This window comes from Maylandia zebra, linkage group LG23 (genome assembly GCF_041146795.1).
Source record: "Maylandia zebra isolate NMK-2024a linkage group LG23, Mzebra_GT3a, whole genome shotgun sequence".
In the NCBI taxonomy this organism is placed as follows: domain Eukaryota; kingdom Metazoa; phylum Chordata; class Actinopteri; order Cichliformes; family Cichlidae; genus Maylandia; species Maylandia zebra.
Window position 1 is genome coordinate 36,720,031 of NC_135188.1, and position 72,089 is coordinate 36,792,119.

Here is a 72,089-nt window from a genome sequence, read left to right on the forward strand (position 1 = left end):
GAAAAGTGATTCGCAGAGTGAAATACGGTCACTCAGAAAGCAAGTGAAAGCACTAGAAAATAAAATGAGTGTGATGGCGGTGAAGTCTACAAGTGACCCCCCACAAGAACACTCAACTCAGTCTCGCAGACACAAAGCAGCTTCTTGCCCCAAGCCTGCTTCTTTTAAAGCATCATCTGCTAGAGAGAGTGATGAATATTTCTGCTATAAGTGTGGAGAAAATGGTCACATAGCTACAAGGTGCACTGCACCTGAGAACCCGCAGAAAGTCATAAGAAAACTCATACGATTAGTACGAGGAGTATCTGGTCCTAACAAGGAGGACCCAAATCCTACAGGAGAAGAGCAATGCGTTGCTCGGACCAACAAGGTTGAAGTCCCAGAAACTGACACAGGCCTGCCTGAGGGTCTTGTAGGCCCGTCATTTATTCACACAGTCAAAGTCAATGATGTGGCCTGTGATGCTCTTATTGATAGTGGGTCTAACGTGACTATTATCTTTGAAAGCTGGTATAACCAACACTTGGAAGATGTCCCTATAAAACCTCTCTCTCGCTTGGGACTCTGGGGACTTGCTGACACAGAGTATCCCTACAAAGGCTATGTTGTTGTAGAGATGGAGTTTACCAAGGAGATCACTGATGTCTCCGGGCGAGTAGAAGTGCTCGCATTGATTTGTCCTGACCCGAAAAACCAGCAACAAACCCCCGTGTTGGTGGGCACCAATACGTCTCTGTTCCGCCGCCTATGGGACTTGGTGCAAATGAAAGGTGACCAGAACACAGCTCATTCCATGAGAATTCAGTCTGTGTATGCCCCCATTAGGGCACAGGAGCAACTGCCAAAAAATGATGTGCTGGGACAGATAAAATGGAAAGGGCCCTGCCCTCTTTCTATCGCCCCAGGAGCAAATTGCTATGCCACCTGCAAAGTAGACAGGCACAGTGCCCCCTCCAAAGACCTTATCTTGATTGATGCACCCTCTACCCAGTTACTCCCTGCCGGCGTGCTGGTACAGCCAGGTGTGCTCTCAGATGCTGGTATAGACAGCAATAGCTTGAATGTACTCCTCCAAAATGAGTCCACCAAGACAGTCTCCATACCAGTGGGATCTGTCATTGCTGAAATGTTTGCCGTGGATACAGTCACCCCAGTCCAACCCTCTGACCTTGCCACTGAGAAAATAGATCCAAACCTCTTCGATTTTGGGGACTCCCCTATCTCTGAGGAGTGGAAAAGTAGACTTCAGCAGAAGTTAGCTGAGAGGAGAAATGTCTTCTCAGTACATGAGTGGGACGTTGGCTTGGCTAAAGGGGTTGAACACCACATTCGTCTACATGACCCTAGACCTTTCAGGGAGAGATCAAGGAGACTAGCCCCAGCCGACATTGATGATGTGAGGCGACATATACAGCAGCTGTTGGCTGCTGGCATTATAACGGAGTCCCGTAGCCCATATGCCTCCCCAATTGTTGTTGTGCGGAAAAAGAATGGGGCTATAAGAATCTGTATTGATTACAGAACACTGAACAACCGCACTACACCTGATCAGTATACAATGCCACGCATTGATGATGCCTTGGACTCCTTGTCAGGCAGCCGATGGTTCTCAGTCCTAGATCTGCGTAGTGGCTACTATCAGATAGAAATGGCTGAGGAGGACAAGGAAAAGACGGCATTTATTTGCCCCCTGGGCTTCTATCAATTTGAGCGCATGCCACAAGGGATCACTGGAGCTCCTGCAACGTTCCAACGCTTAATGGAAAAGGCTGTTGGGGACATGCATCTTCTGGAAGCCCTTGTGTACTTGGACGACATCATTGTCTTTGGCAGAACGCTTGAAGAGCATGAGCAATGCCTCTTCAAGATGTTGGACAGACTAGAGGAGATTGGTTTGAAAGTCTCCATTGACAAATGCCAATTCTGTCGTCCTCAAGTTAAGTATGTGGGTCACATTGTATCCACCAATGGAATAGCCACTGATCCAGAGAAGGTTGAGGTGGTGAAACACTGGAAAGTGCCCACTCACTTGAAACCTCTCAAGTCTTTCCTCGGATTTTGTAGTTACTATCGGAGGTTCATAGCTAACTACTCCGCCATTGTCCGTCCTTTGTCAGAACTCACCAAGGGTTATGCACCCACTTGGAAAGACCCCAAAGCCAAGAAGAGTGTAGACCCAAACCACACCTATTTTAAAGCATCCGAGCCGTTTGGGGAACGATGGACTCCAGCCTGCCAGGCTGCTTTTGAACAGATCCGTGAATGTCTGATCAATGCTCCAGTATTGGCATTCGCTGACCCCACCAAGACATACATCTTGCATGTGGACGCCAGCATGAATGGTTTAGGTGCTGTCTTGAACCAAGAACACCCTGAGGGCCTAAGGCCGGTAGCTTTCGCAAGCCGAAAGCTCAAAGACTCAGAACGTAACTATCCAGTTCATCAACTGGAATTCTTGGCATTAAAGTGGGCCGTTGTGGATAAATTTCACGACTACCTGTATGGTGCCAAATTCATTGTCAGGACTGACAATAACCCCTTAACGTATGTATTAACCTCGGCTAAGCTCAGTGCTGTAGGGCATCGCTGGCTCGCTGCCCTCGCCACGTATGATTTCACCATACAGTACCGCCCTGGGCGCCACAACATTGATGCTGACTTGCTGTCCCGACAGTATGCCCAAGAGGAAGTTGGAGAATGGACTTCCATCCCGCCTGCTGGCATTAAAGCTCTCTGTAAACGAGCCTGCATCAGGGAAGGAGCAGTTGTACCTGACAGATTGGTGGATCAACTTGGTGCTCCTGCCTCTGCAGTACCAGAAGCCTATGCATTTCCTGTGAATCTCAGCGTAAACATCCTCGATCAGCTGAGTCCAAAAGACATTCAAACATCACAAGATATGGACCCTACCATTGGGCCATTGAAGAAAGCCATCAAGAGCAATAAAGAGTTTGCTCGCTCTAAAACTGACTCGCCAGAGACTGTGATGCTCCTCCGTGAAAGTCGCAAATTGGAGTTGAGTGATGGATTACTCTACAGAGTAAAAGAAAAAATGGGTGGAAAACAAAGCCGGCAGCTTGTCTTGCCAGCAAGATACAGGTCTATGGTGTTAAGGTCTCTGCATGATGAGTGTGGGCACATGGGAGCAGAGCGAACAACAGAACTGATTAAAGAGAGGTTTTACTGGCCTCGTATGGCAGCTGAGATTGAGCAGTATATTCGCACTTGTGGAAGGTGCATCTCCAGGAAGACGCTCCCTCAGCGTGCCTCGCCCTTGAATCAGATAACAAGCAATGGCCCTCTAGACTTGGTCTGCATTGATTTCTTACAGATAGAGCCTGATTCTAAAGGTGTTGCAAATGTGTTAGTTGTGACAGATCACTATACACGTTATGCACAGGCGTTTCCTACCAAAGATCAAAGAGCCATTACCGTTGCAAAAGTCTTGTGGGAGAAGTACTTCGTACACTACGGTCTACCTGCACGAATACACTCTGATCAGGGCAGAGACTTTGAGAGTCGACTGATCAAGGAGCTGTTGTCCATGTTGGGGATTCGGAAGTCACGAACGTCTCCCTACCACCCGCAAGGTGATGCGCAACCGGAAAGATTCAACAGAACCCTTCTAGCAATGCTCGGTACCATGGACACTGCAAAGAAACAGTGTTGGAGCCAGCATATCACCCACCTGGTACACGCATACAATTGTACAAGGAGTGATGCGACGGGGTACTCACCTTATTATCTCATGTTGGGGAGAGAAGCTAGACTGCCCGTCGATGTCTGCTTTGGAATCTCGCCAAATGGTGAAAGTGAGTCCTCCTATCAACAGTATGTTTCACGGATGAGAAAAGAGTTGCAGGACGCATACAAACTCGCATCAGATGCAGCTACAAAAAATCATCTGAAGAACAAAGCACACTATGACCAACGCGTGAGAGATCTGCCTTTGGAGAAGGGAGACAGGGTTCTCATTCAGAATGTTGGAATAAAAGGCAAGCATAAACTGCAGGATCGTTGGAAATCTACACCATATGTTGTAGTGGAGAAGTTGCCTAACCTGCCTGTTTATAAGGTAAAACCAGAACATGGACCAGGTGTACTCAAAACTCTCCATCGAGACCACCTGTTGCCCATTGGTTATATGGTCAGGATGCCTAATCCATCGGATGACACAAGACACATTAGGAGACCCGTAACCAGAGCACATCGTTCCCAGAAAAGTCAAGCAGTTAAACCGCCTGATCCATTTGAAGAAAGTGACACAGCATCATCAGATGAAATGTTTGAAGCTGTCCATAATCCTCGAAGTTTTGATGTGCAAGAGGTCAGGAGACAACTGGAAACGCCACATCAGACTTCGGAAGAGGATGACACTTCCGAGGAGGAACATTTTGAAGCAGCAGAAGGTCAACCAGTACGAGAAAGTGAAAACTCATCTGGAGATGATACACCTACTATGCTGGAATATGATGCTCAAGAGACAAATGAGTCTATGGGAGAGCAAGAGGAGGAACGAGAAACAAGTTCACCCTTTTCAAAGAGAACCCGAAGTGACAGTTCTCATAGAAGTACAAGAAATGAGAGTGAACAGTTCTCCACATCCCGAAAATCCCTGAGGAAACCAAAACCACCCTTGAGATTGACCTATGAAAAGCCAGGTCACCCATCTTGTGAGCCTGTTACCATCATGCACCATGGTATGGTCATTCAACTAAAATTAAACCCTCCAGACATCAGTGAACCAAAGGGACGTTCTAAGACATCAAAGAAGTTCTTAGAACGTGAAGAAGACCATCACCCTGTAAAGCTAAAGAGAAGTCAGAGGTGTGATGAGGACATCTACACGGTTAGAAGGGGGAGGATGTAGCCCTGTCTGCAATTATTCGGGCTTGCAGTATAAAGAAAAAGTCTACTGTTATAAGAAATGGTTAAAATTTAAATAGTTGATAAAAGGTTTAAAAATCATATGCTTGGGTACAAATGTATTTCATTTACAGTTAAGAGTCCAATAAATATAAGGGTTTCATGATTTAGAGTTCATTTTCTGTGCACAATAAATATGTTGGGGTGTAACCTAAGTTTATTTACCCATCTAATGTCAGTTATCTCAATATTGTATTGTCATTGGTTGTTGTGCTGACGAGCCAGTCAATGTCACTCTTCTCTGCTATGGGGGCGGGACGAGTGGTAATGTTTGTGTGAATCTGTGGGAGCGGACACAGAAGCTAAGTCCGAAGAGAGAGATGTCGTAAGGCAAACGTGGTGTGGATTTTGCATCTAAGTGTATCGTTGAGGTCGACTACCCGTGGTCCTGATATTACTTATTTGTGATCTGCAAGAGAAGCCGATGGACGCTCTGAAAGGAGAGGGAGAGAGAGGTTTCTGCCCGGATGGACCCTGCTGTTTTCTCACCCCTGGCTGTTTCCTCGCCCCTGACTGTTTTCTTACCCCTGACTGTCTTCACTACTGGTGAACTAACTGCCCGTTTCTGATTGCCCCACTAACAAACTCATTGGACTCGTGAGTACTAACTGGAACTAAAGTGCACGTATTTTGTTTATGGCTCAGTTTGAGTGAAGCGGCCATCAGTTTTAGGCCTCACCGCACCCGAACTTCGAATCAGGCCTGCAACAAGCACCGTGCTACAGGTGTAGTGTGGACAGGTTAAAGTGTGTGTGTGTGTGTGTGTGTGTGTGGGCCCACTGTTACAAATTTGGTTTAATTTGAGTAAGTGTGTAGTTTTAATCAAAGTTATTATCAAAGGTTGAAATTCATCCATTTTAAAGGTGTGAGCTGTTGTAACTGAAATAACAGTTGGCACCTAAGAAAGAGGTATTTTGTGTGGATAATCTTTATTTATAATCCATGTAGTCACATTTACAGTATTTTTTGTTTGTTTATTTTAATTCAATTCATTTTATAAAAGTAACTGTTTATATTAATTTCTTTGCTGTCTAAATAAATACCCGGTGAGGGATAGATTTGTGTAAAATACAGTTGTGGTGGTCCTTATTAGTTAAATTAGAGGGTATCAGTTATCATTATTAGTAGCACTACGAACCCAGGCCCAGTCTCATTGTACTATATACTCTAGCTTTACCATAGCTACGTGGGACCTGGGTTACATAAACCTGATAACAATTGCTAAATAACACAGAAGAAAAATAATAACGTCTCATAAAATAAAACTGTTTCATTCAGGAAAAGCAGAGCACGTCTTGCGTAGTTGGAACCTCTCAGCAGGCTGTATTATGTTAGCTAATTCCCCTCCATTAGCTCAGTGATCTGTATTTGTGAAGCCTTGTTACCTACAGCATTATGCATTGCCATATCTGACTAACAAATCAGGCCCATTTATATAGTTTGTTTACTTTTCATTTAGTTGATGAGTTAGGAAACTTGCAGCTTTGCCCTGTGATTTGGATTCTTTTTACAAAAAAAAAAAAAATAAGTGAAAAAAAAATCCAAGTGAACTTCAAGTGAACCAAAATGGGTCACTACAAACCATTTAACAGCGTTACTACAAACCACGTAATTTGTACAAACCACGTGGTTTGTAGTGACGCTGTTACTTTTGTTGATGGGAGCAACAAAAGTAAACATAGGAAGAAAGTCTGGACTATTGGAGAACTCATTTACATTCATTTTGCAGCTAGTTGCTAACAACAGACATTTGCACATCTATAGTAGATTGCCACATCCCAAAATGCAAAGCATACATTGTTACGGGAAATTGCTTAGCTCAAAATTGCAATGTACACCAAGTAGTTGGTTCGGATCAAAGTCAGATCATGTTCACACCATAAATGAACTGTGCCAAAGGGGAAATGAACCATAGCTCTATTTAAATACCACAGATGTAAAAATATGTTTAGTCAAAAGAGAAACACCCATAATATTAGCTGTAAACAAAGAGATATATATTTTTTAAAAAGGCATGTAATGCAGTTTTTATGACGAGAGAAATTATCCACTGAGTACCAAACTTGTTTTTGCACCTGGCTGTAAACATGCTTTGCATTGCTGTAAAACTGGGCATTTTTAACACGGGATTCTGTGGGGAATCACTCGCTTTTTAAGCCAGCCTTAAATGCCCACTCCAGGAGCTGCGGTTTTTGGCCAGGCTTGTCACAGGTTGTCTCTTGGATACATCCTTAAAATGTAAACATCCACTTTTATGAGCAGTGATGTTTTTTTTGTTGTTGTTGTTTTCTTTTTCTGACATACCCAAAAAAAGGACACAGTGGTGATTGACACTTCCCCTTAAGCAACTATGTAAATTCTTTTGATTTTGCCAGACTTGAAGCATTTGATTTCACACGTTTTTCTGCCTCCACTCACAGGTTTGCATCATGAGTCAGAGAAGCTGTCCCTGCTTGCCAATCAAAGCTGAATATTATGGCTCTCCAGTATGTTTTCGTGTCAAGTTCATTTTGGATAAAATGACCGTTAACATATTCCACATTTGGCATTCTGTTTGTTTTACTTTTTAAATCTCTTTCATTTGAAGAATTTATCTAGTTTCAGCATGAAAGAAAATATTGTGAAAATTCACATGAAATAGCCAACATAAACCATTTATCCTTTTAATATAGGCACAGGAATGGATTGAATCTGTTAAAAAATGAGCTTGTACCTGTAGCTCTTATCAAATGTTATCCTAGTCTCCCTTTTGTATCTCCTTTTTATCTTTACTGTAAAACATACACTACCAGATAAAGAACCTACGCAAATATCAGATAGTCAGCATGTTGTTTGGTTCTCGCCCTCTTCAAATGGCTCAGTTTGGACCACAGTAAACACATGAATCTACCAGAATCCTGCAGAATATTGTAATCCCCTCTGTTTGCTCCCACACCAGTAGCTGTCTCATCAGATTTGATAATCAGAAAATGACAGGAGCCCTCACACTCCTATCTTCTTGGCAAATATGTTTCTCGGAGGCCATGTGGAGATTGTGATTGTGGAAAAGCTCAAAAAATCTGCTTGGGGTTTTGGGGGCTATGACAAAAGAATTTGTGGGTGTTTATCAAGCTGTCCAAAAGCCTCAGTGTGGACTGAAAGCCAGAGCATGTGCTTATATTTGGCTTAAGTGGGTCCAACATGGCAGCTGTTTGGCCACAGGGATTTTCATTATGATCTGGCAGTGAGGTAATATATTGAAAGGGAAAAGCCAGCAGAAAAAAAGCAAACAAGCTACTGTATTTTTACCCAATGATTCTGCTGGCTGTTTGTGAGAGTATTTTTATGGCAGATTTCTTTTTTTTATATGTAACAGCTTCCTATCACTTCATAACCTGGGTATTTAAGAAGGGACTCTTCAAATTTGCTTTCTGAACATACACAGCAACTTTATTCATATGAGCCACTGTGACTGGATTGCTAATAAATGTTAATAGATTATTTTCATTTTATTTTTAAGCCCTAGTCCCACAGGGCTAGAAACTAGCCAATGACCCTGCTGGCAACCATTGGTTAATGGGGAATATACAGTGGGGCAAAAAAGTATTTAGTCAGCCACCGATTGTGCAAGAACCCCCACCTAAAATGATGACAGAGGTCAGTAATTTGCACCAGAGGTACACTTCAACTGTGAGAGACAGAATGTGAAAAAAAAATCCATGAATTCACATGGTAGGATTTGTAAAGAATTTATTCGTAAATTAAGGTGGAAAATAAGTATTTGGTCACCTCAAACAAGGAAAATCTCTGGCTCTCACAGACCTGTAACGTCTTCTGTAAGAAGCTTTTCTGTCCCCCACTCGTTACCTGTATGAATGGCACCTGTTTGAACACATCATCTGTATCAAAGACACCTGTCCACAGCCTCAAACAGTCAGACTCCAAACTCCGCCATGGCCAAGACCAAAGAGCTTTCGAAGGACACCAGGAAAAGTATTGTAGACCTGCACCAGACTGGGAAGAGTGAATCTACAATAGGCAAGCAGCTTGGTGTGAAAAAATCAACTGTGGGAGCAATCAGCAGAAAATGGAAGACATACAAGACCACTGATAATCTCCCTAGATCTGGGGCTCCACGCAAGATTTCATCCCGTGGGGTCAAAATGATCATGAGAACGGTGAGTAAAGATCCCAGAACCACACGGGGGGACCTGGTGAATGACCTGCAGAGAGCTGGGACCAAAGTAACAAAGGTCACCATCAGTAACACACTACAACGGCAGGGAATCAAATTCCGCAGTGCCAGACGTGTTCCGCTGCTGAAGCCAGTGCATGTCCAGGCCCGTCTGAAGTTTGCCAGAGAGCACATGGATGATACAGCAGAGGATTGGGAGAATGTCATGTGGTCAGATGAAACCAAAGTAGAACTTTTTGGTATAAACTCAACTCGTCGTGTTTGGAGGAAGAAGAATACTGAGTTGCATCCCAAGAACACCATACCTACTGTGAAGCATGGGGGTGGAAACATCATGCTATGGGGCTGTTTTTCTACCAAGGGGACAGGACGACTGATCCGTGTTAAGGACAGAATGAATGGGGCCATGTATCGTGAGATTTTGAGCCAAAACCTCCTTCCATCAGTGAGAACTTTGAAGATGAAACGAGGCTGGGTCTTCCAACATGACAATGATCCAAAACACACCGCCAACAAAGGAGTGGCTCCGTAAGAAGCATTTGAAAGTCCTGGAGTGGCCTAGCCAGTCTCCAGACCTCAACCCCATAGAAAATCTGTGGCGGGAGTTGAAAGTCCGTGTTGCTCGGCGACAGCCCCAAAACATCACTGCTCTCGAGAAGATCTGCATGGAGGAATGGGCCAAAATACCAGCTACTGTGTGTGCAAACCTGGTAAAGACCTATAGTAAACCTTTGACCTCTGTTATTGCCAACAAAGGTTATGTTACAAAGTATTGAGTTGTATTTTTGTTATTGACCAAATACTTATTTTCCACCCTGATTTACAAATAAATTCTTTACAAATCCTACCATGTGGATTCATGGATTTTTTTTCACATTCTGTCTCTCACAGTTGAAGTGTACCTCAACTGGTGCAAATTACTGACCTCTGTCATCATTTTAGGTGGGGGAACTTGCACAATCGGTGGCTGACTAAATACTTTTTTGCCCCACTGTATATATATTCAAGAGTTAGTGGGCAAACATGATTTAAGAAATAATTATTTAATTTCTCACTAGCATCTGCCACAACCAGTTATGGCTGCTTCTTCGTGACCCTGGGTCTGCCAGAGACTTCTTCCTGTTAAATGGGAATTTTTCCTTACTCCTAGGGGGTCGTCGCAGGCCATTAACAAAAAACCCCCAAATTTCCATAATGCCCACCCAATCTTAAATCGTCACTCAAGAGTGAACCTTCTCTATCAAAATACAGAAGAAGGTGATGTATTTCCTTGAAATTGCATTTTTTTTTTCAAGTAAAACGGGCTGTAAGCCATAACTTGGTACTGGTACTTAGTCACATGCAAACTGTTAAGGCCAACTTCAGGTCCAGTAAATTTAGGTCACACAAACCACTTCCTACTACCAGCCTGAAATCATGTTTTATATAAATAAATACATTTATATCAATATGTAACTGTACATGCATGTGAGTAAATTCAAACTGAATTTCCATTATTACTGCAGCCCTCCTGCAGTACCATCATAGCCCATCAGAAGGCCCACACTTTTGGAATCAGTGCTTGACGGTCTTTATCACATACTAAAAGGTGCCTTGAAGCAATTGTTGTTGGGATTAGGCACTATATAAATAAAATTGAAATGAACTGAAAATTTACCGGATTACAATATGCCTGTTTAGAATTACCTGCAATCACCTGCCAACTAATCTCCCAGCACTACTTAACCATGATAAGTTATATCAGAAACCAGAAATAAAAAACGTTTTCCTTCAAAGTAAATGTGGCAAGGGTGTGGTTTCTGGGTCTGCTGCAGTTGAGGGGTGGTGCCAGGGAGGCTGATAGGGCAGGTGAAGGTGATTGTGCTGATGAGGTCTCCTTCCTTTTTAGTGACGCTGGGGACCGGAGATGGGAGAGATAAGTGTGGAGTGGGGAAGCAGCTGAAAAGCTGAATGACCCGACAAGACATTGGTGCTGAACCACGAAAGAATTAGACAAATAAAAACCCTAAAAAGCTGTCACCTGAACGTTGTGTGGGGTCCGGGACACCAAAGTCTTTGGGTTCTGAGGAGAGTACAGTTGCAAAGCTGAAACTTAAAGGAATTGAAGGAAGGAGACTTCATCAGCACAATCAACTTCACCTGCCCCTTGATCCCACTGCACCACCCCTCCACTGCAGCAGAGCCAGAGACCACACCCCTGCCACACTAAAATTTGCACCTTTTGAAACACGCTGACCAAGTTGGGCTGGGACACAACTTTTAGTTTAAGAGCAATCAGTTGCAGAGTGTGTCCAGACCGGTTGGCATCTTCCATGCAAACTATGGTCGATGCCAGCAGGTAGCCAGCAATCACTCACTAACCAGTCAGGCAATACATATTTTTCTCTCAAAGCCAGCTGCATCACATTCAATATGATAGATGTGATGCTCTTGATCAATGTGTGCATGATGTCAGGCAAGAAACCCTACACAAGTTCTTAAACTTTCTCAAGCAGTAATGATCATCCTTTATGCTGTTCGCAGCAACTATTCATCAGACAAATAAATGTGGTTAAACTAGTGACATCACCACAAAGCTTGGCATTTTCAGTATTTGTTTATATCACATCGCGTGGCTGTTTGTATCACTCATTTGTTTTCGGTTTCAAAAACGCTACACTCCTATCCACCAATGTGAATCTAATTCAACCAAACATTTCTTTTTTATGTTGTTGACTGAAACATTTTAGAATATGTCTGTGAAGGTTCTCAGTCATCCAGGTCATCATATTCTAAGGAGCTTGGAAAGAAAAGCGTCTGCACTTCTATAATATAGAATATAATTTAGAATATATCAGTATCACACTCAGTAAAAGATTCAAAACTAAGATATTTGAGTACCCTCAAATAACTGACAAAAATATATGTGTACCTGCCCTTTATAACAACACATTTTTAAGATGTTCTTAAAAAGGTTACCAAGGTGTTAGAAAGCAGTCTCCCTTGTAAAATTTTGTTGACCCATTCACCCACCACCACTACCTCCTCCCTTATCGTTTTATATTACCTTCACCTGACTTCCCTCCTGTGCCTGTGTTATAATTACTATGTTATAATCATCTACTATTTAGATGACTTGAAATGTAAACATACAGTGTTGGGGGGCACTTGCTGAAATGACTGATGATGTTCTTCTTGGGACGAAAGTACAGAGCTCGGCAGATCAAGTAGATATTTTCAAAAGTCATAATGAATCACTTCTTTGCTGAACTGTGGTGGACTCAACATAGAAAATCCAAAGTTGGTATAACTAGTAAATGTAGAAGTAAGCTTTATTCCACACTGCAGTTACATTATCTATAAAAATACAGTATGGGAATGGTTGGAATCACAGATTTAACTCCAAACTTTAAAATTGTATTCTAATACAATTGGCTCTTTGTCCAAGACCAACCCTTTCAATTCTACAACTAAACAATTTAATTTTCTTAAAGTTTGAAAAGAAAATTTCTTTTTTTCCCCAATTTATGCATGCTGTTTTAGAAGTGGCATTTGCATTGCATTTAAATTGCAATTAAATGCAAAGAAGCAACACAGAAAAGAAAAAAAGCAACTCATTAGGTTTGGCCTGTGGCCACACTTAGATGGAGATTTGTCATCCAGGTCCAGAAGGCTGAAAAAATATAATTCTAAATAGCTTTGAAGCAGTTAGAAATACAGTTTAACTCATTGTATTGTAGTGTTCAGGTGGCCCCACTTTTCTTGTGCAGATTGTGTCTGCTCTGCTGAGCTGCTTGTTGTTGCTATCATTTGTTGGCAACGTTATCTCGTTCCAGCCTTATCTGCTGGTTGTTTCTGTATTTCTGTTGCCCCTTTGTCATGTCTGTTTGCGTCTCTATGTTAATCCCCAAGTGCTTTCCATCACTGTGTTTGTTCACGCTGTTACTCAATGGTTTGGCCCACCAATATACAATGTGTAGAATTCAAGTCTTTTAAGGAAAACAATACATATCTCTGATGCAAACACATCCGTATGTATCTTTTCTAGTACATTGTGGGTAAATGAGATTTACCTTTTGAGAATATAAAAATAGCTCATAAAATCATTGTTTCATCTCTCACATCACTGTTGGGGAACTTTGGCCCGCTCTTCTTTGCAACCTTGTTCAGCTCAAATCAAATCAAATCAAATCACTTTTATTGTCACATCACATGTGCAGGCACACTGGCACAGCACATGCGAGTGAAATTCTTGTGTGCGAGCCCCACAAGCAACAGAGATGTGCAAACACAACAACACAAACGAGCAAAATACAAGAATGGCCAACCTGAAACTAATAAATATATGTACAATATATAATAGTGTATGCAATTCTGGATGTGTATACTAAATATTTTCCTACGTGTGTGTGTGTGTGTGTGTGTGTGTGTGTGTGTGTGTGTATACACATTTTTACAAATTAAATAGTAAAAAAAAAAAAAATAAATAAATAAATAAAATAAAATATATAAAATATACAGAGTTGAATATGTGCAAAACAAGTGGCATTTATATACAGTGTGGAGTGCATAATGTTGAAGTTCCAGTAGTGAAGCTGAGGTGTCTATGACGTGTTCAGCAGTCTGATGGCCTGATGGAAAAAGCTGTCTCTCAGTCTGCTGGTACGGGACCGGATGCTGCAGAACCTCCTTCCTGATGGAAGCAGTCTGAACAGTTTATGGCTGGGGTGACTGGAGTCCTTGATGATCCTCCCCGCTTTCCTCAGGCAGCGCTTCCTGTAGATGTCTTGGAGGGAGGGAAGCTCACCTCCAATTATCCGTTCAGAGCACCGCACTACTCGCTGGAGAGCTTTGCAGTTGTAGGCGGTGCTGTTGCCATACCAGGTGGTGATGCATCCAGTGAGGATGCTCTCAATGGCACAGTGATAGAAGGTCCTGAGGATGCGGGGGCTCATGCCGAATCTTTTCAGTCTCCTGAGAAAGAAGAGGCGCTGCTGCGCCTTCTTCACTGTTTTGTTTGTGTGTACTGACCAAGTAAGATCCTCAGCCAGATGTACTCCAAGGAACCGGAAGCTGCTCACTCTCTCCACAGCAGTGCCGTTGAAGGTTGATGGGGGTGTGTACTTCTCTGCACCTCCGGAAGTCCACTATCAACTCCTTTGTCTTTGCGACGTTGAGGGTGAGATGGTTGTCTTGACACCAGTGGGTCAGGGCGCTGACTTCCTCCCTGTATGCCGTCTCATCTCCGTTGGTGATAAGACCCACCACTGTAGTGTCGTCTGCAAACCTCACAATGATGTTGGAGCTGTTAGTGGCTGTGCAGTCATAGGTGTAGAGTGAGTACAGGAGAGGGCTCAGTACACACCCCTGTGGAGCACCGGTGTTCAGTGTGATGGGGGATGAGGTGATGCTGCCCAGTCTGACCACCTGGCGTCTGTCAGACAGGAAGCTAAGGATCCAGCTGCAGAGGGAGCTGCTCAGTCCTAGATCCTGCAGTTTCCTGTCCAGCTTCGAGGGAACGATGGTATTGAATGCTGAGCTGTAATCTACAAACAGCATTCTCACATACGTGTCTCTCTTCTCCAGGTGTGACAGGGCAGTGTGTAGTGTCAGGGCTATGGCATCATCAGTGGACCTGTTGTGGCGGTATGCAAACTGTAGAGGGTCCAGTGAGTCGGGTAGTGCAGAGCAGATGAAGTCCCTGACCAGCTTCTCGAAGCATTTGCTTACGATGGGGGTCAGGGCTACAGGTCGCCAGTCGTTCAATGAGGAGATGGTGGAGGATTTGGGTACAGGGACGATGGTGGCCATTTTGAAGCAGGCTGGGACTACAGACAGAGAGAGGGAAAGGTTGAAGATGTGCGTGAACACTCCAGCCAGCTGAGCCGCGCATGACCTGAGGACGCGGCCGGGAATCCCGTCTGGACCAGTAGCTTTGCGTGCGTTCACCTTCCTGAAGCACTTCCGCACATCCTCCTCAGACACAGTGTGCGCACTGACGTCATCCGCGGTGCGCACACTGTCCGGTCTCATGGTGTTCGCTGTGTCGAATCTAGCGTAGAATACGTTTAGATCCTCACACAGAGACGCCGTGGTCTGCGGTGTGCTGGTTTTCCCTCTAAAGTCTGTGATCGTGTTTAGTCCCTGCCACATACTCCGAGGGTTGTCAAACTGTTGCTCCACCCTGTCCCTGTACTCACGTTTGGCTGCTTTGATCGTCTTCCGGAGTTGGTAATGTGCGTGTTTGTAGTCCGATGTGTTCGCGGAGGCAAAGGCGGTGCTCCGTGCCGCCAGTGCCGCGCGAACATCTCCGTTAATCCAGGGTTTTTGATTTGGGAAGGATTTGACTGTTCTGGATTGGACGACATCTTCCACGCATTTCCTGATAAATCCACAGACTGAGTCTGTGTATTCATCAATGTCTCTGGCGGCCACGTGAAACATTTCCCAGTCCGCGTGATCAAAACAGTCCCGCAGCGCAGACTCCGATTGGTCCGTCCAACAGTGCACCGCCCTCCGGGTTGGAGCTTCCTGTTTCAGCTTCTGCCTGTAGGCGGGCAGGAGCAGGATGGAGCAGTGATCTGATTGGCCGAATGGGGCGCGGGGGAGGGCTTTGTACGCATCCCGGAAAGAGGTGTAACAGTGGTCGAGTAGCCGGTTTCCACGTGTGTTGAAAAGGATGTGTTGATGGAGTTTTGGTGAGACTTTCTTCAGGTTTCCCTTATTAAAGTCTCCGGCTGTGATAAACGCTGCCTCTGGGTGTGCGGTTTCCTCGCTGCTGATCGCGCTGTACAGTTCCCTGAGTGCACGGTCAGTGTCGGCTTGTGGGGGTATGTAAACAGCCGTAATGATCACTGCTGTAAATTCCCTCGGTAGCCAGAATGGCCGGCACTTAATCATCAGGTACTCCAGGTCCGGTGAGCAGAAGGATTTGACCGGGTGCACGTTCGCATAATCACACCAGCTGTTGTTGATCATGAAACACACACCACCGTCTCTGCTTTTCCCAGTAAGATCCTGTGACCTGTCCGCGCGGTGCACAGAGAACCCCGGCAGTTGTATTGCGGAGTCCGGTACTTTGTCCGATAGCCAGGTTTCTGTGAGGCAGATCACGCAGCAGTCCCGCATCTCTCGCTGGAATGAGATCCGTGCCCGAAGCTCGCACAGCTTGTTCTCCAGAGACTGCATATTAGCCAGTAATAAACTGGGTAACGGTGGTCTGTTAGTGCGCCGTCTCAGTCGAACCAGAACGCCAGATCTTCTCCCTCTGCGTCGGCGTTTGCGGCCTCCAGGGCCAGAGAACAAAGGCGTCTCAGGTGAGATGAATGGGGGGTCTGCAAACGGAGCGTCCGTGTTGCAAAACTTGAACTCCGGAAAGTTATAAGAAAGACCGTCTTTTATGTCCAGTAAGGTTTGTCGGTCGTACACAAGGAGACAAGTGCTGCTCGTGAAAAAATAAAGGAAAAGTAAAATTAAACACAGAAGAAAGCCGTTGCTTGGGGGAGCTCGCGACGAGGCTGCCATACTCGGCGCCATCTTGAAGCACAGTCATTGAGATTTGCATTTCTTGCCATGACATCTCAATCAAGTTGAGGTCTGGACATTCACTGGGCCATTGGGACACTTTGATTCTTTTCTTTCACTATCATTCTGTTGTAAATTTGCTGCTGTGCTTGGGATCAGTGTTCTGTTTCGTGACTCAGTTTCGGCCAACCTTTAGCTGTCACACTGAGGACCTCATACTTAACTATGAACTTCTCTATGAATAAAGTCAATGACTGTAAGGTGACCAGGTGTTGTGGTTGAAAGAAAAACCCAAATCAACGTGCCTCCACCACCATGCTTGACAGTTGGTATGAGGTGCTCATATGGTGTGTTTGGTTTTCACCAAATATGGCACTATGCATTATAGCCAGACATCTCCACTTTGCTTAAATCTGGCCAAAGAATATTGTTCCAAAAGAAAGTTTGTTAAAATGCAGCTTCACAAACCTAAGCTTTGTTGCCATGTTCTTTTTAGAGAGAAGAGGCGCGTCTCCTGCAAAACCATCAAAATAACCATACTAGTTCAGTCTTTTTCTATTTGTACTGGTATGGACCTAAACATCTACCTTGCTAACCTCTTGGGAAGATTGTGTTAACACACACATTAATGCTCCAGATTAGCAAGCTGCCAAAATTAATGTGCTCACAGCCCTGTAGTCATTCATTTGCAGTGTTTTGTTTGAAATCTTTCCACTTGTGTGTGTATGTGTTTGAGTTTGCAGTACAGTACAATAGGATCTGTCAGACAACATAGTGATGGACCACCCACACTCTATTCTGTTTACCATCAACATCATATTCACCCCTCCTCACTCCATCTACCCCTTTAGAGCAACTCTAAAAAAGAAAAAAGAGAAAATAATAATTACCAACACTGCATTAATTAGTGTCAGAGTTGTATATATTCATCCGTTTTAAAGAGAATGTAAGTTTTTTTGGTGACAACACCGGAACACACACGTACGCTGCCTGGGTCTAGACATGGACTAAATGCTTGTCTCATCTTAGTGTTGTTGCTGTTGAGACATCCATTAAGGTTTCACTGTGCGGAATGATAATGTCTTCCACTCTCACTCACTCACTTTCACACGTGCACGCAGTCTTGCTCCTGTGCTGCCACTTACACGATGGCGAAGCTACGTGAGAGTGTTAACTAAGGAGCTTGGCTGAGATAGGTGGTCACGTAATTGATCAAGGTTGGCAAACCAAGTTGTGGAGTTAATGAATCAAGACAATGGGCAACGGGTTTAATTATGGCTGCGAGGAGGGAATCATTAGAAGAGTTCATCTGAGGCAGGTGAACTCTCTCTCCACAGTTCCCAGCCAGGTCATATGATAAGGACCTCTATTGCGAAGGTCTAATCGCACACCATTACTTATGAGCTGGAGCTCTAGGGTTAGCCCTCCCTGTGTGGCCTGAACTCTCTCGTAGGTTAGCCAATATCAGGCAGATTATCACTCTAGCAGCTTGTCTTATTTGACTGATGAAATAAGCACCAAAGCAAGTCTTTACACATCAACAGGGGAACTCTCATGGGAGAGCCCTCTTTGAAGCACCACAACTCCAAAATTCCCTCCTGCTATTAGTTTTATCATCATCCTGTTAGGTCGAAATGCTAGAAGATTAGTTTGAGTTTGCAAGCTAATCATCCAGCAATTGATGTCAACTTGAATTGCCACAGTGAGGCTGGTTACATCATGGTTGATTTATTATATCCATTCTAACATCATTAACCAAGAGGTAAGACTCAGTGTGAGTTCAATTTTAAGTAACTCTGTTTTTGTTTGTGCTTCGAGTCTTAAACAGGTGGGGAATACTTTACTTTGATAATACTGAGAAATAGATTCTATTTTTCAATAACCCATCAGACACTCTCCTACAGTACATTTGGTTAACTTACCAAGGCCACAGAGTAGCAACTTTTGCAGTTTTTCCAGTTCAATTTTAAGCACATTTTAATTGGAAAAAAAAGTTTCAGGCCTCCCTTCTATTGCAGAAAGCAGTGTTTTTCTCTCTCAATGACCCAAGTTTCCAAGGACCCAGAAACTATCAAGAAAACAAGTCTGCAGTACTGCTTGTCCCTGACTTGACTGCAGTTTGTGCAAAGCATTCACAAAGATTGCAGATTGCAGAGTTACTGGCTGATCAATTTTAAGACCAGGAGAAAAAACAAATACTATAATAAGATGACTTCCTAACATTGTTCATTATGAATTTACTGATATGACAATCCCAAGATTGGTTCCTAAGTTACATTCAGGAAAAGTTGGTAGCAACCAGGTTATTAGCAACTCTTAATAATTAACAGAAAATTGAATGGCATTATTTAGTGAATTAAGTCATAATTAAATGTTTTATGTGTTAATGAGTGGTGTCTCAAAAGTTTGGATTGTTATTTTAAAATTTTGGACAAGGATAAAATTATGTGAATGCTAAATGAATAATATGATGCTCATCTGTAAGCATCAGTCTGATGGGTTGAAACTAAAAGGTGAACCTTTTGTTCATAATACTGGTTTTAACCAGCATATATGTGGTGCGGTGGTGTAGCAGCGGTGTTAATAAAGCAACTGTGAACTAAATACTGCAGTTCCTATCCTGTTTCACTCACTGTTCAGTTTTGGTTTCACACATTTTTTTTACTTTCGCTGTTCACTCACTGCAAGCACCAGGATTACTTGGTTAGGCTTAAGACGCACTCATGTTTAGGCTAAAATACTCCCATTCATTCCTTAATGATAAGATTATACCTTAAAAAGTGACTCAAGGTTTGTCTGAGGGATTGAGTTTGAGACTGATCTCACTATTACTCACACAAGTGTGTTACAGCACCAAGGCCAGAAAAATATCTCAGGCAAAATATTTGATAATATTTGACACCCTGCAAATGAGTATGGCCTCCATGATGCAACCTTTATTACAGTACCACCACAATGTTTGGTAATCTTGAAAGAAAGTAATACTTAAGTGGTAAATGAAGCTCTTTTCTACATTGACTGAGCACTGAACTCACAATTATTTATTGTCTCTTATCAGATGCGATACAAATGATCATATTAAATTATTTTTTACAGCACAAAATAAAAAAAAAGACATAAATATCACAAATTATTCTTAAACATTTTATTGTTTTGTTTAAAAGTTACCAGAATAATAACTATTTACTAAAGCATAATTATCTATTTAGAATTTTTAATGGTGGTTATTATATTAAAAAAAAAGCATGAGAAGCCTCCTCGTAACAAGTAGCAAAGAGTTCTGTGAATTTTTGTGCTGATATTCACAAAGGACAAGTGACAACATTGCCTCTACTTCCTACAAAGAACACAAATGGTAAAAAAAGCACACCAGGTGTGAATGCACATGTAGTTTTACTGCTGGTGCTTTTGAGGGCATCCTTCTAAATCCCTTATTCCACATTATGTTTTACCTTTTCAGTCTGACCTGTAGCAGCCAGCCCTGTATAATTTCAACACATCATCATCATCACCTCAAATCAGGATGCTTTTTTTTTTTTTGTCTTTTTTTGTCTTTTTTTGCTTCCACATAACTCAAAAAGTAATTTTAGTCATAGACTGAGGTTATTATTTACAAGAGCATGCTGTAAGTAGGCATAGTTAGAAGTAGCATGGATCAAAGTGCAGGATTGGTTAAATTTCAAACACATGTAGGATGGCAAAAACAAAGACCAGGAGCTGGAGCATCTGCTTTAACGCTGTAGATGCTGGTTCACAGGCTGTTGTTATAACCTTGGATGTGTGCATTTCATGGTGAATTGTTAAATTAAAGTCAGCTTATCAGCTTGAAGGTGACTGCTGTTTCTGAGCCCACATGTCTTCTCTTTTTGAGTCCTCTGTACGTGTTCCTATGCTGCCTGCCCCTGGGGGCAGACATATGAAATGCATCTCTGCATAAAAAGCTCTCTTCCATGACTTTCAAAGCAAACTGCAGACAGGGAGAAAAGCATCAAATGTGTGATTTGGTGCTATGGAATTATGAGTTTTTACCCATTAAAGATTAATGTACAAATGAGTGTTTCAGTAATTTAAGCAGATGATTATGCACAGTATTGCCTCAACTGTATGCAGCAATAAGAAACAAACTGATTATGTGGGTTCATGCTGTTAGCTGCCATTGTAAAGTAATAATGCAATGTCATAAAGGTCATTTTGCTACATTTGTGGACCGGGATAATCTAATGAGACTCTTGCTTGTATCGCTTCCCTGGGTTTGACCTTTTCTTCTGTGAAAGAAGATACAAATAATCATGCTTTAGTAGCATCTGAAACGTAACAGATTTTTTTAAGGCAGCACTTCTATTTGGTGAAAATTTCACCATTATAGGGAGGCCTCTAAAAGACCAGTTTGTTTTGGCTCTATGATGGGGCTCAATGATGCAAAGTTATGGTCCATAATAAATGTATTTATACTTTACGCAATTCATTCTAAATAATTATTTCATGAGGCCAAGTGTGGTCTCATCGGATTTTCCATAACACTGAAAATGTCTTGTGGTCATGGAAGAGGGATATTGCAGACAGATCAATGTCTGAGCCACCCCAAAGTGTAGGATTGCCTCATTTAGCTTACTTGGCCTAGATGTATTGGACAGGTGCGGAGGCCAGATGCAATTTGCAATTTGCAGCAATGTCCAGTTTTCAAATATAATTGGCAGAATCGACTGAACTCACACCATCAACTCCAAGAGCCTCAGGAATGGATTAATTTGTTTTTGTTAGCCACAAAGGCTTCTATTCAGTCAATATGCTTTTAAAAACAGTAGCAGGTAATATCATTTAGTCTTTCTTAAAAACAAAACAAAACACAGGAAAAAAATAGAAGAGCCTTACATTTTCTTTCCACATAATTGATTGAAACAAACCAACAAGCATGGGGGTAACTGTGTCACACTAAGTGTTAGTTGTTGGTCCAACATGATAAGTGGTAGTCAAGTGTGTTACGGCCCCGGCTTTTCCCCTATCATTCTGTGTGACTAACCCTTTTGAGTACTTTTATCTCCAAATAAGTACATGCACGCTCCTATATGGAATTGTTGCTTGCACTCCGTCTAAAAAGAGCCCTTCTGCAGGATGGAAGCAACAAATAAATGTACTCACAGTACACTACTGTGGAAGGCAGTTATATAATTGTATTATCAGTTATTTGCACAGGCAGCTAAGTCTTTGTCTACAGAGAATGGATTTACTGTTGAATTGGACATACAGACCCCGAATGTAATGTGATTTTGCATAAGAATGTACACAAACATAGCCAAAAACACTAGTGTTTCAAAAGTAAGGGGTGAAAAATATAACATATATGTAGATATGTCATATTTTTTTTATCTATTACTCTTTGAAAACTGTAACAGGCCAATGTTTAATATGAAAGACCTACTTTTTACTTTATCTGATTAACATTTTACATAATTAAATTATTACTCATTAAAATTCCAGCACTTGAGTACGATTTTCCAGTACGCTTTTGATCCCTGCCTTTCCACCGCTTCTTCCTCATTACTTTCTGTCTGCCTGTGTGATTGATTGGACCATCTCCAATCCATGCAGCAGCAGCAATTTCAAGACCCACTTTACACAGTGCAGCTATCCTCGCAGGGTGGCAGCGTCCCACTTGTGTTGTTTTTGTACCCACTTATTATGGGGCAGGGATAGCTCAGTAGGTAGAGTGGTGGCCCCATGATCGGAAGGTCGAGGTTTGGAATCCACTGAACGGCTACCCTGAGGTACCCCTGAGCAAGGTACTGTCCCTACACACCGCTCCCCGGGCGCCCAATGGCTGCCCACTGCTTCACTGAGAGAATGGGTTAAATGCAGAGAGGAATTTCCCCATGGGGATCAATAAAGTATACATTATTATTAGCAGTAGTAGTAGTAGTACTTGCTAGTGGTTAATTTCAAATCAAATCAAATCACTTTTATTGTCACATCACATGTGCAGGTACATTGGTACAGCACATGTGAGTGAAATTCTTGTGTGCGAGCTTCACAAGCAACAGAGTTGTGCAAAATACAATAATGGCTACATCTGAAACTAATAAATATATGTACAATATATAATAGTATATGCATTTCTGGATGTGTGTGTGTGTACACATATTTTACAAATTAAATAGAGTAAACAATAAATAAAATATATAAAAATATACAAAGTTGAGACATGTGCAAAACAGTGGCATTACTGTACAGTATGGAGTGCATAATGTTAAAGTTCCAGTAGTGAAGCTGAGGTGTCTATGACGTGTTCAGCAGTCTGATGGCCTGGTGGAAGAAGCTGTCTCTCAGTCTGCTGGTACGGGACCGGATGCTGCAGAACCTCCTTCCTGATGGAAGTAGTCTGAACAGTTTATGGCTGGGGTGACTGGAGTCCTTGATGATCCTCCCCGCTTTCCTCATTCCTGTAGATGTCTTGGAGGGAGGGAAGCTCACCTCCAATTATCCGTTCAGAGCACCGCACTACTCGCTGGAGAGCTTTGCAGTTGTAGGCGGTGCTGTTGCCATACCAGGTGGTGATGCATCCAGTGAGGATGCTCTCAATGGCACAGTGATAGAAGGTCCTGAGGATGCGGGGGCTCATGCCGAATCTTTTCAGTCTCCTGAGAAAGAAGAGGCGATGCTGCGCCTTCTTCACTGTTTTGTTTGTGTGTACTGACCACGTAAGATCCTCAGCCAGATGTACACCAAGGAACCGGAAGCTGCTCACTCTCTCCACAGCAGCGCCGCTGATGGTGATGGGGGTGTGTACTTCTCTGCACCTCCGGAAGTCCACTATCAACTCCTTTGTCTTTGCGACGTTGAGGGTGAGATGGTTGTCTTGACACCAGTGGGTCAGGGTGCTGACCTCCTCCCTGTAAGCCGTCTCATCACCATTGGTGATAAGACCCACCACTGTAGTGTCGTCCGCAAACTTCACAATGATGTTGGAGTTGTTAGTGGCTGTGCAGTCGTAGGTGTAGAGTGAGTACAGGAGAGGGCTCAGTACACACCCCTGTGGAGCACCAGTGTTCAGTGTGATGGGGGATGAGGTGATGCTGCCCAGTCTGACCACTTGGCGTCTGTCAGACAGGAAGCTGAGGATCCAGCTGCAGAGGGAGCTGCTCAGTCCTAGATCCTGCAGTTTCCTGTCCAGCTTCGAGGGAACGATGGTATTGAATGCTGAGCTGTAATCTACAAACAGCATTCTCACATACGTGTCTCTCTTCTCCAGGTGTGACAGGGCAGTATGTAGTGTCAGGGCTATGGCATCATCAGTGGACCTGTTGTGGCGGTATGCGAACTGTAGAGGGTCCAGTGAGTCGGGTAGTGCAGAGCAGGGTTTTAATTTGTCAGGGTTCCTGTGCAGTTTTGAAAATCAAATGATCAGCGGAAAAAAAAATCAATGACTGTTAACTCAGACTATTCTGTAGTGTGGTAATCCCAGCAGCATAGTATTTTATGGTTTCCTTTGCCACACATGACAGCTGAACAGTTTGTATTTCAAACCATTGGTGAGATTCAACAAATACTTGCAGGAAACTAGTTTTATCTTCAGTGGTCCCACTAGGCAAGGGCATGGCACCATGTTTTGCATCCATCCATCCACGTTTAATATTCTTTTGGTCTCTAACATCTATACATCCATACTTTTCCAGTGGAGTCATACAGCCTTGTATGATGCACAGCCAGGACCTGCTGGCTGTGCATCATACAAGCCAGGGAACTAAACCAGACAGAGCTTTTGCCTGCAGACTCTGCTCCACTGAACTTGAAAACAACTAAAAACTCTTCTTTTTAAACTTGAATTTGATTAGCTTTTGTTTTTATGATCAAACATATTGTTGTGGAGCACTTTGTGATATTTATCTTGACAGGTATGAATATAATTTTACTTTTTTTGCTTATTCTTTCAGTCACTAATGGCCCTAGGTTAAGGGAGGAATCTAGATTGCTCAGTAAATCAACTTTGTTTTTATACTTTGCTCCCTCTTCACCACAATATGCTGGTGCAGTGTCCTCGTCGCTGCTGATGCTGCACCAATACATCTGTCAATCTCACACTCTACTTTCCCCTCACTTGCAAACAGAACCCCAAGATATTTAAATGCCTCAACTCGGATGGCAACTGTAACCTAATCCAGAGTAGCCACATCAACCTTTTCTGGCAACAACATGATTTTCTTGGCACAGCGAAATATTGCATAAATTGCAGATGTTGCAGACCACACTGATGTGTTTTGCAAGAACATATCAGTTTTGTAATGGTGATTCCTTTGTGAAATTCTGTATTTACGCTGTATAATATGTATTTAGCCTTAGCATAAAAACACCCCAAAACAAAATGATTCTACCTCCCTGCTTGACAGTAGGGCTCCTGTTCTTTAGCTCATGCTTAGCACTTCTCTTCACATCAAGTTGATGCCATAGAGCCTGATTGTGGTTTCGTCTGACCACAGCATTTTCTCTGAACCCTTCTTTGAATTGGTTAGTTTTTCAATGGCAAACAGTCTGTACATGTGCCTGTTTAAGGGTTCTGCAGTTTCAGTTCATTACAGCGTAATGTATTACCAGTGGTATTTTTGGTCACTATGATTCCAACTGCCTTCATATAATTAATAAGTGTCGTTTCTTTTTTTCATTTTCCTCACTCCACGAGGTAAAATGGAGCTCCACACGGATGATGATTGATTGTCATTTTGTACTTCTTCCGGTGTTGTATTTTTCCTGTCTTACACTGGATACATCAGGAAGGGTAGTTTTAACTGAATTAATGAACTATTTTTAAGCTTTTTAACCTTTAATGATTATTAATAAAAAGAACAACATGGTTCAGATGGTGCTGCTTAATTGCAATGCTTATCTATGGCTTTAGTACCATCAAAACTAGACACTGTCACTTGGCCCCTGAGAAGTTTGTTTCTGCCTCTTCCTAGCCCAGCTGTCTCTGTTTAGACAGTTGAGGTGGGAATGGATGAGACTTGAGGTGAGTGTCACTCACAGTGACAACATGTCTCTCACACACAAACACACAGTGAAGACAAATTCCAGGTGAAAGGGAGGAGGTCACAGGAGTCACACAGTCTTTGGACTTTGCTGAAGTGAAAGGTGTTGCATCTGTGAATTCACACAGTGTGAGACAAGAAGGAAAAGGAATGGCATGTATGATTGGTGTGACTTTTACTGCCATATTCTATGTTCCATGTGTTCTTCATGGCATAGACTGAAGAAGGTGCTGGAACCATTAAACTACCCTGGTCTATCTTGATATTGGATAGCATCACACATTTGCTGCATATTTGATGATATTGTATATTGATCTTCTGTTCCAAGATGTTCAAAATTGCCTCACTTGGACTGAGATCTAGTCCATTCATGTACCGTAACCTCACTGTCATCTTCAAGAAACAAGTTTGAGATGATCTAAGGCAGGGGTGTCCAAATCCAGACCTCAAGGGCCGGTGTCCTGCAGGTTTTAGATATCGCCCTGGGTCAACACACCTGAATCAAATAATTAGTTCAAGCTTTGTAACATGGTGTGTTATCCTGCTACCATCCAAATGTCCCAGTAGAAACTCAGATATCAGATGAGACAATGTCTTCTCAGTCTTCGTAGCTGGCACTCGGTGTGGCTTTCTGTTCCTGTAGCACATCCACTTCAAGATTTAATATGTTGTGCGTTCAGAGATGCTTGAAGATCATCTTGAACCAGACTGACTATTGTCCTCTTGCAGGACATTTCCGCCCCAAAAGAACTGCTGAGCATTTTCCATAAATCTTTGAGATGACTGTGCAGGTTGTGTTGACCATGTCTAAATGTATTGACATGGTCAACACAACCTGGTCAATACATGGTCAATACATTTCAACATATTGAAATGTATTGACACTGCTACTAACTGCTCAGTTACAAGCAGTTAGTTTTAAGTTTGATTAGCTAACTATAACAGCCTTGTCTTGTGAACTCTCTGAGTTTGCACATTGACAAAGTTTGATATTAGCAGAGCAGAAGCAAGACCAGCCGGAGTCAGAGCAGGTACTGAAGATTAGCTGAAGTTGGTGCTCCAACTGAGTTTGACTTGAGACATGCCTGCCTAACACTATGCTTGGTTTTATTCCACAGTACTATGATCAGGAAGAAAATCTTGTTTACACTGATAAGTCTGGTATGTGTTCATACTAAAGTAAAATTTGTGGTCTACACGGCTTAAAATTTTCCTCAACATCATCAAATTGACTGTAATGTTTGGGCTTTTTCCTTTGATAGAGCATTACAGTTGGATGCAGAGTTCAGATTTAGAATTAGATTATATTTACCCACCAGTAAATCCTGTCCTTGGAGAGTCTATTTGTGCTTCCCAGAATTAATGCAGGATTTAGAAAATACAGGACTTAAGCTGTTTACACAGATGCTCTAAGGGCCACAGAAGGTTTGAAAAAAGTATCACAGAGTGGGCTGGAATACAACTATGCAGTTATGATGTTATTTGGTACAATTAAAGACTCTCAAACTGGTTGAGCCAGATTACTTCTCACAGGTTGACTCAAATTTCAACAGTCCAATCAGCAGGCCTTGTCCATATCTAGTGTATACTACTTTAGCTCACCAGAACTGATTTTATTAGAAATTAACTTGTCAATCTAATATTTTAAATCACAACAGGAAAAAAAAACATTTAAATTTTAAAATGGTAACAAATTATACATCATATAAAGTGATGACTTGATCATTACGGAGCGTAAGTTGGATAACATGACAGTATGTTTGCACTAAGCACCGCAGTAATTTCCTAATGTTGTAAACCTGCTCAACATTTGGCAATAAAACCCCTTTCTGATTCTGATTCTGATTCTGATAACATCATGGAGAAGCTCATGGCTCTCCAACGGGAGATTGAAAGACCAGTGTCGGACTGTTAGAACAGCTTTGAAATTCATATGAGTTGTTCGAACTAAAGTAAAAACCACCATCACTTCATGCGGCTACCACTTCGGCGCCAGCTGTGATCTCAAGACTGGAGCTGAACAAAAACACCCTGATAACAGACTGTGCTTAGACTGTTCCTCCCCTATGCAAGGCCACATGGGTTAGCTGGAAGACTGTTTACCTAGCCTGGCAGGGCGAAGGACACTGTCTCAGCTGAACTCTGGACACACACACACATACGCATACACTGATACACACTCATCCCCCCTCCCTTTCCAAACGCCTTCAATGCTTGTCCCCTCCCGGGGAAGATGGCGGTCGACTGGACCAGCGCAGACATGCTGCAGGACTGGATACGCTGTCTACACCGGCTCTCTATTACTCTTTACCCGCCCCTGTTGCTTGTCTTGTGTTTCTATGGTGTATTGATAGTCATGTGCTTTTTGTATGTGCTGAGGTGTTTTGTTTTGATTTTTCTGTTCTCAAACTGATCTCCCTGTTGGAGCTCAGTCTGGGGGGAGTTCTTTTTTCTCCTCGTCTTTCCTCATGTTGTGTATTTTCCATTGTTATACCTCTATGACCTGTCTTCCCCATGTGATGTTTGTGTAATGTATGTATGGTCGGAAGGGTAACATGGCGCTGGCACGGCTGGCAGCCTTAACCCAATTTCCCCCGGGATGAATAAAGTATGATCAATCAATCAATCAATCAATCATTAAAAATGCACAAATTACATTGAATAATGAAAAGAATTTATTGCATACTGCAATTGCCTTCCTTATGTTGTTGTCCAAAACAAATGGACAGTCAGTATTTTTATTGGTATTGTAACTCACACACTTGAAACCATTCCACTTCTGCCACTTTTTCACCCACTAAAGGATGTTCAGTGAATGAATTTTTGGAAAACACTTTTATAGGCATCTGTTTGACTAATGATGTGATGAAATGCACTGAAGGCCAGTTGCCTGAGCAACAGGGAGAGGGAGACTTCAAGAACCAGACAGAGGGCATTGGGGATCCTAGACTATAGAGCCATATGCCCATTGTCCAGTCCCCAATCACCATTTAGTCTAGTGAATCAAAAATGTCACCCAAAGCTAGGGATGGGAATCAAAAACCAGTTTTTTGTAGAAAACCAGTTCCCAGGAGTTCAGTTCCTTGGAATTGTTAGTCAGCCTGCCTATTGATCCCGCTTATCGGTTCTTGCCCTCATGCTACAATCAGCTGATTTCAGTTTGCGTGCCAGAGATGGAAAACGGTGATGCAGTCAAGCGTATGGATATGGACATTACAATTTCTCTCATCCTTTTGTGCAAGTGGAAAACTGCATCCAGGACAGAAACAACTGCATTATGCTGCTCACACAACTTCGGTTCATTGTAAGCATCTGCCAAGAAAACATGCTATTGAACCCAGAATGAAAGCTGAGTGAATGCCAACCCCAGTAGCCACACCCTTAACTTTAACAGGTAACAAGCAGATGAGATCAGGCTGCAGCTTCCCTTTCTACCTGTTCACCTTTCTAAAGCAGATAAGTGAATTCGAATCCCTAAATGTTTATCGATTCCCATCCTACCTAAAGCTAACATAAGAAGCCAGGAAGTGAATCCTAAACAGTAATTAACAACATAACTAAACAGGGAGTGCAAACAAAGAAAGTGGAAAAACCAAAGCTCACAATGGGACAAAGTGGCATACTGTGGTGCTCAGGTTGAAAGTCTACTAAGTTACCATCACTCCTCTTACTGAGGACTATGTTATCTAATACTGGGATCCAATGTTTGGGGCAACTGTGATTTAGTAGATAGACTGAAGGAGTCAGGGATCAGACCACCAACCTCCAGATTAGTAGACAACCCGCACTTTCTGTAAAGTATCTTTGAGCAAGAATTTAAAATTGAAACCCAGCAGTGGTCCTGATACATGCATTGGACATTGGTAAATGGACAGATATTGTGCTTTTTTACTTAGGTTTTATACTCATCTTCAAATAGCTCGACTATCCAGCCACACCGTAAGTGTATTTTCACTTTGCCAATTCCCTACCAGTATAGTCTACTTCACACGCCCCTATAGCAAATATTAAGTTTTACCTGAGAATTTTAGATTTTTGCTTAAAAAGAGAAATATGTAGATAAAGAATAAGCATCTAATTAAACTAAAAGAAGATGCTGAAGTTTAGAAGCAAACAGCTGCAAACCTGACCCTGACTGTGAGCCATGTAGTTAGGTGAGCCGAATGATCGAATGTGTTAAAGGCAGCTTAGAGGTTTAACAGAATTATAATTGCATAATTACCAGAGTCTAAGGACACCAATAAATCATTTGCCACCTCGAGGACAGATGACTCAGTGCTGTAGTGAATCTTGAAACCTGATTGCAATGTGTTCAGAATGTTGTTGAAACTGTGAAAATAAAGCTCTTTTCCACCTCCAGAGTCTTACATAAAAACAACAACTTTGACCAGGGATTACTGAGTCCAGTCAAGTAAAGTTGAGGGTTTTACCCAAATATGCATCAGTTCACATGAGCTTGGAGAGTGCTGCAGTATCGCCCAACCCTTATAGTTGTGTCTTCTGAAGTGCACAATTCTTTTTGAATACAGTTCAATCTTTAAATGTACCAAGGTCAATTTTGCTTTCTGCTCCACTGCACAACTATTTAAATAAATATCTATAACATTTTAATAGTCTTAGAAACAAACAAAAAAGAAATTGCTTGGTTAATTAAAACAAATGAAACAAAATAACACACCAGACCCTAACATTTTGTTATCAGAATATGTGAGTTTAGGCTTTCAAGTCTTGGCAATTACAGGCCACAGACATTTTAACTGACAATCATCAAAGCTCAATCAACCAAAATGTCCTTTTATTGTTCTCAAAAACACAGTGTCGGTTATGACTTGAGACTTCACGGGGTTAATATGCTGTGATTAAATATAGAAACTTTACTTTACTTTGCTGAATGCTCTTTGGTGTCAGGGAGCAGAGCTCTGCAAACATAGGGTTCATACGTGAACTCATGTCAGACCGGGAGGAGAGCGACAATAGATATTATTAAGTGCAGCACATAATGTTAACTCTAGGGAAATGGTGGGTTGTGCAGTGTGACAATAGATCTTATACTGTCGGTCGTGAGTGGGAAAAAAAAGTCTTTTTCACTTTCAGGAGCTGCCGTAGGGCTGGCAGTTACCCTAGGGTGCAGTGCAGTATTCACTATACTGATTAAAACTTTGGGTTAATAGGAGTTTCTGCAAGACAAAGAAAGTTAACAAATTCTCAGAAGATATGGACACATCCTCTTTTTATTCACAGGATTAGATAGGTTCACAGGATGGGGGTAAAACTAAGTGTGCCAAATGATTGCTCCCAAGATCCTGTGGATATGTCAAATGAGAACAAAACTAAAGTAAAGGTGGAATTAATTTTGAGTTTAAGAGCTGCTTTTTGATTAAAAGTCATTTCTGATATTGACTTTTTCAAGTTCATCTTCATCGTCTGTTATGTTTGATGTCATTTTGTGAGAGTATGAAGAGATTTTTGAGGAGTTGAGGGAGAACCTGTGGTTGAACTCGGTCCTATTGTCAGATTGTTTTTCTGGTGATAGATGGCAGCTGGCATAGCTTGAAACTGACATTCCTAGTCCGATACAGTCCATAGAGAGATGGCTGTCCCACTGGGACATAAATCAAAACTGTTGCCGAGTCTCCCAGCTAAGGCCCTTTAGAGGGCCATTTCAGAAGCAAGCAAGCATGCATGCGTGCGTGCTAGGCAGGAGAGAGGGAGAGGTGTGGACTGACAGTTTGCACAAATTAAATTGTGCACGGACAATAGCAAAAGGTCTCCTGAGCTGTTCGACATGCCTAACAAACTTCCATTTACCATTCAGAACCACAGTGAAAGAAAGCATACCATTATTATGATTTGGCTTATGGGGCAAGTGATATTATCCTTGGAATATGAGCAACACAAGAATCAGAGACTGTCAACCTTAGGGCTTTGTTACAGCCCAAGCTATTAGAATATGAGGCAGTTAAAGTGTGAGTACAAGTGCAAAACCAAATGTTGCTTCAGGAAATTTATCCAAGGAAACCACACGTGGCATTGAGACAGAAAAGGACAGCTAAAATATCAAAATCATTGGAATTAAGGAATATATAACATATGCACAACCTATAAAAGGATATAAAAGGTACATATTAAAGCCAAAAAGCTCTGGCAAAATTATGTTTATAATTATGATTTATTTATTTTAATCAGCAACTAGTTTATCTTGCTTTCTTTGACACACAATTGATTAATTGTGAACTTCCATTTACAATTCAGACCCATAGAGAAAGTAATAGTATACAATAATAGTGGTATTTTGTAGCGTTTTACTGTTTCCCTGGTGAACCAGCTTAGAGGGATCTGGTTTTAGCTTGTGCCTATATCTTACTCTTGCTGATATCTTAAGTATTGCACAGACACAAATATATTAAAACCTTAACTCACTGCCTTTTCGTTCTCTGGTATTCCTAATGATGCTGCTCGCTTGCTTTACTGTGATGCCAAAGAGCTTGAGATTTTCTGCATTAATGTTTGGTCACACATCATTCCTCATCCTCTTGCTGCCAACTTCTTTCAGATCATGGCCGGACTGAGTGTGGCCTCTGTGATGCTGTCTGATGTCCTCGATGATGGAAAGAGGTTCACTTGATAATCTTAGGTGTCACTACAGCTTCTTGACTATGCCAGCAGTTTCAGCAAGTCTCTTCTCCAATGCTTTCAGAGTTCAAGATATTCTCCAGGAACAGGGAGGAATAAAAAGTGTTTCTGTTCGATTGCGTCAGAAAGGTTTGAATGGACTGCTAAGGAAAATGTAACCTGGCTGGATCTGGAAGTCTATGTACAAGTGGCTCAGCTTAGCATTCTGACAAACTAACTGTAAATACAGTACATTTTGATCTCTTTACAGGCTCTTTTACACTGAACTGGGCTCTGTATACTGCATAAGCATAGGAAATAACAACTACCTGGACCTTTATATGACTTATATCATAATATACTATAACAATTTTCTATAAAAATACAGGAAATTACTATGATTGCTGAGGCCTCTAGGGCTTCAGCAGTAACAGTGACAGCATCAACATCAAAATGCTTCAAAATGCTGTTTGATGCCTCAGCATCAAAAGATATTCACAGCAAGCTACTCTACACTTTCATGTTATAAAACCATTTTTTTTTCTTTTTTGGTTAAGTCAGACTTGAGTGTCACTCTGATGCCTGAGTACGACCATAATCCGTGGGTCCCAGCATGTCAGTAAGAATACAAAAGTCAAATTGTAAGTCTAAAATATTTTATTAAACCAAAAAAGCAGTTGGTTGAATTATGTATAGTTCTGCACCTGTAATCTCAACATTTCAAGGCAATGCACGTGTTTGGGTTTAAATCAGTAATTCAGTAGTGTTTGATAGTTGTTTAAATTGTTACAAATGTTGTATTTACATTTTGCTGCCTCAACCTAAACCTGTGCCCAGTCTCATAAACAATGAACACCACATCACAAATCCTTAACAATCAACAGGCCATCATAAACGATTCTCAAAAATGGTATTAATATTTCTAGCTAACATTCATCTTAAAGGTGGTTATGAAATACTTAGCACAGCAGTTCTCACCAAGGCAGTTTTGCTGTTTGAATACGACTTCAGATGTAGCCTAAAATGTGCCTCATATATCCATATAAGTCCAATATCATAATTTTCAGAATATGGTATTTAGTACAACTTAAAACTAGACATCTAGCAGAAGAATATTTACACAGGCCACAGATTAAAGGTCTTGTGGTCTGTTTCTGCATCAATTTCAACATAGCCAAACTTGAACACTTTTACATTTGCTCCAGTTTCTGACTCTGAACCCTATATGTGTCTTTTTTACATAGTGCATAAAAGTAGGTAGAAAAGCCGATATTATTACTTAAGAAAGATAACAAATAAGTTTAAGGTATATAGAAAATGAGATGCAGCATGAGACTCTATTTACTATTAGGAATTATGTTCATGTAAAAAGTACTGCTACAATATTTTGATACATTTTACAGTAATGAAGTGTAAACTGTATGAAATGAACAGTATGGTGCAAGTAAACATTAACAGTATGCAGCACAATGCTGTTTGTTTTCTTTTTGTTTTCTTTTTGTTTTCTTTTTTTCACTAGTATTTAGTAGATTACAGTAGGCATGCTGTAAAATAACAGTAATGTGCTGGCAAATCTATCATCCAGTACTATACATTTCACCTGACAGGACCATATGTAAAATGATTTAAAGCGATGACAAAAAAAAAGGTTCATGCTGATTTTTCAGGCAGTTTCTGGTGGAAACCTCAGAAAAGGAATTGAATTTTAAAAAAGCCATAATACAGACGCAGCACCTAGTATAACACACAGCTTAAAACGGCAAATAAATGGTGTGTGGTAGTCCAGGTCAAATACAAGTTCAAAGTAAGAGGAAAATCCATTATTGGTCAAGAGAACTATGTCCATGCACTTGTAAGGTCTCAATGCACTCTGCAGCAGTTACCATGGCCAGTGACTTGAAACCCCCGGTGGTGCACAATGGGATATTATCAGAGGGTGAGAGGTCATTATTTGCCAGTGAGAGTTCATTGAGAGCTGCCAAGCTGCAATGTGGGAGCTGGGTCCCTGCAGAATATTTTGCACTCTGATTTGAGTCAACTCTGTTGTGCTGAACTCTTTTCCTTTTTCTCCCCTCCATCCAATATGACACACTTTCCCCATCACAAAATGTCAGCAGTGTCTCAGGAGGAGGAAAAAAGGAAGGAGGCGTTCGTTTCTCCGCTCCTTCTAAAGATTAGTTTGGTTAAGTTCGGTCTGTCTCAAAGGCTGCCTCCTCAGACTCAGGGGATCTACAGGGACTAAGAAAGACAGAAAGCAAAAGGAAAGAGGGCGGCTGTGGGCGAAACGCAGGACGGGCAAACAGCCCAAGCAAAGCTGGTCTGGGGAGCACAGTATGTGCTTAAGAGGTTTGCTAATAGGTCATTGTTCTTTATTGCTAAGATGAAAGAAGCTTGAGCAAGCAGAGAATGCCAAGCCTATTTGTTCATTTGCATAGCTGACTATGTATCGTCTTTCTGTGTGTTTGAGAAAGAATTAAGATATTAAAACCTCATACACACTCATGGAGCTGCCCGCATACCTCTATAGCTCAATAAAGACATCAAACACATAAATTCATGTTCATTCAGATACTTGCTGAATACCCCACACGATATATAAACACAGTCGTGATTTTAGACACACACACGCACAGACATTTATGGTGCTAATGTAAGTCTGAGTGTTCTCTCAGCTTAAATGGTGTCAGCAATGGCTCCCACCGTGAGACACAAATCTGGTGGTGCTCATCATCTGGTGCTCCCATCTGTCAGTTCGAGTGTGCCCGTGTTAAACAACGTAGTGGGTGTGTATGCATGCGCACCAAGTTTATACGTAAGACAATATAGCATACATATGTGTGGCGAATATGTGTGGAACTGATGCCAAGCATGGGAGAGTCTGTGTGAACGCGCAGACATCCTGGGGAGATAATGAGAGCCTGTAGAGTTGTGTGTATGTGAGCGGGCAGGCGAGTGTGTTTGTGTCTCCGTTTCGCCACTCTCCCTTTGGCCCGACCGACACACAGGCAGATCTGATATATAATTCAGCACTTTACATAATGCAGCCTGCCCCAGTTTAGAGAAAAAAAGACTGATAACCCTTTAATTCTTTAACACGCAGACATGCATGCGCACTCATTCCCATGCACACAGATACACAGTGGCCCATAAAAGCACATGAAACTCTCCCACAGTGTAGCAGGTGGGCAAAATCATGCCGGCTGACTTCAACTAGTCTTGGCAGGAAGGAAAGAGTCACAGCCAATGTCAAGTGTACCTCTGTAAAATCTAATCCACACTGTCTGTGCAGTTAAAAGATTGGAGGTGTGGAATTTTCCCATCACAAACTGTGATTTTAGACATTATGTAATTGTACAAATTATAAAAATGATCCCGTTGCCAGAAGATTGGCGAATGTGCCATGGCAAATAGATTTACCAGGAAATCTGAAGAGTTCAATTGCATAAAATATAAAAAGCTACAAATGTCAGGAATTTAGGGCAAATTATTGCTACATTTTAGTACTAGGGGTAGAGCATCCAAATTTCTGGGCTAATTGATTAACCCTGATTCTTTAAATCAATCTATCTATCCTTAAGTCAATAAATAATGACTTAAAAAAATTACAAAATACAAATTTACTCTTCATCCTTTTCGTATCACTTCTTATGATTGGATCATGAGAAGAAAACCTTGAGAAACTTTTATGCATTTTCAGTTCACTCTCTAAATATTACAACCTTCACCAGCCTGCTAATGCTGAAATATTAACAGCTGCTTTAGCAGGGCATTAGCAGCTGCATTTGTCCATTGTGGTATGGAAATAAATGGAAATGGCAGAGATTCATATTGCAATATGTTCAAATTGCCCTTGTCCATATTTTGACATGGAAAACGTTTAGAATTTTTTTATTTTTTTTTTGCTACCTATGACAAACCCACAATTGGCCCAAACTGTCATTAACTAATGTAATTATAATTATTCTGACAATGAAAATAATTGCCATCACCTGCTTTCTAAGCAATTATACAATGAACTTTTCAAGCATCTGCTGCACTAGGTAAGGCTCTTGTCTGCAGTGCTATGACTACAATACGTGTCTGAATAGGCACGAAGTCCAAAGAACTACTCAGTTGTCAAGTTGTCAGCTTTGATCATTGTAGCTTTGTAGATTAAAACCTCAACAAAGTATGCTGCACTACAGCATATGGTTTCGTGATTTACCAGACAATGAATATGTTAATATGTTTAAAAGAAAACAAATAGAAAAACACATTTGGCAACATGTCAGTTACTAACCTATTGTTTTCCTATTGTTTTTTTTTACAAGTTCATCTTAGAACTTCTCTGGACTGAATTTTTTTCCCATCTTCAAGTGTCTTGTTCCAGTCATGTGATGCCATTTTTCTTCGCTATTACGGAATAGTAGCCTACTGCTAGCATTGTAGGTCTCACTTTGTGAGTGCTAATCAGCCAGCCACGACTAACATTAGCAATCATCATAAAGTTAGCTGTACTATGCTTCAGCCTTCTTTAACACGCAGCCTTCATTCACAGTTGAGTGTCAAGGTGGATAAAACTGACATTTAAAAGAAAAGGTCTTGAGAAACTGAAAAACACCCAGCACACAGATCTGGATTTGGTCTCCTCGATGTTGAATCCGTAGCTGGCCTTGGTGGGAAGCATTCGATTATATATTAAGGTTGTGACACAAATGTCGTAGTTTTTAAGATGTTTTCTTTTTTTTCTTTTTTTTCCATTAGCAGACAGAAATGCTGGAACAATACTCTAAAAGCTTCCAAGAACCAGTTAAACATGACCTTGAGATCACTGGGTGCGGGCATGCAGTGGCACACGAAGCAGTTCCGATCTCCTTTAATAACGTGAATGCAGCAATATGACCCTAGCAAATTACAGATAATTATACGTCAAAGGCCATTATCTCAATAATAGTTGTGTTTAATGATAGTGTGTTGTCTCAAGATATTAGTTTGACAATGATGATGATTATTATAAAATTATTTCCTAAAGAGAAATAAATTCTCAGTTGTTGTACATGGTTTTCAAATGTGATGCAGTGATATATTTGCCTCTTAAGAATAGACCTAAATCAACACATATTTGGAAGAGAATCAATTATTATTTCATCTAGGCCTCATCTCACAATAAAAGGACCGTTACATTATTTCATATTGTAAGAAAAGAGTGGAACCTTGTTTGATTGCTTATAATAGCTTAATCACTCAGTAAATGTATGCAGGCTAGATTAATTAAACTAAACTTGGGGGTGTAACATTCTGATTGACATTTCTTTTGAAGCTTAGAAACTGCACTCTGGGGTTGTTTCCAAGGTAACCCATTCACCATTTTTCTGGTACCTCCTCTTTATCATAAAATAGCGTACATAAAAGTAGAAGGAAAAGAAAACCCTGCTGAATATCACAGTATCACAGTACATTACACACTGCATTACTACAACACTGCAGTTATGCTTCTCCACTTAAAGTACCAACTTTTAGACTGAATCGTTCACGCAGGTGCACTTAGGCCATTGTTACATTGTTGACTGAAGCTTTGAAGATGCTACTGTAACTCACTTCTCTCAACCTTTAAGTGGCCACAGCAGACAGCTGGTTCTGCCAAAGGTCTCTTCCTGTTAAAGGAGCATTCTTGCTCCTCAGTATCACCAAACTGATTCATCATGGAGGATGGTCTAATCATTGGGGTTCTGTCTCCAATATGGTAGATATAAGCAAACAATATAATGCAAGTTACTTGTGCTTGACCACAAGGATGAGGAGACAAAGAGCCTTTTATTTTAATTCTTGTTAGAAACTAAATCAGACAGAACCTCTCCAGAACACTCAGGCTGGAGACTAAGCAAGTGACGTAAAATTGCTTCAGTTGGACTGTTCAGACTAAATCCCAAGGTCTGAATCAGTCAGACCTGCTCATGGCTCAAGGCCACAAATGGAAGCAGCCTAAGTCCTAATTAAAAAGATGATGATTAAACAGATCTGAGTCACACAGAAAAAGAAGTATCAGCCATGTAGGTGTAGCTGCTCCCTTATTCACAATGCATTGCTACAGTGGGTACTTGCACATAGAGTTATTTTATTTATATATTTTTTTTACACCCGGTGCCCTTCCTGACACAACCTCACTAGCATTTGTATATCTTCCTGGAGTCAAACCAGGGATTTTTCACTTGTTAGGCAAATCTGTAAACCAATGCAGTAAACATAAGCAAAAAAAAAAATACTTTTGCTATAGTGTGAACTGAGCCTTAGCTGTAGTGATCTGGGACTGTTATCAGACACTGAGCAGCACAGTGTAGAAAGCAGAAAACTTGTGCATGTCTGACCACATGGAAAGATTCTGCACACAGCGGAATAACCAAGGTCTATTTATCACAGTGACACACACTTCTGTGTAGTCAAGCGGCCCTGAAGCCACATCACAAAAATATTGGTTTCTGTGATTTTTTTTTGACAGAAAACCGTTCTCCAATAAAGGTGTGCATGCCTTTGATTCACAAAACTGCACAACCTCAGCACGTTCTGATTAAAAAAAGAAAAGCACAAATCAAATTTCAGAGTTGTCTTGTAGCGAAGGTCAATAAAAACTTTTTGTACGTGTGTTTTGTATTAATGCTACATCGTCAGCCTTACGAAGCTAGCTCACAAAATGTAGTTCTCTCAGATTGATTGATTTGATGGGGTTAGGGGCGTAAACTGTTTTCAGTGAGCTGTATGGCACAAGCCAATGAGAATTTAAATCCTATAAGATGGACACATCATAGCAGTGGGCTGATGGTACTGATGATAGAAAATGGTGACAGGAAGGCCCCAACCATGGCTTCCTAAAGTGGGAGCCAACCAATAGGATCACTTCATCCAAGATGATGACCAATAAGATGTGTTTATCAACATCTAACATATTTATTTATGGTATGCAACATGTAAAGGACAGTGCTATTTCAAACTATTAAATCGTTCGTATTTTATTAAATTCTTTCATCATCAATTTTGCATCAACAAAATTATAACCACTGAGAATTGTATGTTGCCAGCACCATCGCCCCAGTTCCACTGTGGATTGGCTCTAACCTAGCTTACAACATTATTATTCCATAAATAAACTTTAACCTATGCTTCTAACATTAACCAGTCCACTGATGACCTATCAAGGAGAAGTACTGGGTTATTATTATTATTTGCACAGACTCAACAAGTTGCTAGAAATATTCCTCAGATATTTTGGTAGAAATTGACATAATGGATCATTTTTCTCTTTTTTGCACCTGTAACCCCTCAAGATAGCTATGTGGGCATTGAGGTGCTACCATGTGATTGGATGATTTGGATATTTGCCTTCCTTTAACAGGTGTACCTAAAGAAGTTTGAGGTGAGTGTGCTTTCCAAGAACCTGCCTGACTAGAATGTGACTAAATTAAAACTAAATTTATATCTTTATACTTGATTACAGTTGATTAAACTGATGGAAGATCCCAGATTCAAAGTTTTTCTTTATGCTACATTCATCACACAGTCTGTATTTTACTTATTTAAGAAACATCTACCTGTGTCGTGATATGTGCACACTGTGGGAGGCTTTGTATTTTGACATTTTCCACAGATTGTACACTAATTGCCTTGTATTTGCCTTGTGCCTCCACTGTGTAGATTTTTCGGTATGCCTTTGTTTTGTTGTTTTTTTCCCTAGATAGGTCACTGGTGACCTGGTGGAGGTTAAGAGGTTAATAAATCTGACAAAAAACAAACAGATAATTGGGTATAAATGTGCTGAAATAGTAAAGTCTAAAGTATGCATATTCAAAATCCATAACTAGGAAGGATAAAATGGGCAGAAATGAAACTGTAGAAACATTTATTTCCAGTGTTGGAACACTCTAAATGTGTTTGTCTGTATAATGAAGGTCATCTGTAGCATACTGAAAAGTCTGTCTGTATAATTGACCACAGTGTGTGATGTGTTCGTAACAGATTATTCTGGTATGTGCCTCTGCTTGTGGAATGCAGATAAATGCACTCACATTCCTCCCCCGCAAATCCACATGCATGCTGTCTAATACTGTACATGGCTGCCAATGGTAGCCACACTTGCAAACACTGTATGCACACACAAGACTAGTTACTTTGGGGTAAATCCACATATGAGCCTGTAATCTGGTCTCTCAAGGTGTTTGGACTTATCTTTAATTTAGCAAGGGAACGGGTCTGCCAGCTCCCTGATTGCTTAGCCCATATTATCCCTCTATTCTGCATCCTAATGAATGTCCACCAGGCAAAGAGATGTGTGCATGTGTATGTAGCAGCAGTGGAGAGGGTATATGAGCATTTGTATGTACAGGGATGTGTGTGTGTGTGTATTCCTCATATCTGAAGTCCATGTGTTCCCTTGCTCGTGGACACACATCACTGCGTTCACTGGCACGCCTTGAATCTTCATTATGTTTGGCTGCGGGGCACAAAAACAATTTGTAACTTCACAAGGTGATGTAGCCACTAAATGGAATCTTTTGGGGGTGCTACGGCTTGTCAGCCATACCTGTTTCCATCTACCTCAGCATGCTAAATGGTTTATCATAAAGACAGGATGTTAAAATGCCCTCTGAGTACATTTCCTCATACAGCAATGGCTCTGTATAGTCAAAACAAGCTCATCTGGTTATTGCCAGGCTTGGATTTTACAAACAGCTTCCAGCTAGCTATTTGCTTGAACTTGTATTTTCAGATGAAAATAAACATATAAATAAATAAAAGTTCATTTTTACCTGCACCAAGGAGGTTATGTTTTTGGTAGCATTTTGTGTGCATGTCATTCTGTTAGCAAACACGATAGTGCGACAACGTTTTTAATGAAATTTGATCAAACTTTCCATTAAAATGTGGTTTACACTGTGGAGGTCTTCAAGGTCAGCTTAAGGATTTATTGGTTGAAAACTGACAAAACGTCTTGTAAATGAGAAACTAGCATTCTTACAAGTGCGGTGTATATTGTCAACATATAGAAAGTAGCACGGAAATGTTTAAAATACAGTGGTCCCTCGTTTATCGCGGTAGTTACGTTCTAAAAATAATTTGCGATAGGTGAAATCCGCGAAGTAGCCAACTTTATTTTTACAATTATTATAGATGTTTTAAGGCTGTAAAACCCCTCACCCCATATGGAAAAGATATATAAAAATCTTATAAAGTTTGTATCTGTCTTGCGTGAAACTTGTATGAAAAGCATACAAGAGTGAAAACAGATATAAGATCCCTTGAAAAATTATATAAATTAAACTTGTATGTTTTGGACACTTACCAAAACAATATATGAAAGTGGCCACTTTCATGAGTAAATCATATAAGCCTTACATGATTCACTATATGAAGTAGGCCAAATCTTATGCAAGTCTTTTATAAGTTTTTCTATTTTTTTTCCATATGGGACTACACACTTTATACGCTTTTTTCAGACAGACATGAACATTTTCACACTTTTCTCTCATGTTTAAACACTCTCAAAGTTGAAACCTTTGTAGAAAAATAAGTCCAGTATTATAGAATGAAACCAAAGGCACCCAGGGTCAGTGTTGGGGAGTAATGGAATACATGTACCGGCATTACGTATTTAAAATACAAAATATGAGTAACTGTATTCCGTTACAGTTACTGTTTAAAAAGGTGGTATTCAGAATACAGTTACTTTGTTGAAATAAAGGGATTACACGGTGGCCTTTTCCTGTTTCATATGTCAGGCTGTTCCCTCTCTATTTTTGGTAATTCCACGTTGGTGGAAACCCAAACAAATCACACATTAAGAGGCTCTAATGCCTGTGTCTCAATCTCGTCGCCCCCCCCTCTCTGTCTCTCGCTAGCAAAGTTGACTCAGACAACAAAGTAAAACTAGTTTTTGGTTACGAGGCAGACACGGAACCGGACGTATTAGCCAGAGGTCCCTTTACGACGGTTCAGAGCCGCGGACCTGTTTTATATACACGCGGAATAGTTTTATATTCGAGATCGCTGCAAAAAGTGCAGCCTTACCTAATGTCAGCCTACTGTTACTCATTTTATATTAAGATTTAAACATCTAGTTGGTATCTTCTTCAGGGACAAATAAGGTCAAACTTTCATAAAACGTCTTTTATCTTTAAAACTGTGCTTAAAATCCAACAGCCTTTGTTTGTATTGGCGATGTTTAACAAATGATACTAATATATGAGGATTCCAAATATCACATTATAGTTTGCATCCAGGTATCATGTGACATTTTACCTCTGACCTCACTTTTACATTTCACCTCTGCCTTTATTTCAAGTTGAACCCAAAATGTGTTACATCTTTAAAGAAAGTACTGCCAAGAGAAAGACAAATATACTGTACTACAATATTATATAATAAAGTCAAGTTATTCATACCCAGCTAAAACAATGAAATAAGCGTCTGTGAAGGTTCTCAGTCATCCAGGTCATCGTAGTCAAAGGAGCTTGCAAAGAAAACTCTAAATGGGCGTTCTTAAAGTCAGCAAAGAGGCATAGAAAAGAAGACCAGACACCAGCGAGGGAGGATAAGAAGGACAGACGCAACAACATTGTCATCCCCTATGTAGCCGGTGTATCAGAGAAACTCAGGAGAGTTTTCTCCAAGCATGACATCCCAGTGTATTTCAGACCCAGCAACACGCTCAGACAGAAACTGGTTCACCCGAAAGACAAAACGCCAAAACACAAACTTAACAATGTGGTGTATGCTGTACAGTGCAGCGAGGAATGCCCAGACCTCTACATTGGAGAGACCAAACAGCCACTTCACAAGCGCATGGCACAACACAGAAGAGCCACCTCCACGGGACAAGACTCAGCAGTCCATCTGCATATTAAGGATAAAGGACACTCTTTCGAGGATGCCAATGTTCACATTTTGGACAGAGAGGACAGATAGTTTGAAAGAGGAGTGAAAGAAGCCATCTATGTCCACTGTGAGCGACCATCTTTGAACAGAGGCGGTGGTTTACGACACCAACTCTCTGCCATCTATAATCCAGTTTTGAGATCCCTTCCCAGACGCCTTAACGCCCACTCACATCCTGGGCCATCTGACCTCAGGAATTCGCATGATAAGGTGGGGCCAGGTTTCACAATGAACACACCCGAAACGCTGGCTGATTGGGACCCACGCCCAGTTTCACACCTTGGCTCAGGCGATTAGAGGATCATCAGGGGGTCCTTTTGTCCCTCTGTGGGGGGTTACTCCCACTAGGTTTATATCTGGGACTCTCCACCATTTGACCTTAGAACTGAAGAAGCTTCTCGGATGAGAGGTGAAACGTCTTCAAGCAACTTAAAGAAGTCCAGACGCTTTTCTTTGCAAGCTCCTTTGACCCCAATGAAATAAGCATTGAAAAAAAATCTACTCAAAATTATGTCAAGTATGTTAAAATGGGTTTGGCCCAGCTGAAATCCAGACCTTGAACCAATTGAAATGCTTGAATGAATGAATGTCTGCAAACATGCTACTTTTAGAATTAGCTTGTCATACAAAAAATAGAACAACTAAATAATAAACTAAAAAACAACAGGTCCCATGGAAGGTGGGAAAGCACTTTTAAAAACTACCTCCACTTGCATTATGCTCAAGCATTTCCCGTAAAGACTTTACGACTGATCTCTAGGTAATGATCCCTTATCCAGCAAATTTCAAGCATTTTGGAAATGAACTTTTCATTCATTACTATGTAGTTAGTGATCATTAGCTGTACCCTCTTCCATTCCAACATTTACTAAATTCTAATTTCATGCTTTCAAGAACAAGTGTTAATTTCCCCCAAGTCGTCAACCACAGCTGCCCCCTGGAGAGACATGTTCAACATTAATGCAATTATTACGCAGGCATATGCTGCAGTTGTTATTTTGGCACTGCAAGGCTCTGTGGGCTAATAGGCCTGTCTGTTGCCCAGATGCTCATAGGAAAGGTTTCGCCTTTGTGTGTGTGTGTGTGTGTGTCTGAGGGACCAGACAAAAAGCGGAGTGCTCTACGGGACAGTCTGTCCACGCCAGGTGGGTCTAACTGTGTGATGCATTTAGAGTCCAGCTAGCGTCAAATCCTTCTGGAGTTATTGTCAACTAAAGTATGAGTATTTTATCATTTTCTTGCAATTAATCTCATTTGTGACTCAGTCTGTACGCATGCAATGAAAGCACTCGAGTGTTTGTGTGCTTGCGCGTGCGGGGGCGGACGGTGCTCTCCAAAAACGGAGAGGACTTTCTCTCGCGTGCAACGCAGCCGTATTAGTCATGTTCTCTCTGTGTCTGCGATGATGATCAAATCAAAGTCCTGTGCCTCTGCCAGTACACCCCAGCTTGTGCATGTTGACAGTAACCTCCCACAGAGCACTCCCAGCCCAAGGTGACGCTAACACGCACAACATAAAAACACACACAAATGCACACACACACACAAGCCTGAGGTGACACAGATGACAGCTCAATTCTGGGTGAGTCAGCTTGACTGTGTCCTTGCCCAGACATGAGAAGGAGACGGTGTTTTGTGCTCATCATGTGCATGTGTGTGTGTGTCTCTTTGTGAGTGTATTAGTTGGTAGGCAGTGGTAGTGCAGAGAGGTGCAAAGGTGAAGAAGACAGCAGGAGAGAAAAACAGAGAAAGACCGAGAAAAGAAGGGGTGAGAAGCAGCAGGTGACCCTGCAACAGTCACTCAAGCGTATGTGAGTGAGCCTGTGTCTGTTCAGAAGTAGCCAGCGGGTAACAATTAATACACTCTCAGCTCACAGTGTGACTGTTCATGAGGCCGACCAACAACAAACAACATTATCACTGAGCTCTGCTTGGCTTTCCCATATTTTGATCTGCTAGAATCCTCATTGGTTTGAAGCCTAGGGTACATCCACTGCTCCAGAGGACTTACAGGCGATGTAAAACGCCATCTGGTAGCCATATGTCATACCCAGCAAAGGACTTACTTTGAATTTGAAATGGTGAGTGGCAAAAAGCAATCACGCTATACCCCTAGTGATGCAACGTGTTGGATTTTTTTGGTTGGATTTTCATGATATGACTTGTCTGTGTAGGTTCTCGTTCTCAGTCATCTTTGTCACAGTAATCTTAGATAATATGGATTATGTGTAATTAAAATATCCCATCAGTAGCAAAACACACGTCATTATGCAATGTGGTAACTGCATTACTGTCTAATGATTTTATACATTAGCATCACAAATGATTTGTTCATGACTACTTTATAATGTCTAAGGTGTAAGCAGTATAAGCATTTGTACAAACAATGGGCTGTTTAATTTTTTAACATCCACTTGTTAATCTTCAAAACACTTATGGGTTAAATTTTACCCAAATACTAAATAAGCACAGTTTCAGAAACCTATAATATATATATATATATATATATATATATATATATATATATAACATAATAGTATAACATTTCAAATAAATGCTCTTGGATGCATTTTAGAGTTATTTTGTTATACGGCTTTGATTTGGGGATGCCAAATAGGTGAAAACTCAGAATAAATGGGTATGGCCCCCACCGTAACCTCACCCCTAACAGGTGGTGGATAAGTGGATATTAAAAGGTTGACAACACTTTTTGGTCCAAAAGCTGACTGAGAAGCTTGTAACATTTACACCAAAGCTTCACACAACTAGTGCAAGGCTAGGGTAATTTTTTGGGTGGCCCTACAGCACATCCCATTATATTGATGTCAGAATATAATAGGACAGAATGAGGCTCAAAGAGCCTTCCAGCTCTTCTCTTCTATATAAAATCCTACTAAATCATCCAATTGTTAACAAATCTAAATTAGGTGTCAAGTTATGTGATCTTATTACCTGTTAAAAGAGCATAAATTAGTACAAGCACTAGAATTATCAGCGTAAACGTCCACCGTCTACAGTGAGAAATGATAAAGACTAGCTTTTGCGGCCCTCACTGTGCATCAGCTTCACAGCTTTACTGTGACAAAGAGCGATGTTTTCAACCAGTCACTACCTATAACTATACATAGCTGCATAGAAGACGGGCAGCTCTATCGTGACCAAAACATCACGCCATGGCTGTATTTCCTGCTTTTCTCTTCTCACTCTCCTTTCCTAATAGACATGTCTACACAGAACAAATAATCCTAATTTAATCAGCATGGCCTGTTTTTTTTTCTTTTTTTCTTCTGTTTTTTGTTGTTATTATCAGGTCACTCAAAATGGATGGCTGTAGTATGTTATTCCCCTTGTCACCTTTCACATCTTTCTCTACTCCTTCTGCACTTAGCATTATCTATGCTCTGCTTTCAGTGCTGCAATTTACCACAAAACCATAGAGCACAGTCACACAAACATGCCAAATGCACACACCAATATACAGCCGTACAAGATAGACACAAACACACACAGACACACACACTCACTTCTGCACAGTTCCCTCACACATACTCAGCCCGTAACAACTCAAAACAAAGAGGCGTAGCCATATTAATTAACAGAATAACAAACTTCACTGTTAGCAACACTATTACTGATCCAGAAGAATCCAGAATTCCCCATTCTCAGGAATTACACCGTCTTATCACCAGTACACCACTCACAATCTCGCAGAGATGGCAGATTTTTCAGTTGACTTTTGGACACTAGCGACGCAAGCGGGGTGGGGGCAGGAAGCATTAAAGACGGCACTGCTAAATAATGTGAGCGAGGAGATTAAAGTTGAACTGATGGTGCGTGAGTTACCCTCCTCTTTAGGTGCGATCATGTCCCTATGCATCCGAATAGACGATCGCCTGCGTGCACGGCGAAGCACGCAACATCGCTTCGCTCAGCCTCGGCCACCGAGGGACGCCTCACCGGGGCCTGGAGCGGCACGCGAGCATGGCGAGGTTGAGGAGGAGGAGCAGCCCATGCAACTTGGACGTTCGCAGCTCTCGCCCGCAGAACGTCAACGGCGTATGGCCGCCGGTGAGTGTCTATATTGCGGCCGTCAGGGCCATTTTGCCTCTTCATGCCGCGCACGGGCAAAAGGGCGCGCTCGCCAGTAGTTGAGAGAATACTGGTGGGCGATATAACGACTAAAAGTTCTCTCCCCCGGCTTATGTTACCTGCAAAACTCACCATTAAGAATGTTACCCACTCTCTTCAAGCTCTAGTGGATTCAGGTGCTGAGCAGAGTTTCATTGACGCAGCTCTGGCGAAAAAGCTAAACGTCACACTACACGCCCTACCCGATCCACTTGCTGTCACGGCCCTGTCTGGGCAACGCTTGTCGGACATAACCCAAATCACAGAACCCCTGTCTCTTACTCTCTCGGGTAACCACTCAGAGCGCATCGAGCTTTTCGTGTTTCAAGCACCGCGCACCCCCCTTGTATTGGGTTATCCATGGCTGCTCCAGCACAATCCGCACATTGATTGGAAGAAAGAGAGAGTAACTGGGTGGAGCATTGACTGCTACATGAACTGTCTCCAAGCTGCACCTGCTCCAACCACATCTCCAGGGTCTGACCAGCCAGTCGAGCCCCCGGATTTGACCTCGGTCCCGCGTGTTTATCATGATTTGGCTGAAGTGTTTAGTAAAGACGGGGCGCGTTCACTTCCCCCTCATAGACGTATGACTGTGCGATTGATCTCCTGCCTGGGGCTCCGCTTCCATCTGGTCGTTTGTACAGCATTTCTCAGCCAGAGAGGGAGTCTATAGAGAAGTACATTGCAGACTGTCTCGCTGCGGGCATCATTCGGCCGTCGTCCTCCCCAGTGGGAGCGGGGTTTTTCTTTGTTGCTAAGAAAGACAAGACCCTTCGCCCCTGTATCGACTATCGCGGGCTTAACAAAATCACCGTTCGTAACAAGTATCCTCTGCCCCTTCTTTCTTCTGCTTTTGAGTTACTTCAGGGTGCCACGATCTTCAGTAAGTTGGACTTGCGCAACGCCTACCATCTGGTGAGAATCCGTGAAGGGGATGAGTGGAAAACGGCTTTCAATACTCACCTAGGCCATTTCGAGTACCTTGTGATGCCGTTCGGCCTGACCAACGCCCTGGCCGTGTTCCAGGCTCTTGTTAATGATGTTCTCAGAGACTTTATTAACCGATGTGCTTTTGTCTACTTAGATGACATTCTCATCTTCTCCAAGTCTAAAGCGGAACATGAGGTCCACGTGAGGCAGATCCTGCAGCGCCTGCTGGAGAATAGGCTCTTTGTTAAAGGAGAGAAATGTGACTTCCACATGGATTCAGTGGCATTTCTGGGCTACATCATCACCAAAGGGGATTTGAAACCTGACCCGGAAAAAGTTCAGGCAGTGTTGGACTGGCCCAAACCACCCGATCGCCGGCAGCTTCAGCGCTTTCTGGGGTTTGCTAACTTCTACAGACGTTTCATCAGGGATTTTAGTAAAGTTGCTCTGCCTCTCTCTAGGTTAACGTCACCCAAGGTGCCATTCCACTGGGACCGGCTGGCTCAGGAAGCCTTCTCTCACCTCAAGGAACGGTTCGCCACCGCCCCGATCCTTCGCCAGCCGGACCTCTCCCTGCAGTTCGTTGTGGAGGTGGATGCATCGGAGTCTGGAGTAGGGGCCGTGCTCTCCCAACAGTTCGAGGGTAAGCTCCACCCCTGTGCCTTTTTCTCTCGTCGTCTTTCTCCAGCCGAGAGGAATTATGACATCGGAGACCGCGAACTTCTGGCCGTAAAGCTGGCTCTGGAGCAGTGGAGGCACTGGCTGGAGGGGGCTGCACAGCCGTTCATTGTATGGACCGATCATAAAAACATCGAATACATCTGCTTGGCGAAACGGCTCAACTCACGGCAGGCCAGGTGGGCTTTGTTTTTCACCCGGTTTAATTTCACCATCACTTACAGGCCAGGCTCCCGTAACGTTAAACCAGATGCTCTTTCCCGGCAATACGCCCCAGTCGGAGAGGAGTCCGACCCTGGATCTGTTCTGCCTACTTCCTGTGTTATTGGAGCAGTTACATGGGAGATCGAAGAGCTCATCCGGGAGGCACAAGAAACCGACCCTGATCCTGGCACGGGCTCCCCTGATCGACTCTTTGTTCCGGCGGCTGTCCGGTCCCGGGTGCTCCAGTGGGCTCACACGGCCCGTTTTTCCTGCCATCCAGGAGTTAACCGCACCACTGCATTCCTGCGCAGGTATTTCTGGTGGCCCGCCCTCATTAAAGACTCACGGGAGTACGTCACCGCCTGCACCACTTGTGCTCAAAATAAGCACTCCAATCAACATCCGTCTGGACGTCTGCAGCCACTCTCCACACCCAGCCGACCCTGGTCCCACATCTTTTTGGATTTCGTCACTGGTCTGCCGCCATCTGCAGGTAACACTACAATATTGACCATCGTTGACCGTTTCTCCAAAGCTGCCCATTTCATTCCGCTTCCTAAGCTCCCCACAGCCTTGGAGACTGCCCGACTCCTCACCACGCACGTTTTTCGGCTCCATGGCATCCCTGAGGACGTTGTCTCGGACCGGGGCCCTCAGTTCACGTCGCGGGTGTGGAAGGAGTTCTGCTCTCCCATAGGAGCCAAGGTGAGCCTCTCCTCTGGCTTCCACCCGCAAAGCAACGGCCAAACAGAGCGCATCAACCAAGAGTTGGAGGCCGCCCTCCGCTGTGTCGCCTCTCATAACCAGGCCATCTGGAGCGAACACCTGCCATGGATAGAGTATGCTCACAACAGTCACACATCCTCTGCTACCGGCGTGTCACCCTTCGAGGCGTCTCTGGGATACCAACCACCTCTGTTTCCCATGGTTGAAGGTGAGCATACTGTTCCGTCTGTCCAACATCACCTCCGCAGGTGTCGCAGGGCCTGGCGGGCCACTCGGGCGGCTTTACTCCGGACGAAGGAACGGAATAAGGCACTCGCGGATCGCCACCGGACGGACGCCCCTGTGTATGTGGTGGGGCAGAAGGTATGGCTCTCTACTCGCTTCGTGCCCTTACGTGCCGAATCTAAGAAACTCACCCCCAACTTCATCGGCCCGTTTGAAATCAGTGCTGTGATCAACCCTGCTTCCGTCCGCTTGGCTCTGCCACGCAATATGCGTATTCATGATGTGTTCCATGTCTCTCAGGTCAAGCCAGTGGTCTCCAGCCCATTGTGCCCTCCTTCCAGGCCCCCGCCGCCCCCCCCAGCTCGTGGGTGGCCAGCTGGTTTACGCCGTCTCGCGCATCTTGGACTCCCGCCGCCGGGGTCGGGGTTTTCAGTACCTGGTTGACTGGGAGGGCTACGGGCTAGAGGAACGTTCCTGGGTGCCCCAGTCGGCTATCGTGGGTAGGGGTCTGCTCCGCGACTTCCACCGCCTGCACCCGGGTAAGCCTGGGGGGTCGCCGGGAGGCTCCCGTTGAGGGGGGGGTACTGTCATGGTCCCTGTGCCTCCCCGGCCAGCCCAGTGTGGCCACAAGTGTTTGTTGTTTTTCCCTCGCTCTCTCTCTCCTACCTGTCTGCCTGGGCGGAGCTCTGATTGGGCTCCTGCCCTTGGCCCACGCACCTGCAGCTGATCTCGAGCGAATTGCAGTTCTCTGGCTCTTAAGGCTGGGGCTCTGAGCTATTCGTCGCTGGAATATTGAGTAACTCTCGTTAGTATTGCCTGGCTTCCTTGCGATTCTACTGTTCCCGTGTTTGCCTTCGACTTACCCTCGTCTGTGTAAACAGGTTTACCTGGATCAGCCCTTTTGTGACCCCTGGACCCCGTGAGTAGGAGAGTGAGCTGAGCTGCTTGTGTGGAGACTGTTTGGACGAGGAGCAGAGCGAGTGCAAAGAAGTGTGTCTCCCCAGCCTATTGATCCCCGGGACCCTGGTGTTTCCCCCCTCCCTTCACGTGTATATAGCGCACCAGTGTGATTAATAAAGTGTCGTTGAACTGTGCTACCTCAGTCTGCGCCTGAGTCCGTTCCACCCCCGTGACAATGACAACCATATTGCGGCTCTGGATTCACCTCTTTTAATGTCTGAAACCCTACAGCCTCTCCCAAACAATAAAGCCTCAGGTTCAGATGGTTTTACCCCCTAATTTTTTCTGAATGGTCACTTAAATTCAGAGTGATTAGACTCCAAACGTGAACTCAGCCACCATTAGTCTAAACCTATGCTCCCATCCAGCTGCCCAGTTTCACTTATAAATGTAGACTCTAAAATGGATAAAGTCTACCAAAGTTTTGTCACTACTTCTTATCCAATACATATGTGTTTTAAAATGGATCGAACCAGCTTATTGGACAGTGTGGTGTGAATGAGACGCGACGGGTCCAAGGATCATAGTTTTGAGCCATTTTATTGACTTGAATCACACCACAACACACACCAGCCGCTGAGTCCCCGTGTTTTTAACTCAGTGGGCGTGATTAAGGATGCCGTGCAGATGCGTCCGTCCTCCCTTCACGGCACCACAGACCAAGCCCCACCACTCCCTTGGCTGGACCTTTAAACAACCATTCTATGTAAAAGTAAAAATCTCTAATTTGCCTTTTGTAAGTTCCAGTATTAAATATCATTAAACACAAGATAAACACATGACAGCCTGGTGAGAATTATTCCCTTATCCCATATAAACTAACATCCATTTGGAACAATCCAGTTGTTGGGGTGGGGGTGTCATTAGTGAGTGGGTGGATGGGTGTGAGTGAGTGAGTGAACCAGTGAGTGAGCCAATGGTGAGTGTGTGACACACAGTGTGTGACTGTGTGTTTATGTGGATGACTGGGCCTGAGTCTGGGGCTTGCTGAGTCTCGGTCCATGTCATAGAGGGAGGGCTTCACCCTTCCTACAGCTCCCCACTGGGCACGTGGCTAGATGTTCTGGCGTGGTCGTTGATCCACTCCGTTGGTGGCCCGGGGGGGGACCTCTTCTGTATCGAGGGAGGGCTCTGCTGGGTGCCGGACGATTGTGGGTGCCTGGAGCTTGCACCGGGGTGGCCGGCTGCCCGTCACCTCAGGTCCTCTGGAACTCCCACCCTTTAGCTGTGTGCGCCCCATCTAGGGTGTCCCTCCTTCTCCAGCTGGGATGGAAGCGCAGATATCGCAGAGATATGTGGCCTTAGGTCTTCAGTACTCTAAGGTAGCTTCGATTGACCCAGGTGTGCTGTATCCATCTTTGTCTGCATCTGTCTCCACAGGGGGCATTATTGCAGCTTCCCATCCTCATTTTCAAGTACATTTCATGACAAAGACGCATATACACTCACACTCGACACTCGCTGTCAAGAACCGTAGTTCTAACACGCAAGCTGGACCCAGAAGCAAACACAATACACGGGAATGCACACAAAATAAACTTTATTTCTTAACTAAAGGTGACCCGGAATAACCAAAGGAAACACGCTGTTTTAATGTTAGAACAGAAGAAACCGGGCGATAAACGATTCGGGGACGCCATGATCGGGACCGTGGGAGGATGCAACAGAAAGGGGAGAGACTTACTGAGAGCAGGGAGATAACAGCATACAACGGGGGTATAGCTATCTATCTTACAATTGGGGCTGGACTGTGGAAACCGGAGGGAGGGGTGAGTGTCCGTGGGAGAGGATTCCAAGGAGATGGAGAGGATGGCAGGCGGTTTTTCAGAACTCCAGGTGGGCAGGAGGAAAGGCAGGTGAAGGCTCGAACACGCCGGACAATAACCTGTGCACACAGTGGCAATATTAAAAGAGTTAATAGAAGCCAGAAATTCCACATCAACCTTCGCAAGGGGCCAAGTTACCAGTGAATGGCGACTGACGGACTGGCGTGGAGCAGCCGGCCGTGCGAGGTTAAATAGTCCTCCTGATGATCGCCTGGAATGGGATGCAGGTGTGAAGACGACAGCCCCACCCGAAGGCGTGGCCATCTGGGCATCCCAACCGCTCCTCAGACACCGAGCTGTGGACCATGACACTCGCACACTTATACTCACACTCACCTGCCACAACATGTGAGAAACATATATAGATATGTAGAACTACGTTTAATAACTGAATAATTAATTTCTGTGTGACTTTACAAATATTTATTTTACCACTCATATTGTTCAGAGGCAAAGTGACACAGGTTAAATAAGGACAGTAGGCATAGTTGGAAAATGTGTCCTTTTTACATTTGCCCATTTTTACATTTTTCCTCCAGCAGTATGTTTCAAAAGTAAAAGGCTGAATTATATTTTAGTTTGTAATGAAATATCGGAAGAATAGCATATCTTTATTATTATTATTTTTTTTAATAAAGATGGACTTTAATTTGTTTCTGAATAAAGCTCCATTGATTTTTAATCCTTGTGGTAACCACAAGGACAGACCATTCATGGTTCTTGTTAAGCCTTTTTTTTCTTCAATAGAGCTTTCCTTTTTTGTATTTATTTTACCGTAAACAAAAGTAGCTGAAACTGATGGACATCACGACACAAAATCAAGTAGTAACCCATACTATCTATTCAGAAGTTTCTTGCAGGCCTGGCCAGTTGGTTCACACGATTTTCCTTATTTAGATCCACGTTTTCAGCCAGCTGTGTTTGCTTCCTTGAGGATAATGGACAGTTATACATCTTTTATGCCTCACACAATCCATGTCCACACAATTAGTGTGCTATTAAATGTGAAGCACAAGAAAGGAAAATATAATGTGGCAGTGCCATATGCCAACTGTGCTAACAATGTCTGCTCCACACTGATTTAGCACTTTCATTTTGCCTTTGTGAAAATTTCAGCGTCATCCCTCCAGCACTTTAAGTACCCCTAAAAATAATCCAAAGCTCATTTTAAGGCTTTTGATTAACAGCAAAGCCCTCTATGAAATCTAAAGGACACTTCAAACACTGTGCCAGTCAAAGTCAAAATTACATTCAAAGCAGGGAATGTCGGGGTAATCATTAAAAAATAATTTTTACACTGAGGCTATAATAGCGGCTGTGTATCTGGCAAGCTTTTTAAGAGGGTAGCTGCACTCAAATGTCTGCTTGGGAATTGTTGCCAGCTGGTAAATATGGTGGTGCGCCTGATGAATTAGTACATGACATTAAGTCTTGTATGGATAGAGAACTGGTAAAGTTCTATTAGGATTTAACCATTGAACCTTTTCAAGGGTGCTTAGGCCTCACAGTATTTATGTTCACCTTTTTAAATCTTTCCACTTGGAACACCTAAACAGAAAAGCTTGCAATATTTTTTAAAGTAATGTTAAATCACTAACATGGTGGTAGTATATATTCAATTTAAAATGTTAACATACAATTTATTGGAAAGATAATGATGGCATGCTGGTTTTTGTTGTCTCCAACATCAAGAGGTTCAAAAAGGTCCTCAGTTCAGATCTACCAGTATGGTGTCACCCTGAGAGGTTAATATAAAAACTATCATTCAAATTTATTTGAAAGGACACTATTTCTAGTTACTGAAGATGATTTAAGCATGTTGCCACAAGGATTCCCCAACTTACCATGGTTTTGCCTTGTTGGGAAAAACATCCATAAATTGAGGTGGATGTTAGGATAATCCTACACTTAACCCTGAATGGGTCACTGTTAACCCAGTGGATGTTAGACAGTTAAAATGAAGATAAATACTAAAAAAAAATAATATTCTTCTTAATTTTCTCACGGAGGGACAGAATCTGTTGATGATCGCAAGAAGAGACAAACCCTGAAGCTGCACTGTAGATAGTGACACAGTGCATACTGACAGCCGTGGTGATGCTAGTGGGATATGGGCACATTTTGTGCTATTCAGCTGGAAATGCATCAAAACCTTATTTGAACTTGAATGAGGCACACCATCAGTATTTCAAGTTCAAATGTCCAACAGAGTAGCAGCTCTTGAATTTACCTTTCACAGTGATAATAAATGGGTATCTTTCAGTCCCTGCATCATGGTGTACGATGCGGAGGGATATCACGAAATATTGATTCTTGAATGCATCTCATGCTTCCTTGAATTCAAATAAAACTATATTATCTTGTACCAGGAAAGAGAGCACCTCATTTCCGCAAGTCCTTTGAGGGATTTATCTTGACAAGACATATTTTTGGAACAGACTATAACCCTCATCTTTCCAGCGCTGTTGTACAAGTAGCAGATAAAAAAAAATGCAAGTTTGACATGCGTGATGTTCATGAGAGCTTTCAAAGTTTCTCTTTCTGTCAGCACTAAGGCTGTGCAGGGCTGCTAGGGCTTTGTAAGCAGTTCTGTCAAAACTATTAGCATTTGTGGATTAGTTTACAGCAGAAGCATAAAACATGTAAAGAGTGAAAGAAAGAACGAAAGAAAGATTGCCTTACATCAGTCAGTGAGTTTTGCCTGCAGCTGCCTGCTGTCTTGCGTTAACACATCACAAGGACACTGATATCCTCAGCTGAATAGCCATAGCAGGAGCAGGAGGCCCTTGGATCGACCTGGTGTGTGAACGAGACACACTATCAATCTTTCTCAGTACTTCTTATGAAAATTCTTGTTGACAACCTAACAGTTTGAATTGGCAGCATCCAACATTTCATGTACTTCAAATTTAAATCTTGTTTCATGGTCAAATATGTTAAGTCCTTACTGCACAGTGTGATGCAAAAATTGTGTTGCTTTAGGAATTTTATGTTCATTAGACAAATAGTACTGTTCATCAAATATCAACAGTACACGATGTGAAGCTGTCAACATAGAAATCAAATTTAATGACTATAAATTCTAATTCCAACATCATAAGGAGTTACTTCAGGGATAGCAAGTGTCACATAATTGGAAGTATTTATAAAACCACCAAGGATCATCCAGTTGGAACTCCCACTCCTCACTGACTCGCCAGAACGTCCGGGTCTCTGGAGGTTAATGCCAGAAGTGTAATAGGTTTGAAATATTTCTCCCTACAGAAACAGTTACGTTTTTAAAGCCCTCGAACCATTATCTGTAAAAAAAAAAAAGATTTATATATTTTTTTAAAAATAAACAAATAGTTTGTTTTTTTTGTTTCCCTGTAGAGAATAAAGCAAGTATATGTCTCAGTTTGTGGTAATTAAGTGGTTTTGACTTTGAAGCTGTTTCCAACAGTGGGGCATGTTTCTAATGGTTATTTACTTTTTTCTTTTCTTTTTTTGCATCTGGGATCAAAGTTGCATTCATATCACACTAAAATAAATTCTGACATTGGTGTATCATTTTATTTTAACCACTTCTTAAACAGAGGGACATTTATGAACCCCATTTATTTTCTCTATATGTCCTTCTGCCAACAATATAAAAGAGAGAGAGAAAGAGAGCCTGTAAATGCATTCAAACATAATGCATGAGGGTATCCTGATCTTCCACATCTATGATTGGGGTATTAATGTATTTCTAGTAGGAAAAAAAATATATATATTTTTGGTATACTTCAGTGAAGCAGTGGGCAGCCACCAATCCAGCACCCAGGGAGCAGTGTCTAGGGACAGTACCTTGCTCAGGGGAACATCAGGGTAGCCGTTCGGTGGTTTTGAACCCCCGACTTGCTGATCATGGGGCGAACGCTCTACCTACTGATCTCCTCCCTCAATTTAAAAAACATAGTACAAGTATGATTAAAATAAATCAAACTGGTCACCATACCAGGGTTTCCCTATGTAGCTACAATTGTTTTTACATTAAAAGGGTAACAATGGCACTGTCTGGACAATCAAAAGTACGAATAACTGCATATTGGCAACAAAGTGACCAATTCTACAAAGCAATAAAAAAATATAATACTAGAAAAATATGAGTGAAATTTGCATGGCTACTGCGCACAGAGCAGCAGTGTGAGTGTGTGTCCATATGAATGTGTGAGAGCTTTAAGCACTTGTATTACTATTTTAACAAAGTTTAGCATATTTGAAGACATGAAGGAAACGTAAAAATGCTGACTGTGTAATTGACAGACTCATCAATATCACAACTCTATAATTAAGACACAGTAGAATCTGATCTGACGGATTCTAATATATTAATGTTTACAGAACTATGAAATTGTAGAATTCATTGAAGCCAGGAGGAAAAAATCAAGTTAATAGAGTTGGGTCGAGGATTCTATATTTATTACCAAAACTCTTAAGGGAAACACAAAGTCTTGAGAAGCTATTAACCTTTAGACCCTATACAGAGTAGATTTGTCCACAGGTTGGGATTTCATACCTGTTGATCACCAGTCTGGAACATAACCTGTTCCAGAGCAAAATAGGTTTGCAAGATAAGTGACTAATGCATGTTAGATTCCTTAACCAACTTCCTCTGACTATTTCTAATAGCAGTACAATAACAAAGGTTATCAGTTATCTTTGGTGGTGGCAGTCATAGGTAAAGTAATCATGATGCCAAATATATATATCATGTAACATTCAAGGAAAATATCATAAATATTGTTTGCAAATATTGTTAGGGAAAAAAAATCTCCTTTTCTCCTTTCAGTTACAGTAATAGTGTCACAGTGGAGAGTGACTCAGATTTTAATCCCACAGCAGTCCTAGGCCTCCTGTTTTTGTACATAAAATGATCCCCTTTAGAGATGCCATGCAGTGAGACCCATGGATTTTCACTTTGGAGAGAAAACAGAGTGATTTCTGTTAGTGGCCTTTAAATATAACTGTGTCTATTCTTGTTCTCTTTCAGTCACTGTTGAGGTCTAGGGTTTTGACTGACTGGTGATTATTTCTTCTTCTAACCGTCAATGTGCCTTTTAGACCCAATTCGTACAAGACTGCTCAAAGAAGTTTCACATTAACAAATGCTTCAATCTTAAACATGATTAATCTATCTTTATTAACAGACTGGGTAGTGCAGGCTTTAAAGGTGGAGGTAATTAAACCATTACTTAAAAAGTCCTTACTTGATCCAGCTGTCTTAGCTAATTATAGACTGATTTCCAACTGTCTTTCAAGATTTTTTTTAAAATGAAAAATTATTAAAAAGTAGTTTAAGTGTTCATTTACAAAGAGATGGTTTATTTGAAGAGCTTCATTTTTAATTCAGAGTGTGTCTTAGTGCAGAAGCAGCCCTAGTGAAATTTTCCAAAGGATCTTCTTATGGCCTGTTAGACCTCAGCTCAGCATTCACTACTGTTGACCACAGTCTTTTACTAGAGAGATTGAAACAGACAATCCATATTGAAGGAACTGTGCTGCAGTGGTTTGAATCATATCTGTCTGACAGTTTCCAATTTGTACATGTAAATGGGAAGTCTTCTTAAGAGTCATAGAGCTCCACAGGGTTCTGTCACAGAACCAGTGTTATGTATATATATATATATATATATATATATATATATATATATATATATATATATATATATATATATATATATATATACATATATACACCCAGCACGCCCCTGCGGGCGGTTTATCCTTCAAGCTCGGGTCCTCTACCAGAGGCCTGGGAGCTTGAGGGTCCTGCGCAGTATCTTAGCTGTTCCCAGGACTGCGCTCTTCTGGACAGAGCTCTCCGATGTTGTTCCCAGGATCTGCTGGAGCCACTCGCCTAGCTTGGGAGTCACCGCACCTAGTGCTCCGATTACCACGGGGACCACCGTTACCTTCACCCTCCACATCCTCTCGAGCTCTTCTCTGAGCCATTGGTATTTCTCCAGCTTCTCGTGTTCCTTCTTCATGATATTGCTGTCATTCGGAACCGCTACATCGATCACTACGGCTGTCTTCTTCTGTTTATCTACCACCACTATGTCCGGTTGGTTGGCCACCACCATTTTATACTCGGCACAGATGTTCCTGTACACTATGCCGGCCACTTGGTTATGGCGTTCCATGTATGCCTTGCCTGCTAGCATCTTGCAGTAGTTTATACTCACTCTAGGATTATGAAATACTTAAAAAAAAAAAAAAACTTTTTGCAGGCAGAGAGAACTAATAGAACAGTAAAGTTAAGACTTAGGAAGACAGGCAGGACATGGTTAGACTGTATAGAATTAGTTAAGATGTACATGAGGATTCCTCCAACAGAGAACGGTCTGACTCCTTGAGATTACATATGTTAGAGCATTTAGAGTTCTAGTCTTCTGTAGTGATGATAGAAGAGCAGAAGAGAGAGCATATTAGCAGATTAGATGCTTGAAATGTTTAAAAGTAAAGTAGTCATGAGAACAAATGATCTGCCAGATGATTCTGTTTCTCTGCAGGAGCAGAATCTGAAGTCTGGAGATTGGATGTTGATAAGGCCATGGAGAGGAAGTGCTGATCCAGTCCACGATGGAAAGGTCCCTATCGGGTGCTGCTGACAACGACCACAGCAGTGAAGATTGCTGGAAGGAACACTTGGATACATCAAGCGCACTGCAAGAAGGTGACACACATCCAGGCCAGCTCGGAGTAAGCGGCAGGAAGACCGGGTACAAAGGAGGGGGGGAAAGCCTCCAGGGCCCCTCGTCTCAATCCGGTGAAGAAACCAACTGAGCCACAGGTACTCATCAGAATGGCTGGGAATGTGCTGTGCATCTTCTTGAGCCTGTGGACCCTGAGTGGGATAACAGGGAGCGCACTGGAACAGAGCAAACCACACCCAGTACCCGCATGGGTTTTCAACAACTACTGGTGGCAGTTTAAGAACACAACCGCTCACATAAAGAATGAGACCAATGGTTATGCTTGTGATGCCACTGGCTACACATTCTTCTGGACTGTGGCCATATAGCATCACTGAGAGCGAGACAGTTTGTTTGGTTGCTTTAGCAACACATCCAGGAACACTGCCAACTTTTCAACTGCTCTGAACCTGAATGGAAGGTTGATTCACCAGTAGCTGGGAAGGTGAACTGCTCTGGTACGACAGACCTGCCCGTCTGACTTAAAGAATATGACTTGTTGCAGGACATTATACAGTTAAACGAACTGGAAACAGGCCAATTGCCTATGTGTATGAAGGACAATGGATTAGTCCAAGTTAGAGATTAACCATGGAACATGGCAACATCACCTATTCTTTTGTCTTCTGCAAGAAGGATGTAAACAGAGAAGCCTTTTGTCTACATTTACATCATGAACACTTGAGGTTTTGAGCCAAGAAGATCAAAACAGCTTGATCCAATTTCCTTTACAAAGCGTTTTCTGTGGTGACAACAGGACAGGAGAAGAGTTGTAAATGCAGATAATTCACCAGTTGACTCTAACCCCCACAGGATGCCTACAGTGAGAAGATTTGGGGGGTTGATAGGAGTCATAAAGAAGGGTGTTGACCAGGCTGCAGCTTTGAAGTTAGCTGAGAGCCACATGGACAAACAATAAAGTCAACTGATGCGTTTAAATGCCTATGTCTGTATACAGTTGGATTGTAGTGACACATGATTTTTGAGAATGATGATTCTTCTTGTTTGACCTTTGACATTCAGTTGTTTACTTGAAGAAATACATAATGAATTGCACGACAGGAGTAGATCCGCCACAAGGCTGGATAGCTTGGTTACTGTCTGGTCCTTGGTGGCATCTTCTTTTGAAAATATTAATTCCTGTTTTTGTATTGTTGACATTGATTTGCTTATGTATAGGATGTAGTTTACTGTGTATGAATGAAATCTACACTGACACTGTCCAAACAAAGGGTGCATAAGTTGAAATTTAAGTATACAATGACAAAAAGGAGGGAAATGTTAAGTCTAATTGTTGAATGTTGCCATTGTGTTTCTTAAATTTGTACAGTCTTAGTTCAAGCAATAGGATCAAAGCCATTCCTTTGATCCTGACCACCTCTCCAACCACTCTGTGCTGGGGGAGGTTTTATTGTAGATACATCCTATCTGAAAGATCTGTTTCATTTGATGTAAGCTTCCTGGGCTTATAGAATAGAATAGAATAGAATTCAACTTTATTGTCATTGCACATGCACAGGTACAGGGCAACGAAATGCAGTTTGCATCCATCCAGAAGTGCTTTAGTGATATAGATATATTACAATATATATTAGCAATAATATAGATATGTGAGTATATTACAGAAATGGGTCTATTATGGTATGTTATAATGTACACGGTATGAAGTATGTTGTGAATATTCTATAACTATAAGTATGTACAGGCTGTAGTGAGTACAAGCTATGTACAGGATATGAACAGGATATAAATATGAAAAACTATACAGAATATGAAATAAATAACTTTACAGAATCTGGGATATACAGCTATACAGAAATGGGAACTATGCAAGTTGTAAACAGTTGTAGGATTAAAGATTATCGAATGTACAGAATGATTATTTACACAGAGCTATACAGTAGTGCAGTTAAGATAAGTGAGGGTGTAGATAGTTTCTACAGAGGCTATATAAAGTGCTAGTGGTTGTGAGTGGTGGTTCAGTCCATGTTATTATTGTGTTTGAGGGTACAGTTGTCCATTGTGGGTGTGTGTATGTTCAGTCCATGAGTTTAACGTGGGTCAGATGTCAGGAGGCAGAGTTATGACCCTTTGGCCAGCAGGAGGTCTAACACATACACACACACACACACACACACACACACACACACACACACACACACACACACACACACACACACACACTCTTACAGAAGTTCACACATATACAAATGCCTTGTCTTAGGACCATGTGGGTGTGGCTTTGTTCTGACGTGTTTTGTGTGAACTGTCTCTCAATAAAAGGTAGCAGGAGGAGGTCAGATCTGGGGGTCATTTTCGTGGTGGACACAGACGAGGCCTCCCTTGCGCAAATAATCGATCGATCGACTGTCTTGTTTTCTTCATGATGAATAAGTCTCTAGAATTAGCGGGGTTTGTGGAAACACAGACCCAACAGGTATTCTTGCCAATTCCTTTCTGTGTCCCGCTCATGTATTGACCCATGTGCCTGTTCATCTTAGCCGATATGATGCCTGACAGGAGCTTCCATGTAGTACTGAGGCAGGTTATTGGTCGGTAGTTGGAGGGGACCGGTCCCTTCTTGGGGTCCTTGGGACCGTCCGACCTTCGGTTAGCCATTCCGGGTGTCTCTCGTTAACTAGCAGCTGGTTCATTTGTGCTGCCAGACGCTCGTGGAGTGCAGTCAGCTTCTTTAGCCAGTAGGCGTGAACCATGCCGGGCCCTGGTGCTGTCCAACTCTTCATACTGGAGACCCTTTCTTGGATATCTACCACTGTGATGGTTACTGGACCCTGTTCAGGGAGGTCACTGTGGTCTGCCCTCAGATCCACTAGCCACTGAGCATTGCCGTTATGGGTTGCGTCCTTCTCCCATATGCTCTTCCAGTATTGCTCCGTCTCCAGCCTTGGTGGTGCTGTTCTCTTATTGTTCCCTTGCCACTGAGAGTACACCTTTGCTGGTTCTGTGGAGAACAGCTGGTTTATTCTCCTGCCTTCTATCTCTCTGGTGTACCTCCTCAAGCGGCTGGCCAAGGCTGTGAGTTTTTGCTTGGCAGTTTCCAAGGCCTCAGGTATGGACAGCTTGCTGTATTTCTTATGCACCTTCTTTGTCGCACCTTTCTGCAACTCCGTTAGTTGGCTAACCTCCCTCCGTGCTACTTTGATCTTGCCCTCTAGCCTCCTTCTCCATGGAGTCCATGGAGGGTACTGCCCCTTGTGGCTGTTCAACTTGTAGCCAAGCATCTCACCGATCACTGCTGCCGTATTGTAGATCAGCTTGTTAGTGTCGGTAATCGTGGTTGTAGGTATATATATATATATATATATATATATATAGTATACATGTTTCTCTAATGTTATTAGAAAACTCTGCATACATTTTCAATGCTATGCAGATGATACATAGCTTTATTTATCTATAAAGTCAGGTGATGTATCCGGAGTAATTAGGTCACATCATATCTAAGACCTTATTGTGTCTTATTATCTTAACAGAGCACGTCACTCTCAAACTGCAGGCTTTTCAAAAGTAGAAGAGGAGGCAGAGACGATATCAGGGCTCATTACTATGAAACCAGCTCCCAGTTTGGTTTCAGGAGACAAACACTCAACCTTTGCATGATGCATTGAATCTTTATTCTTCCCTCATCTCTTTGCACTCTTTTTATTCATTAACAATCATTAACCACTGGCCTTCTCCCCTATAGTTGTGGGGATGAGGACTTTTTTCTCATATTCAGCTCTCTTAACATATAGTTTGACTTACAATTTTTTCATCTTTTTTTTTTGATCAACATTTGTAGACATAACAGCAGGCAGATGATCAAATGTTGCATACCCATACAGAATACGTGTACAATTCAAAACAACATGTCTATTAACTGTACTAATACAATGAACTAACCATAATGTGGTGTACCAAGCCTCATTGGTTGAAGTAAGGCACCACAGAGCTTGCAAGGCTGTTTGCCTGCAGAGACTGGCAGATTTTCATCCAGAATCATTCACTCAAAGCTAATACCCACAGATGTCTGTGGGTATTAGCTTTTGACCTCTTAACGTCCATTAGTGTGTCAGTGACCAGTTTAGGGTCAAGGGTAACATTAGGGTGAGTAGTAAGCCATCATAAGGAACTTTCTATGGAGTTAAATAAAACACAGGTCCTTTCTCCTGAAAAGGCCACATATGGTATACAATACATATAAACAATAACAGTTCAAAATGCATTAATACATATATTTTATTTCTCTCCTTTCTAAAATAACTAACTATGCTCATTGGACCGGTTACACTTTTTGGTGGCATTATTTGTAAATGAGACTCAGATGACAGAAAATTGGTTGAGTCTGCCAAGTTGGCAGTGTTCAGTGTTCACTTATTAAGTCACAAAACATAATTTAGTGTCATGTGTGATGGTTTAAACCATTTCAAGAGACTATGCAGACATTAGTATAGTCTAACTCCAAAAGCTTGTAATTCAAAAAGTCTGCAGATTCTGTGAAGTCTTCTTCTCCTTTTTCACAAGCCAATCGCTAGTCTTTGGCTAAAAGTGAACATGTTATACAGCTTTAGTGTAGTCCAAGTTTAAAGCATTAACACCCCAAACAAGGCATAAAACACTTGAGGTTGGTTCTTGAGACAGTCCATTAATGTACTTCCCTCAAAAATGTCAGTAAACTCTGGACCAAGGAAGAGAGGATTTGGAGAGATGGGCACGGCTTCATTAGTGACACTGAGAAACCCCAGAGACCACAGACAACAGGGCTCCTAACTTTTCACTTTTAAACTCAACACAGTTAAAAACAGGCTTTCAGACACTGTGACCAGTGGTGAGGATAGCTACAGTAGTCCTTACTGACAAATCAACTCAGTAGAATTTCTTCTTTTAACAGTCAAACTGTGCAGTAGCTTTAAGCTAAGTCACAGTGCTACACCACCAGTGTTGGTCAAGTTACTTAGTTACTAAGTTACTTTTTAAAAACACGATTTACAAACTGAATAGGTGATAAAGCGATAGATCTTTCAGCCCAATTCTACTTTTTCTGCATAATCCATCATAGAAAATGTAATCAAATGGAAAAGTCTCTTTTTAAAACTTGTTTTATTAGTTTTAACCTTTTAACTTTCATCAAGCAAAAATTTAATTATATGCAACATTCTCTGACTGGAAGAAATTTGTTTAACATTTAAACTTGTTTTCTGCACATTCCAGCACATAGAATGAATATACAGTGGGGCAAAAAAGTATTTAGTCAGCCACCGATTGTGCAAGTTCCCCCACTTAAAATGATGACAGAGGTCAGTAATTTGCACCAGAGGTACACTTCAACTGTGAGAGACAGAATGTGAAAAAAAAATCCATGAATCCACATGGTAGGATTTGTAAAGAATTTATTCGTAAATCAGGGTGGAAAATAAGTATTTGGTCAATAACAAAAATACAACTCAATACTTTGTAACATAACCTTTGTTGGCAATAACAGAGGTCAAACGTTTACTATAGGTCTTTACCAGGTTTGCACACACAGTAGCTGGTATTTTGGCCCATTCCTCCATGCAGATCTTCTCAAGAGCAGTGATGTTTTGGGGCTGTCGCCGAGCAACACGGACTTTCAACTCCCGCCACAGATTTTCTATGGGGTTGAGGTCTGGAGACTGGCTAGGCCACTCCAGGACTTTCAAATGCTTCTTACGGAGCCACTCCTTTGTTGCCCGGGCGGTGTGTTTTGGATCATTGTCATGTTGGAAGACCCAGCCTTGTTTCATCTTCAAAGTTCTCACTGATGGAAGGAGGTTTTGCCTCAAAATCTCACGATACATGGCCCCATTCATTCTGTCCTTAACACGGATCAGTCGTCCTGTCCCCCTGGCAGAAAAACAGCCCCATAGCATGATGTTTCCACCCCCATGCTTCACAGTAGGTATGGTGTTCTTGGGATGCAACTCAGTATTCTTCTTCCTCCAAACACGACGAGTTGAGTTTATACCAAAGAGTTCTACTTGGGTTTCGTCTGACCACATGACCACATGACATTCTCCCAATCCTCTGCTGTATCATCCATGTGCTCTCTGGACATGCACTGGCTTCAGCAGCGGAACACGTCTGGCACTGCGGGATTCGATTCCCTGCCGTTGTAGTGTGTTACTGATGGTGACCTTTGTTACTTTGGTCCCAGCTCTCTGCAGGTCATTCACCAGGTCCCCCCGTGTGGTTCTGGGATCTTTGCTCACCGTTCTCATGATCATTTTGACCCCACGGGATGAGATCTTGCGTGGAGCCCCAGATCGAGGGAGATTATCAGTGGTCTTGTATGTCTTCCATTTTCTGATGATTGCTCCCACAGTTGATTTTTTCACACCAAGCTGCTTGCCTATTGTAGATTCACTCTTCCCAGTCTGGTGCAGGTCTACAATACTTTTCCTGGTGTCCTTCGAAAGCTCTTTGGTCTTGGCCATGGCGTAGTTTGGAGTCTGACTGTTTGAGGCTGTGGACAGGTGTCTTTTATACAGATGATGAGTTCAAACAGGTGCCATTCATACAGGTAACGAGTGGGGGACAGAAAAGCTTTTTACAGACGACGTTAGAGGTATGTGAGAGCCAGAGATTTTCCTTGTTTGAGGTGACCAAATACTTATTTTCCACCCTAATTTACGAATAAATTCTTTACAAATCCTACCATGTGAATTCATGGATTTTTTTTTCACATTCTGTCTCTCACAGTTGAAGTGTACCTCTGGTGCAAATTACTGACCTCTGTCATCATTTTAAGTGGGGGAACTTGCACAATCGGTGGCTGACTAAATACTTTTTTGCCCCACTGTGTATATATATATATATATATATATATATATATATATATATATAACACACCCAGCACGCCCCTGCGGGCGGTTTATCCTTCAAGCTCGGGTCCTCTACCAGAGGCCTGGGAGCTTGAGGGTCCTGCGCAGTATCTTAGCTGTTCCCAGGACTGCGCTCTTCTGGACAGAGATCTCCGATGTTATTCCTGGGATCTGCTGGAGCCACTCGCCTAGCTTGGGAGTCACCGCACCTAGTGCTCCGATTACCACGGGGACCACCGTTACCTTCACCCTCCACATCCTCTCGAGCTCTTCTCTGAGACCTTGGTATTTCTCCAGCTTCTCGTGTTCCTTCTTCCTGATATTGCTGTCATTCGGAACCGCTACATCGATCACTACGGCCATCTTCTTCTGTTTGTCTACCACCACTATGTCCGGTTGGTTAGCCACCACCATTTTGTCCGTCTGTATCTGGAAGTCCCACAGGATCTTAGCTCGGTCATTCTCCACCACCCTTGGGGGCATCTCCCATTTTGACCTCGGGACTTCCAGATTATACTCGGCACAGATGTTCCTGTACACTATGCCGGCCACTTGGTTATGGCGTTCCATGTATGCCTTGCCTGCTAGCATCTTGCACCCTGCTGTTATGTGCTGGATTGTCTCTGGGGAATCTTTACACAGCCTGCACCTGGGGTCTTGCCTGGTGTGATAGACCCCAGCCTCTATGGATCTTGTACTCAGAGCTTGTTCTTGTGCTGCCATGATTAGTGCCTCTGTGCTGTCTTTCAGTCCAGCTTTGTCCAGCCACTGGTAGGATTTCTGGATATCAGCCACCTCCTCTATCTGCCGGTGGTACATACCGTGCAGGGGCTTGTCCTTCCATGATGGTTCCTCGTCTCCCTCCTCTTTCTTGGGTTTCTGCTGCCTGAGGCATTCACTGAGCACTCGGTCAGTTGGGGCCATCTTCCCAATGTATTCTTGGATGTTCGTTGTCTCATCCTGGACTGTGGTGCTGACACTCACCAGTCCCCGGCCCCCTTCCTTCCGCTTAGCGTACAGCCTCAGGGTGCTGGACTTGGGGTGAAACCCTCCATGCAGCTTTCTTGTCTTTATATCAGTGGCTTCTATCTCCTCCTTTGGCCAGCCTATTATCCCAGCAGGGTACCTGATCACGGGCAGAGCGTACGTGTTGATGGCCCGGATCTTGTTCTTACCATTCAGCTGACTCCTCAGGACTTGCCTGACCCTCTGCAGGTACTTGGTGGTTGCAGCTTTTTTAGCGGCCTCTTCATGGTTCCCATTCGCCTGCGGGATCCCCAGGTACTTGTAACTGTCCTCTATGTCTGCAATGTTGCCTTCTGGTAGTTCAATCCCCTCAGTTCTGACTACCTTCCCTCTCTTTGTTACCATCCGACTACACTTCTCCAGTCCGAATGACATTCCAATGTCATTGCTGTATAGCCTGGTAGTGTGGATCAGTGAATCGATGTGTCGTTCACTCTTGGCATACAGCTTGATGTCATCCATGTACAGGAGGTGGCTGACAACTGCTTCATTCTGTAGTCGGTATCCGTAGCCAGTCTTGTTAATGATCTCACTGAGGGGGTTCAGGCCTATGCAGAACAGCAGTGGGGACAGAGCATCTCCTTGGTAGATCCCGCACTTGATGGTGACTTGTGCTATGGGCTTGGAGTTGGCCTCTAGTGTTGTACGCCACATCCCCATTGAGTTCCTGATGAAGGCTCTTAGGGTCCCATTGATCTTGTACAATTCTAGGCATTCCAGTATCCAGCTGTGGGGCATTGAGTCATAGGCCTTCTTGTAATCAATCCAGGCAGTGCACAGGTTGGTCAGTCTGGTCTTGCAGTCTCGGCTGACTGTTCTGTCTACCAGTAGCTGGTGTTTTGCGCCTCTGGTATTCTTGCCAATCCCTTTCTGTGTCCCGCTCATGTATTGACCCATGTGCCTGTTCATCTTAGCCGATATGATGCCTGACAGGAGCTTCCATGTAGTACTGAGGCAGGTTATTGGTCGGTAGTTGGAGGGGACCGGTCCCTTCTTGGGGTCCTTGGGGATCAGGACCGTCCGACCTTCGGTTAGCCATTCCGGGTGTCTCTCGTTAACTAGCAGCTGGTTCATTTGTGCTGCCAGACGCTCGTGGAGTGCAGTCAGCTTCTTTAGCCAGTAGGCGTGAACCATGTCGGACCCTGGTGCTGTCCAACTCTTCATACTGGAGACCCTTTCTTGGATATCTGCCACTTTGATGGTTACTGGACCCTGTTCAGGGAGGTCGCTGTGGTCTGCCCTCAGATCCACTAGCCACTGAGCATTGCCGTTATGGGTTGCATCCTTCTCCCATATGCTCTTCCAGTATTGCTCCGTCTCCAGCCTTGGTGGTGCTGTTCTCTTATTGTTCCCTTGCCACTGAGAGTACACCTTTGCTGGTTCTGTGGAGAACAGCTGGTTTATTCTCCTGCCTTCTATCTCTCTGGTGTATCTCCTCAAGCGGCTGGCCAAGGCTATGAGTTTTTGCTTGGCAGTTTCCAAGGCATCAGGTATGGACAGCTTGCTGTATTTCTTATGCACCTTCTTTGTCGCACCTTTCTGCAACTCCGTTAGTTGGCTAACTTCCCTCCGTGCTACTTTGATCTTGCCCTCTAGCCTCCTTCTCCATGGAGGGTACTGCCCCTTGTGGCTGTTCAACTTGTAGCCAAGCATCTCACTGATCACTGCTGCCGTATTGTAGATCAGCTTGTTAGTGTCGGTAATCGTGGTTGTAGGTATCGTCCGTAGTGCTGCATTAACATCATCTAGCAGACCTTCTGAGGGTACTTCACGTAATCTTGGTAACCGACTACGGGGGATACAGGTTTCAAGCTTGGCCATGATCCTATTTTTCAGGTCAGTTCCTCTCGCTGATGATCCTTCTCCTATCGCACTTGGGGCTATGTACCCAATCTCGGGTGGGGGTGATGATATCTCCCCCCTGACCTCTCCTTGCCCTAGCATTTGTGTTGTACCTCGTCAATCTCTAGCTGTGAGAGCAGTCCCTTCTTTCGAATGTTGGAACGCTGAGCTACTAGTTGTTTCGCTGTCCTTGTGGATGTTGGGTATCGAAGAATCCATAGGTCCCACATCCTATTCATGTAGCCCCTTCCGCCGGGGTTACTTGCGTAGTAGAATTCCAACAACGCCCTGTTTTCGTCTCTTGCCCACCGATGCCTTCTTGTTCCAGTAGCCCACTTTTCATCAGGGTGCCCTGGTTCCTCAACACCTGACGCGGACCTTGTTGATCCGGGCGACGTCCGAGCCGGCATGCCTTCATATTTATCTGTCTCGCTCATGTCTGCGGTAGGCTTGCTTAGCATAGGGGGTCTAGCTGTAGGACCCTTACTGGATACAGACGCCCCAGGCAGGAATCGAACTTGCGATCCTCTGTTCCAAAGGCGTGTAGTCTAACCACTACGCTATCCATATATGTATATTGTGTTTACACTCACTCTTTCAAATAGATGCAAGTAAAACACAGCAGAAAATAAATAACATCAAAGACTCAGCGGTCCTGTTGCTCTATTTTCACCTGTAAAGCAGGAGTGGCGTAGGCGGAGGTTTGCTCTGGTGCAGGTGTGCCGCAGCGGTCAGTTGAAGAATCCACGAGTTTCTCTGTGAGTTTCCCATTACGTGGTAGCGCACTCCCTGTCACGGACCCGGTTCCGGGGACTCGGGGTCCGTGAACAGTGTGGACCTTTATTATTAGTATTATTATTATTAGTATTATTATTGGATGTATGTTTGCTGCACTGTGCTCTTGTGTTCCATGCTGGTGTGTCTACGTGTGTGTGGCTGGAGGATGAAGGACAGCCACCTGCAGGCCTGATGGGTGTGGCCCTGCCAGCTGCTGGTCACGCCTAGGTTCCCACACACCTGCTTCTGATCAGGCTCATCGGGGGAGCTACTTAACAGAGCGATGGAGCTTCCTCCGGCGCAGGATCGTTGAGTTAGACTCCATGTCAGTGTCTCAAGTACTGTTAAGTGTATGCCTGCTGGAGTAGGTGCCATAACGGCTGCGCCTGTTGTTTTTTCCTCAGGAGAGCAGAACATAGACTTTTTACAGCTTTTGCTCATAAAGACCACCCCTACAGCCATTAATACTGTAGTAGCTAAGTCATAGATGACTGTCTGCTATAAAAACAAAATTCATTAAAAAAATGTAATTAATCAACAATCAACAAAAGCTTTATGTTTTAGAAATATCAGTAAGTCTGGATAGTTCGCGACCAGAAATGTTTCTGTAATTTTACATGTTTTTCATGTAAAAAAACTGAGATGTGCTGTTAAAATTGCACTTGTTTATCTCAAGACATTAAATATCTTTACACTGACAGAAAGTGGAATTTCACTGCTCCGGCCCGCTTAAGATCAAAGTGGGCTTTATGTGGTCCTCAAGTTTCATTACTGATTAAGACCATACACCATCTCAACATTTAGACAGGTACACTTTGCTAACAAAACGTTTCATCGTTTGACAGCATCTTGCCAAACTGTAACTGGCAAGTAAATACACAGATCATTTTTTCCACCCTCTGAACTTTAGCTGAAATGTTTCACTAGTCTCCATGAGTACTTTTTGGAAGAAATGAAAACAGCATTTTTGGGGTATCTCAGATCAAAGGAACATGTCAGTTCTGACAGACAGTAACAGGCTCTGCTGATCCCTTTAATTGAAATCATTAACTGTGCTATCATCTCATCTGCCAACTACTCTTGTACACTGACAGGTACATCAGCAACATCTTGAAGACACTGTAAAAATAACTGGGTCAAATTTAGTCATTATGTTACACAACAGACCTCATTGCTAAGTTACTTTGCCTTTCATTTACATGTCTTTTCCTCTTCTTTCAGCTGTTCTCTTTAGAGATCGCCACAGCAGATCATCTGTCTCAATCCATGAATCTTCTCTCCTGCCTGGCGGTTCCATCTTCAACATCCTTAGCTCAGTATATCCAACATCCCTCTTCCAAACTATCTCAGTGACTCCCTCAGTTCTACCCCCAGTCTTTTTCTTAGCTCTGCCATCTCCAAACCATACATCATGGCAGGTCTCAAAACTTTCCTTAAACTGTCGCTACAATCCTTCTGTCTCCAGTCTCCCCTGATGCTTGTGTCCACCCATTCCAACCTGCCTTCACTGTCATTGGTTTAAGTGTTTGATCCCAGGTGTGTCACACCAATCCCACACTGACATGTCCCACAATTGTTGATGAAAAATCGTTTGTTAAAAGTTCAAACTGACACTGAAACAGAAGTGATAAGCATTTATTGTACTAACATCAAACTAACATTGAAGCTCTGGATCAAAATACTTTTCCCAGATGGTCACTGAGACATTGGATGTTTGGACATTGAGAATGGGAGATTCCATGCTGTGGAACAGAAACCAAATGAAATGTATTTCTTTGCAAATAGAAGAGTTACCCTTTACTGTAAACATCTGATTGAATGTCAAAACAGTTTCTGCTGAATCCAGTTTCTGGAGGTGGTGGCTGCGTGTCTAGAAGATGCAAGGAATTGGCGGAAAACTAAGAAAGTGAAAGCAGAAACTATTTTAATAAAAAGGAATGATCAAGAGAAAGTCAAAAGCATGAAAATGAGTTAGCTAATTAAGATGAATGAATAGCTACAGTAATTAGTGATAGTAATTAAGTTTACACAAACGAGACAATGTGAATAAGACATGTAGAATTATGATTAAG